Below are 72,089 nucleotides of genomic sequence, written 5' to 3' on the forward strand. Positions count from 1 at the left end.
AGGATCCAAGATGACTTTGTTCATCTGTCTTGGTTCACGTGGCTTCTCACCTCGGTTTTCTGTCTTTGTATGTCAACTCCTCTCTTTCTTGTCTGTTTTTCCCTGTTCACTTGCACGTGGGCCAGACATGGCCACTCTTGTTCATGCGTACTAAAGAGAAGACCCCCTAAATCTCAGTGCCTAACTCAATAAAAGTTTATTTCTCTCTCACGTCAGAGTCCTATGTACTTGGACAGCCCTTCTCCATCTTTTTTACTCTTCCAAAAGAGCACATGACCCCTAAGGTCATCACAGCGGAGGAAGAAAAGGCTGGAGAGTCACATGGGAGAGTGTTTTTAAAGGTGGGGCCGTCTCTGCCCACGTTCCCATCAAACAGAACCCAGTCACGTGACCCCAACCTAATTTCAAGGGCAGCTGGGAAATATTGAGGAACACACGGAGAGCTGGTGACCATCACTGCCTCTGACATACTCCCCTATTAGAATGTAAGCTCCCAGAGGGAAGGGACTTGACTTAGCCTCGTCACCACTCCCTCCCTAGCACCTATCACATGCTAAACACACGGAAGTCTTGAAGGCACAAATAAATGAAGACATGAATGAACGACATCTTGGAACGTTCATTTAGTTCGTAGCTATGAGCTGTGTTGTAACGATCATTGTGAGGGGGAGAACTCTGTCTTGCTAATACCATTTTCAACCTTATTAGGGTAAGGGCTAATCTTGACATTTTTTTGGACCCACCTTTTAATACCATCCCAAGTTCCTTGCATGTCCTTCTCTTCATCCCTTGAGGATAAGGACAGCTGCATTTACCATAGTTCCCAGAAGGAAAACTGATAACAAGACTCGAATTTTATTCTATATGGTTTCTCTTTTTCATTACATTAGTGATTTCCCAAACTCTCCTTTACTTAACATACTTATCAAGTGCCAGAATTAGAATCCCTGCCTCCCTCCCATGCTTTCTCTCTCCAGTCCATTTCCTTAATCTTCTGAAACCTTTAGGGCCTTGAGTCAATGACCTTGAAGATCCTAGCATCCAGATATAATGGCTTCCAGGTACATCTAAAAAAAATCCTGTAAGTTACCTTTTCTAAGATGGTTTGTGCGGAGTCTGTAAGACATGGCTTCATATGCCAAAATATGGTTTCCTGGTCATGAACTCTATCTTCTAGGTTTGGCCTTGGTCCCAAGAGGATTTGGGGATAGAGTATGAATGTCTCCATAAGGGCTCAATACCCCTACTGGAGACAAAGTTCAGACCACAGATCGTAGGGCTTTGTTTTCCAAGCTGTGTTCAGTGGGAGTTCTGTAAGAGGTCAAAAAGTGTTTCAACAGAAAGAGATTCCTGGTGAAAGAAATTTGGGAAAAAAATGCTTAGTCTATCCTCCTTTTGGAAATTCACAACATAAAGCGCATATTAAAGGCATTGAGAAGGTCTACAAATAATCAAATGCAAAAAGCAAGCAAACATACTTAATTTTGTTTAGCCTAGTTTATCCCCAGCTTATTCAACCATGGATCTCTTTTTCATGCAATATGTGTTAACATCTTGTGAGCTTACAATCCTTCTGAGCATAGTTTTGGAAACTCTGCCTTCACCTATGTGATTTCCAGTTCTTATGTCCATCCTGCACACTTTTCCATATGTCAGAATTAAGGCTCAGAGAAGTGAAGTAGTTTATGCACAGTAACGGAAACTCATGAGTTGCAAAGCTGGAATTTGAGCCCATGCATGATGGATTGAAACTCTTTTTTTCTTGTTTTTTTTTGCCTCTATCCTGTACTATTCCCAAGGTTGTGGTGAGTTGCCTGGAATTCATTTTAATTATTTGATAAAAATAATTTGTAATTAATCGTTGATTGCCTGTCAGTGAACGTCACTCTGAAGAACTTGAAGACAGTTTATTCTCAGCTCCAACGGTCTGCTTTGCATTATCAATTTCTTAAGAAACTCTTTTTTTTTTTTGGTAGAGCTGTGCAAAAAGCAACTTCCATCCAGACTGTCTGAATTATCCAAAAATTCTGACCCGATGGCATCCAAATGAATAAGACTTTACAGAACGGTATTTGGAGAGTTGATTGGATTTGTCAGTTTTCCTGTGGATATGAAGTCCTGGGTGGCTTGACCGAAAGTATGTTAGAACATAAATAATCACCAAGTTTGCAGGTGAATTCCACAGAGTCCATGGGAAAAGGAAAACTCTGGCTATGTGTTTGCGAATCTATAAGCTATCAGAGAAAACCCAGCACAAAGTCCCAAAGTGGGAGCTCAGTGATGAGGATGTTTGGAAACAAAAACAAAAACAAAAACAGATTTTTTTGTTTTTTCCAAGGTCAAAGTACCTTCCAGCCACCAGTGTTAAGATTTGAATGCCAAGAAGGGTCAGGGTGATAAGCTTTCCAAGTGTTCACGGACACTAGGCACCCAGTGAACTCCCCAAACTCCAAAATGCCAGAGGGTCAGAAAGCAAGGAAAACATGTTTTTATAACTAGAAAGATGAGGTCTTGGATCGATTTATTTATTTATTTTGCACAAAGGGGTTTTTACAGTGTTCTGTCTCTTGGCTTCTTGATCTCTTCTTCGTCTACGTCAGGGGAGGGTGAGAGATGGGGCAAGGACCTTGCAAAAACTAGACTTGGACCCTTCTCATGTATATTTTCTGGAGGTTCCATGCTAGTGATGAAAAATCTGACCCAGGAATTTGAAGTTCATGGGTGGGGTGTGGGGTGGGGAGGGGGATCGGAGAGGCCTCCCCCTCCTCCCCAGCTTCCGTCTGCCCCTATTGGCTGTCCTCCAGCCACTCCAATTCTTGAAGGCTTGGGTCTGTGCTGCGGTTCACTGGTGGATCTATCTTCCCTTACAAGGAAATGGCTTTTGCTTCTTTCTGGGATTTGGGATGTGGGAGGTGTTTCTAGGTTATTCTCAGCAGAGGTTCAAGTGGGTGTCAGTATCCATTCATTCATTTATTCATTCATTATTCATTCATTTAACAAGTACTGACTGAGCATCGACTCTGTGCCCGGCCCTCTGGTAAGCGCTAAGGATGTCGGGAATAGACAACACCATCTCTATCCTCTTGGGAATTCCCATTAAAAAAAAATTGTGGCCGCAGCTTGCACTGTAGGTCACTTAGACTAAGACGGAGGGATCACGTTAGAAATCATCTCTTCCAGTCCTTGCATTTTACAGATGGGAAGACAAAGGTGCGGAAAGGAGGAAGGGGCTTGCTCAGGTCACATCATGGATTAGTTACAAAGCCTGGAGAAGGATCCAGTTTTCTTGCTTTCTAACCCAAAGCTCGTTCCTTGGTACCATGTTGCCTCTCGCAGCTTATTCAATTAGTCTCTGCTGAGCCCTCATGAGGTATTATGAACTGTGTTAAGTGTTGTTTGAAACTCAAAGAAATCACTCAAGAAACCGAAGACCTAAGCTTCAGTTTCTAAGACCTAAGCTTTAAGCCATGAACTGGGAAATGTAGAGGAGAGAGTGTGGACTTGGGAATCAGATTAGCTTGGTTTCAAATTTTGGTCTTCCATTTACTCATCATATTTTTAGGGCAAGTTATTTAGCCTTTCTGAGCCCCAGTGTTCTCATCTTTAAAACAGGAGTGGTGATAGTATCTACCACTTATGAGTTGGGAAAAGAAGCAATAATACATGGAAAATATTTTTGCAAAGTGCCTGGTGGAAAATAGGGAAGCCTACATGGTTGTCATGAATAATAACTACTGTGACAGAGGGTAGACAGCAGAAGCAAGAAGAACTACAATCCTGCAGCCTGTGGAACAAAAGCCACATTCACAGAAAGATAGACAAGATGAAAAGTCAGAGGGCTATGTACCAGATGAAGGAACAAGGTAAAACCGCAGAAAAACAACTCAGTGAAGTGGAGATAGGCAACCTTCCAGAAAAAGAATTCAGAATAATGATAGTGAAGATGATCCAGGACCTTGGAAGAAGAATGGAGGCAAAGGTTGAGAAGATGCAAGAAATGTTTAACAAAGACCTAGAAGAATTAAAGAACAAACAAACAGAGATGAACAATACAATAACTGAAATGAAAATGACACTAGAAGAAATCAATAGCAGAACAACTGAGGCAGAAGAATGGATAAGTGACCTGGAAGACAGAATGGTGGAATTCACTGCTGCGGAACAGAATAAAGAAAAAAGAATGAAAAGAAGTGAAGACAGTCTAAGAGACCTCTGGGACAACATTAAACACAACAACATTCGCATTATAGGGGTCCCAGAAGGAGAAGAGAGAGAGAAAATATTAGAGGAGGTTATAGTTGAAAACTTCCCTAACATGGGAAAGGAAATAGCCACCCAAGTCCAGGAAGTGCAGAGAGTCCCATACAGGAGGAACCCAAGGAGAAACATGCGGAGACACATAGTAATCAAATTGGCAAAAATTAAAGACAAAGAAAAATTATTGAAAGCAGCAAGGGAAAAACGACAAATAACATACAAGGGAACTCCCATAAGGTTAACAGCTGATTTCTCAGCAGAAACTCTACAAACCAGAAGGGAGTGGCATGATATACTTAAAGTGATAAAAGGGAAGGACCTACAACCAAGATTACTCTACCCGGCAAGGATCTCATTCAGATTAGATGGAGAAATCAAAAGCTTTACAGACAAGCAAAAGCTAAGAGAATTCAGCACCACCAAACCAGCTCTCCAATAAATGCTAAAGGAACTTCTCTAAGTGGGAAACACAAGAGAAGAAAAGGACCTACAAAAACAACCCCAAACAATTAAGAAAATGGTAATAGGAACATACATATCGATAATTACCCTAAACGTGAATGGATTAAATGCTCCAACCAAAAGACACAGACTTGCTGAATGGATACAAAAACAAGACCCATATATAGGCTGTCTACAAGACACCCACTTCATACCTAGGGACACATTCAGACTGAAAGTGAGGGGATGGAAAAAGATATTCCATGCAAATGGAAATCAAAAGAAAGCTGGAGTAGCAATACTCATATCAGATAAAATAGACTTTAAAATAAAGAGTGTTACAAGAGACAAGGAAGGACACTACATAATGATCAAGGGATCAATCCAAGAAGAAGATATAACAATTATAAATATATATGTACCCAACATAGAAGCACCTCAATACATAAGGCAACTGCTAACAGCTATAAAAGAGGAAATTGACAGTAACACAATAAACATAATAATAGTGGGGGACTTTAACACCTCACTTACACCAATGGACAGATCATCCAAACAGAAAAGTACTAAGGAAACACAAGCTTTAAATGACACAATAGACCAGATAGATTTAATTAATATTTATGGGACATTCCATCCCAAAACAGCAGATTACACTTTCTTCTCAAGTGCTCATGGAACATTCTCCAGGATAGATCACATCTTGGGTCACAAATCAAGCCTCAGTAAATTTAAGAAAATTGAAATCATATCAAGCATCTTTTCTGACCACAATGCTATGAGATTAGAAATCAATTACAGGGAAAAAAATGTAAAAAACACAAACACATGGAGGCGAAACAATACATTACTAAATAACCAAGAGATCACTGAAGAAATCGAAATGGAAATAAAAAATACCTAGAGACAAATGATAATGAAAACACGATGATCCAAAACCTATGGGATGCAGGAAAAGCAGTTCTAAGAGGGAAGTTTATAGCTATACAAGCCTACCTCAAGAAACAAGAAGCATCTCAAATAAACAATCTAACCTTACACCTAAAGGAACTAGAGAAAGAAGAACAAACAAAACCCAAAGTTAGCAAAAGGAAAGATCAGAGCAGAAATAAATGAAATAGAAACAAAGAAAACAATAGCAAAGATCAATAAAACTAAAAGCTGGTTCTTTGAGAAGATAAACAAAATTGATAAACCATTAGCCATACTCATCAAGAGAAAGAGGGAGAGGACTCAAATCAATAAAATTAGAAGTGAAAAAGGAGAAGTTACAACAGACACCGCAGAAATACAAAGCATCTTAAGAGACTACTACAAGCAACTCTATGCCAATAAAATGGACAACCTGGAAGAAATGGACAAGTTCTTAGAAAGGTATAACCTTCCAAGACTGAACCAGGAAGAAATAGAAAATATGAACAGACCAATCACAAGTAATGAAATTGAAACTGTGATTAAAAATCTTCCAACAAAAAAAAGTCCAGGACCAGATGGCTTCACTGGTGAATTCTAACAAACATTTAGAGAAGAGCTAACACCCATCCTTCTCAAACTCTTCCAAAAAATTGCAGAGGAAGAAACACTCCCAAACTCATTCTATGAGGCCACCATCACCCTGATACCAAAACCAGACAAAGATGTCACAAAGAAAGAAAACTACAGGCCAATATCGCTGAGGAACATAGATGCAAAAGTCCTCAACAAAATACTAGCAAACAGAATCCAACAACACACTAAAAGGATCACACACCATGATCAAGTGGGATTTATCCCTGGGATGCAAGGATTCTTCAATATACACAAATCAATCAATGTGATACACCCTATTAACAAATTGAAGGAGAAAAACCATATGATCATCTCAATAGATGCAGAAAAAGCTTTTGACAAAATTCAACACCCATTTATGATAAAAACTCTCCAAAAAGTGGGCATAGAGGGAACCTACCTCAACATAATAAAGGCCACATATGACAAACCCACAGCAAACTTCATTCTCAATGGTGAAAAACTGAAAGCATTTCCTCTAAGATCAGGAACAAGACAAGTATGTCCACTGTCACCACTATTATTCAACATAGTTTTGGAAGTTTTAGCCACAGCAGTCAGAGAAGAAAAAGAAATAAGAGGAATACAAATTGGAAAAGAAGAAGTAAAACTGTCACTGTTTGCAGATGACATGATGCTATACATAGAGAATCCTAAAGATGCCACCAGAAAACTACTAGAGCTAATCAATGAATTTGGTAAAGCTGCAGGATACAAAATTAATGCACAGAAATCTCTTGCATTCCTATACATTAATGATGGAAAATCTGAAAGAGAAATTAAGGAAACACTCCCATTTACCATTGCAACAAAAAGAGTAAAATACCTAGGAATAAACCTACCTGAGGAGACAAAAGACCTACCTGTATGCAGAAAACTATAAGACACTGTTGAAAGAAATTAAAGATGATACCAACAGATGGAGAGACATACCACGTTCTTGGATTGGAAGAATCAATATTGTGAAAATGACTATACTACCCAAAGTAATCTACAGATTCAATGCAATCCCTATCAAATTACCAATGGAATTCCTAGTTTTTAGGAAACTAGAACAAAAAAATCTTAAAATTTGTATGGAGACACAAAAGACCCCGAAAAGCCAAAGCAGTCTTGAGGGAAAAAAACAGAGCTGGAGGAATCAGACTCCCTGACTTCAGACTATACTACAAAGCTACAGTAATCAAAACAATATGGTCCTGGCACAAAAACAGAAATATAGATCAATGGAACAGGATAGAAAGCCCAGAGATAAACCCACACACCTATGGTCAACTAATCTATGACAAAGGAGGCAAGGATATATAATGAAGAAAAGACCGTGTCTTCAATAAGTGGTGCTGGGAAAACTGGACAGCTACATGTAAAAGAATGAAATTAGAACACTTCCTAACACCATACACAAAAATAAACTCAAAATGGATTAGAAACCTAAATGTAAGACTGGACACTATAAAACTCTTAGAGGAAAACATAGGAAGAACACTCTTTGACATAAATCACAGGAAGATCTTTTTTGATCCACCTCCTAGAGTAATGGAAATAAAACCAAAAATAAAAAAATGGGACCTAATGAAACTTAAAAGCTTTTGCAAAGCTAAGGAAACTACAAACAAGACAAGACAACCCTCAGAATGGGAAAAAAATATTTGCAAATGAGTCAACGGACAAAGGATTAATCTCCAAAATATATAAACACCTCATGCAACTCAATATTAAATAAACAAACAACCCAATCAAAAAATGGGCAGAAGACCTAAATAGACATTTCTCCAAAGAGGACATACAGATGGCCAAGGGGCACATGAAAAGCTGCTCAACATCACGAACTATTAGAGAAATGCAAATCAAAACCACAATGAGGTATCACCTCACACCAGTTAGAATGGGCATCATCAGAAAATCTACAAACAACAAATGCTGGAGAGGGTGTGGAGAAAAGGGAACCCTCTTGCACTGTTGTTGGGAATGTAAATTGATACAACCACTATGGTGAACTGTATGGAGGTTCCTTAAAAAATGAAAAATAGAACTACCATACGACCCAGCAATCCCACTACTGGGCATATACCCTGAGAAAACCATAGTTCAAAGAGAGTCATGTGCCAAAGTGTTCATTGCAGCACTATTTACAATAGCCAGGTCACGGAAGCAACCTAAATGCCCATCGACAGATGAATGGATAGAGAAGATGTGGTACATATATACAATGGAGTATTACTCAGCCATAAAAAGGAACAAAATTGGGTCATTTGTAGAGACGTGGCTGAATCTAAAAACTGTCGTACAGAGTGAAGCAAGTCAGAAAGAGATAAACAAATATTGCATATTACGCATATATGTGGAACCTAGAAAAATGGTACAGATGAACCAGTTTGCTGGGCAGAAATTGAGACACAGATGTAGAGAACAAACGTATGGCCAGCAAGGGGGAAAGCGGTAGGGGGTGGGGATGGTGGCAGGATGAATAGGGAGATTGGGATTGACATGTATACACTGATGTGTACAAAATGAATGACTAATAAGAACCTGCTGTATAAAAAAAACAATCTACTGTGATAAATGCTACAGATAGTTATAGGTACAGTGCTCTGTAAATACATAGGAAGAAGCAGCTAATTGTGTCCGCAGGCAGGGATGAGAGAAATCGGATCTCTCTCTTTTGATTGGATTTTTCTGCCGGTTTTGAGTGTGGGGAGAGTGTATATTTTATGGCTGAAATCTCTCTACAGGCATTTCCGGTCTAAGAAGTGCATTTCCTATAAGAATTGACTACAAAGACAGAACGCTACACTGATGTAAATACAGAACAAGGCCCTCCAGTCACCAACCAGCCAGATAGGGGTGTCTCTTAATGGATATGTCATCATACTCCAAGTACAAGGATGACCCATGTCCAGAGGATGACCCAAGACACAGGAGTTCTCAAAATGCCTTATGAATCATCAGAGATCAAATTAGTTGAGTCATCTAGGATTATATACATTTTTTTAAATGTTGGAATGCTTTGAAAATTGGCAATGGTGTAGAGTTCATTTCCTGGTGATGCCCACAGCAGTTGGTCTTGACAAGCATTTCCCAAAGCCTGCTTTGTGGAACACTAGATCCATGACATGCCCAGTAGCTTTGGGCAAAATGTGTATCCAGATATTCCCAGTGTACCTTCGAACTGATGCACTGCATGGCCCATGAGGGAAGAATCCCATTTATTCTCTTTAACCAGTAGACTTTTCTTTAATCCCTAGATTATGAGGTCCATGAGTACAGGACTTGTACCTGTTTTTTTTTCTCTACTGTATCCCAGAAAACAGCACAATTTCTGGGATGTAGTGTCCACTTAATACATATTTGTTAAAAATAATTACATATTTCCTAAACTTGGTCACAGAAGCTCCCTTTTGGTACATGGTATACCTACCAGCATTTGCAAAAATGAAATTTCCTTCAAACTGAAATAGCACAGTTTGTCCCAGGTGGGGCTACAAAGGTGTCTTAGGGTAGGATTGGGGAGCGGGGAAATGGATGGGGTTCCAGACCCCCAAACTTTGTCTCAACCAGAGCACCCTTGCCTCCATGGTAACTGCTTTATTTATTAGGATTTCTTTTCACTTAAGAGTTATGTGGTTCTACCATATTTGAAATACACTGTTCTAGAAGGAATTGCATCCCTGGGGATGTTGATATCAGTGAAGGGAACAATCAAAGTTGGGTTTGACAGATTAACTAGATGTGTTTTAGGGGGAAAAAATGTAGCTGCAAAACTCATTTGATTATGGAGTCATTTCTCTATATTTGGATTATGGAGTGAATTTCTCTATATGCCAGGCGCTCTTCTAGACCTTGAAGAGACAGGTGGTATGATAGAGAAGGTCTCTGATTTCAAGGAGCTTACAGTTCGGGAGAGAAGGATACTGGTTAGTAAACCAGAAAACAATCCCATAACAAGCATGATTCCGTATAGAAGCACACGCTGTGAAGATGCTAGAGCAGCAAGAGAGAAGTGGGAGTGTTAAGGGGAGGGGTGGTAAAGGAAGGTCTCTACTGAAAGGAGACATTTGAGTTGAGGTCCCAAAGGCAACTGACAGCTAGAAGAGGGGGCATCCCAGGTGGAGGGGATAGCAAGTGCAAAGACCCTGAGGCAGGAACAACATCGGTGTGTTCCAAGAACATAAGGCAAGCCACTGTGGCCAGAGTAGAGCAAGCTAGGGAGTGAAACGAAATTGAATTGATCCAGGAGGCTGCATCTGGCTCATCTATCTTTTCAGTACCTGGCACTGTATCAGGCAAAGACCAGGTAGTCACGGATATTTGCTCAGTGTACAGATTAATACAGTGAATTAATTGCATCCCTTGGTTCCTGTCCTCCACAATCTTAGGTGCCACGGTTTATGCATATTTTATAAAGCTAATTACCACCACCCCCCCCAGATATTGTTTTTGCTATTTTGGTAAGTATGACATGTATCCATGGGGTCAGTGTAAGAGACGATTTGATATTGACTATCCCCCTAAAACCTAAGACTTCGATGATAAGTATTGCCCGATTAACTGCCTGGAAGATGCAGAATTGCCAACTACTGCCGAAAGACTCCCTTTAAGAAAAGAGGTCCAAGAAGGACCAGTGATGTGGTTGAGGTCACACAGGGCACTTGTCAAATGTCAGGGGTGGAAACCCACTTTCTCACCCTGCGATTGAGCTTGTGGCTGAAAGGATTAGATGATCCATTTAACTCCATGTACTGTGACATGCTCACACTTGAAACTTTCCCAGGACAACGTGCTCAGTTCCCAAAATATGGGATTTTAAGTGAAACCCTGACATTTAGCTCTAGGACTAAACAGCAATACTTAAATCCCCCAATTAGAAGCAGAGATGGAGACGAAATGGTCCCAAGGAATCTGGAGACACAACAGTTTCAAAAGGCAGCAACGGGCTGGGACAGAGAGAGAGAAGTTTTAGATCTTGCACTGGGAATGCAAAGCTAAATGAGAACCATTTAAAGGCTCTGGGGGTTATAAAGTGGAATTCCCTCTTGTATAGAACACAAGAGTTATTAAGTGTGTATATGACACTCCTGTTTTACTTCATGTACACGATTATTTTATACAGGCGAGTTTGGAAAGAATTATAGGCTGAGAGCTGGCCAAGATGGGCAGTGGGGAATGGGGGTGGCTATTGCAATGTCATTGTTGGGACCTTGGGCTACTTGGGCAAAGTCAACCTGGGGTCCATCGTGGGCTGAGGGGTTGGGGAGAAGTAGAGTGGAATTGGATTCTGTGTAGGCTCATCTTCAAAAAGGCATCCCAGGACTGGTCTTCATAGGATGGGGTCAGGCTTGAGAACTAGGGGCAGAGCCTGAGACCAAGCTCAGCCAACTGACTTTGGTCCACTAATGTCCAGAGATCAGGACGGTAAAGAATTTAAATTTCACTTGCCAGGCTTTAAGACATGAGAGAGACCTCGGGCCATTCGCAACACACCAGTGATTTCACAAGTGAAAAATATAGTCTCTTTCTGAAAGAAGTCCAGGAGGCAGGGAGTTGGGGATAAAGGGCTGCTTTAAGCGGAGATCCAATTACCAACAACCCTGGGCTGGTTGCATCTTTCCTGAAAGTGGTCAGAAGCAATGACATCGGTCTCCTTAGATCTTCCTGGGTTACATTCCTTTATAAGGGAGGCAGGGCTCTGGCATCAGAACAATTTGGATTCCCAGTTTTGTTTCTAACTCTGTGACCTTGAGAAAGTTAATTAACCTCTCTGAGCCTCAGTTTCACCAATTGTAAAATGGGGATTCAAACAGCTACTTATAAGAAAATATAATATGGTAGAGGATATGCAAAGCTGGGTCTCAGCAAGTGACAGCCATCGTATCAATAATGATGATTATATTAATAAGATTTTCATGAAGGACAATTGATTGGACTGGAGTGGGGAGCAGGCATTGTGTGTGATATCTCTTGTTTGATGACTTGGGGGAGGGTGTCTTTTATCATCTGTTCTTTGTGCCCTAGGCTCACTGTGGTACAGTTTACAAAGCTTCGTTGAATTGGCAAAGGTGGTTTTATAACTTGAAAGGCGTGGTCCTTACAGTGACCTGCTTCTCAATCCTGGATAATTCTGTAGACTCTAGACTGGCTAAATGCCAACCATATAGATCCCAAAGCTCTCCTCTTGGGTATCCCCAAGATATACTTGAAGCCCTAATTCATTGAAACTACAATGTACCTCCCTCCCTCCCTCCCCCTCCCTCCCTCCCCTCTCTTTTTTCTTTCACTGAACTACACATTTTCCCCCCTAATAAATCATTGTAACATATCTAACAGAACACAGCAAAGCCCCAGTGTTTGAAAAGAGCAGTCCCAGTACTTATCTACTATGTTTCCCCAGCACTTCTGCAAGGGTTCCTTGAACAATTCTGAGGTTCTGTGAAACACAATTTGTAAACCATCAATTTAGTTTACCCCCTTCTTGTCGTACAGAGGGGAAAGCTGAGGCTAACACCAGAAGGGATTTGCCCAAGCCTAGATAAGAAATGCAGATAATGTCCCACTGTCCAGTTTAGTAATAGATGCTATGAGTCTCTGGGAGGGCTAGCATATACTTTCAACCAAGTCACCCAAACTCAAGACTAGGAGGTTCCAGTTAAGTTATTGTGAGTTAAGCTTCAGATATATAAAGGGAACACATTGATTATTTAAGACTTGTTTTTAGGCAAAAATGTTCTGATTTGGAATCAGAACATTTGTTGAAATCCGTGCTAGAGAGGCAGACGTGTTTGTTTATTCTACAAGTTTTTAAAGTGCCAACTCCCCAGCAGTGAATAACTTAATGACCCAAATACAAACCCCAATGTCCAAACTGGCTCAGGAGAGGTGGCGATTACGGAAAATCCTGCTTCATCTAGCCCAAGGAACTGACCACCAGTGAGCTGGAAAACAGACCTCAAAGCAGGAAAGAAACAGACGTGTCCAAAGAAGAAATGGAAAACACCACCCAGAAACAAGCTGACCCTCAAGAAAGACCTCGGGTGAGTGGAGTCGGAGGTTGTCTTTCCTGATGGTTTCTCAAGGCTGCTGGGGTCCAGCTTACTGGATGAGGATGTGATGTGAAGACAAGAATTGGAATTTGGATCCCAGAGCATTAGACGATGGTCTTAGATCTGGGGTTGCACAGTCCATGTTCACCCAGGCTGGGCAGGAAATGTAAGTGAACAAGTGAGCTGAGTGTAAGATGATAAAAGACAGCTGACACTCAGTCTCAGTACTGGGAGGCAATGGGGAGTTGAGGGGAGTCAGGGGACATACCTCAATTAAAGTGAGCAGCTGCTGACCCCTAGCCACTGGTTGCCACGTGGATATGTGGGTCCACTGTTGACAGTTGTTCTGATGCATCAAAAGAATCCCCAAACCTTGATTTTCCTGAGCGATCTGCTTTCAAAAAGATTGTCATCGAACGCACAGTTTTAAAAGCAGTCTGGGGGCTCTCTCCTCTCTCATTAATGGGACCACTAATGACGGTCATGGACTGCCCATTGTGGTCCCTCATTTAAGACCCTTGGAGTAGATAGAGGGCACTTAATTCTACCCATTCATTCTATTGATGTGAAAAATGGACCTTGGGGTTCATCTTAAGTCACATACAATGGTGTCAGGGATAGAGCTGGGGTAAGGACCAGGTCTGAGTTCTACCTTTCTTTCCTTCGCAGTACAGATTCCAGAACAGTGTCAGTTCTCCAGAACTGAACAGCTGTATATACTGGGTAGGGACACACTAAGTTTCATGCTTTCCATGGAGAAAAGTGAATGCTACGCTGGCCCTTAAAAATGATGTTATCGTGGGTGACAACAATTGTAAATATCAGAAGGAATGCTTTGGGCAGCAAGTAACAGAAAATCCTGAGTCACATCGACTCAAACAATACATGAAATTCTTATCTTTCGCACCTGGAAGATCAGAGGAAGGACAGGCTGCAGATTCAGTGCGATCAGTAATATAATTGGGAATCTGGGTGCTTTCTGTCTTTCTGCTCTGCAAGATTCCTACCCCTCCTCTTCCTCCTATTTCTTCCTCATTCTCTCTCTCCTCTTAGTTACAACAAGGCTGCCAATAGCAAGTGAGTCTATGTGCACTGTTGTCCCATCTGGAAGGAGAGAATGAAAAACCTTGAAACTTTCCCCAAGGCATGGACTCTAGATCATTCTCGTTCATCTACCTGAGCCGGATGTTCACTGCTGGACCGATACCAGCACTCGAGGGAAACTGTGTGCTGATTGGCTGATCTGTGAAGTCTACTCCAGGAATGGAGGTGGGACCCTGTGGCGGAAGGGTTTACATGTGTTTGACCACCTTTCTGTTCACCCGGTTACCTTGGCTCTTCTTGGAAAAGTGGTGAGCCAACTTACAAATCTTCACAGCATCCTCAAGGTGGGCTGGACTTGGACTTTTCCACAAATACCCAGATGACTGGTGCCCTGTTTTCCTAGAAGATACAGTTTAAAGCAGAACTTCTCAACCTTTAATTGCACCAGAACCCCCGAGGAATCTGATAAAAATGGACTTTCCCAGTCCCCCATACCTAGAGGAGTATGATTCAGGAGGTCAGAGAATCTGCATGTATTACAAACTTCCCAGGTGATTTTAATTTGGCTGGTCAAGTATCATACTTTAAGGGATGCTGCTCTAGGCTATAAAACCTGGCTGTCCTGCAGCTCAAGAGTATTCAAGCGGCCACCGGCCATCAGGGAAATGCTGCGGTTCATGAAGGGGAGAGTTTTAATCTGTTATGGCACAATAGAACTCTCTTTTTCGTAATTACCTTTGAATTCTTGGAAGAGAAAATTTCATCTGGATTTCTAATTACGCTTTTCTGGAGTGCCTCCACGGAACTTTTGGAAAAGAGTGAGGAAGCGTTGAAAGAGATGAAGAAGGAACGTCATTTGTTCCCTCGGCTTCCACCCACATTCCCAAATTATCCTTGGCATGTGGGTCACAGAATATTGGATGGAACATTGTCCCAATTGTGAGCAACCCTATTTGTGGGATTTTAGCTACTGTATGATTTAGGTTGTACTTACATTAAAGTTGAATCCCAAGTGAGAAATTATTTCCTTTTAATGCTCATTGAATCATTCTGATAACACCAGGGAGTTTGGTGCTAGCGCTTAACTCCCCTCTATAACTTGCTATACCCCTTTTTTGCCAAAGAGAGAGGAGAGCTTGGGTTCAGAGACTTGAAATCGAATATCACTATAATTATATTAACTTTAATACAATTAAAAGCATCTAACTCTCATTTAATTATATTGTTTTCTTTCATCATGTGTTGGATAGGATACATGCTAGATTATGCTGACCTAAAAAAAAAAATCCCAGTGGCCTGACCATCACACGGTACTTGATACTCACACGACTTGTTTGTCTATCATGGATCTCAGGGGGATTCTGCTCGTTGGAATCACTCAGAGACCCGGGCTGATGGAAAGCCACCATCTCCAACAAGGTCAATTTTCATGGCAGAGAGCAAGAGAATTTTGAATGTTCTCACATTGGCTGTTAAATATCGTGGTCTGGACATGACACATGGAACTTCTGCTCACAGACCGTTGGCCAGAACTAGTCACATGGCCCCACCTAACCACAGGGGCCCAGGAAGTGAGAATCTTCCCGTGACCGGGGGTGGGGAAATGTAGATATTTGGTAAAGAGCATGGATGCTTGCTACACGCTGTTGTTATTTGCTGTCCCCTAGCCAGCGTTCTCCCATTGTTCTTTTCTTCCAGATTCTGAGGGGAGGCACCTTCCCGAGGGATGTGTGAACACAGAGAGTACAGTGAATATTCATGCAAAACTGTAACAGGACAGCCTAGCCTTGCTCCTGGGTTCAGTCCCTTTCTCTCTGTGTGACATTGGGCGAATTGCTTCACTTCCTTGGTGCTTAGTTTCCTCATCCTTGAAGCGGGATAGTTATAATAGCATCAACTTCAGAGGGTCTTCAAGAGACTGAAAGAGTTAATATATGCAAAGAACATGGCTTGGTAAACACTGGCTATGAGTTTTAGAGCCCTAGTGTCAATTCGTTACATAAGCAATTACAATTAAGTATAATGGATGTCCCTAAAGGGAAGCACAGGGTGTGGGAGTCCCTAGCAGTGGGAGAGAATCCAGTTTAGGGCTTTAGGAGACAAAGTTCTCCCTGAAGAAGAGGACATGTGATTAGCCAAGCAAAGAAGGTGGAGATAGAGGTTCCAGGCAGAGGGAATGCACAGGTGTAGAACCATGGTGAGCTTTGATGGACTTCCTTCTGAAATGCTGGGTTGAGAGCCCCTTTGCATAAATGTTCTGATGCTTTTCCTTTGGTTCCTTGTGAGCGATGCTGGATTCTTGTCTGCAGAACTCCTGATTCTCATGAAGGGGCTCAGCCTTTCAGACCGTCCTTTGCCTTGCCCCTTGGATGTTATAGCTCCCTATGGCCCAAGACCAGTTCACTGAGACCTCTCTCGGGGTGGCCTGAGAATGACTGCCGCGCCGTAGTGGCGAGGCGCTTTTCTTGGAGAATTTCTGGAAACATAGGGGCTAGAGAAATTAGGACTCGGATTACTTTAGCAAGTGAATGGTTTTTCAGAGCCTGGAGAGCCAGGGTGTGTGTGCTGTGGCAAAGGGATCAGGAGAGCTGGTGAGGAAGAGGCAGGAAGAAGTCCACAGGGCATTCTTAGAAAAGGCAGAAAATTGCAGTGCTCTGGTTCAGAAGAGCTAGATCAAGACCTTGTTCATTTCAGACCCGTTTCCCTTCCGCGGTCACTTTGGCTCAGTTTTACTCACCATGACCCCTCAGCCAGGTGTGCGGGTTTCCAAAAAGGTGCTTCGAGTCCTAGTCTTGGCTTCAGCAGCCACCCAGCTGAGACTTCGATGAGGCTGGTGGGTGGCATCATTTGTCCGGCAGCCTGGCCAGAATGTCACTCTCTGGGCAAACCAGACTTTCTGGAAAGAACTTCCGCTCGACCAGCGGGCAAGAGCAAAGCACACAGTGGTGAGGCACAGTGGAAGCTTCCTAGCCTCCAGGAATCGTGAATCAGAGTAGCCTGAGGCTGAAGAATTAACGAAAACACCGATCATGGCAACAGTGTCTGCCACCATGACTTGACCTCCTACTATGTGCTGGGCACTGCCATCAGCCCTCTCCGTGGACGATCTCACTTAATTCCCACAACAGCCTTGAAAGGGGTGCACGATTTCAAGAAGGATCCTCTACTTTATCTGATTTGACACAGCTCATTGGACGGAATAGCCATGGCCAAATGTGAAATCACGGTTCTTATTACTAAGAAACGTGTGTAATTGATACCCAGACTTCTATCCTATTCCTGTCTCTGTAACCCATCTCCTCACTCAGGAAAAAGCTTAAGGATTTAATGTTTTACTGCTTTACCCATGTCACCCGAAAGAATATGTCCCACATGCTGGTACTAAAATCCCTAATTTGAGTTGAGGAAACTGAGGCTCAAAGAAGTCAAGTTATACAGAATTCCAAAGTGGCAGAGAGGAGATTTTTTTTCCCCCCCTTCAACTTTTTATTTTGACGTAAGTTCAGACTTGCACAGAGGTTTTGAAGAATCCCTGTAGACTCTTTACCCAGTGCCCCCAATATTAATCCTTTGTCACATTTACTTTACTCTCCCCCAACTTCTTTTAAACCATTTGAGATTCAGTTGCAGACCTAATGCCTTTTTACCTGTAAATACTTTAGTGTTTATTTCCTAAAAATAAGGATGATCTCTTACATAATCACAGTACAGCTATTAAAATCAGGGAATTGCTATAGATACAGATAAAATATTACTATCTAGTCTGTAGACTTAGTTTATCTTTTACCAATTGACAGATTGTCCCAATAATGTCCTTTATAGCAAAATGATAAGAAATAAGAAAGAGGAGGGAGGGAGGAAGAGAGGGAGGGAGGGAGAGAGAGAGAGAGAGGCAAAAACAAAGTAAACTAAGAAAAAAGAGAAGAAAAAGGAAAGAAAAAAATTTTGAATTTTTAAAAAACTTGCAACGTTTGTCTTTATTTTGTTCTTTATATTTTGAAAGTGAAAAGAAATAGTATCGAGAGAGAGAGGGAGAGAGGGAGAGAGATGAAGAGAGAGAGAGGCAAAAAACAAAATAAAATAAGTAAAAAAAGAGAAGGAAAAGGGAAAAAAATTTGAATCACTTAGGGCATTTACTTGCCTCTTGAGTCTCTGTGAATCTGGGAGAGTCCTCGGTCTCTCTTTGTGTCTCGTGCCACTGACAGTTTTAAAGAGTACAGGCCAGTTGTTTTGTAGAACGTTCAAGCATCTGGATGTGTCACGTTAGACTTCTGTGATGTCCTTTGGACAGGAACTCCATAGAAGTGATGTGTACCTCTCAGTGCGTCATAGCAGGAGGCATGTGACGTCAAGATTTGTTCCGTGACTGGTGAGGTTAGCTTTGATCCCTCAGTGAAGGTGGTATGTATTTTTCCCTTTGTAGTTCATATCTTGTGGGGAAATACTTTGAAACTACATGAAGATCAGAGCCTGGACTTGTGACCTAGCCGTCTGACCCCAGAACTCACAGTCATCTGCTACACTTAACATTTCCCTGCATCGCTGGCATTCATTCAGGATTTGCCAGGCACTGTCCTAAGTAAGTAAATGTGCTATTTCTTTTAACTCTCACAATAGTTTCCAGAGCTGTGGGTGTCCCATCTATAACCCTCAGTCCCTCATCTACGTTATATTGATGCTATATATTCAGGACCCAGGTGAGTCCTTCATCTCTTGCTAAAAGAATTTTGAGAATGTTCATAGCAGCATTATTGACAATTGCCAAGACATAGAAACAACCTAAGTGTCCATCAGCAGATGAATGCGTAAAGAAAATGTGGTGTATGTATGCAATGGAATACCACTCAGCCATAAAAAACCAAAATTCTGCCATTTGCAGTGACATGGATGGACTTGGAGGGTGTGACGCTGAGTGAAATAAGTCAGACAGAAAAAGACAAATACTGTATGATCTCACTTATATGTAGAATCTAAAAAATACAAGAAACTAGTAAAAAGAACAAAAAGAAGCAGACTCACAGATACAGAGAACAAACTAGTGGTTAGCAGTGGGGAGGGGGGCAGCGGGAGGTACAAACTACTGGGTGTAAGATCGGTTCAAGGGTGTTATTGTACAACGTGGTGAATAGAGCCAATATTTTGTAATAATCTGTAAGTGAAAAGTAACCTTTAAAAATTATATAAAAATGAAAAATTTAAAAATTGGAAAAAAGAATTCTGACGAAGTTGAACTCCAGTTCCACGCAGTGGTCATAGGACCCAAACTGGAAGCTGAAAGGGCTCTCACAGACCCCCAAGGAGGAATGTCCCTAGAAGTATTATCCAAACAAAATCCCTGCCAGAGAAGTGAACTAATAGGGGAAAATCCATGTGCGTGCAACTCAGAAAGGGCCTGGGTTGACTGCAGGAATGGGTTTTTATGAGATTTAATATTCCCCTCACTGGAGACACATTACTATCGAAATAATAAACAGCAGAGTCTACGGTGTTGATTTTAAAGTAAATCCTATTGCTATTAGCTTATCTACCCAACTATTAAAACTAATAAAATAATAAACTTTATGACACAGACACTTAGCTCAATTCAATCCCCCCTTCTAACTGCAATTTTCTCCTTCTATGACTGTTGGTTTTTCCAGCTATTTCCTGCTTATCACTAAACTATCTGGAACATTTTCATATGTTTGGTTGGTAATTTTCAGTTGCCCTGGGATATTTTAATATTCCTTTCTCTCTCTCTCCCTCTAAATCTTCCTCTTTTTCTTTAAACCGAGCATTAGCATGTCCCTTTACTTCAGTCTGGGTTTAACTTTCGCATCCTGTCCTTTCAGCTGGGAAGAGTGCCTCTCATCAGGTTCCACATCACCTGCCTCTTGGGGTCCTTTGTGAGTTTGCTAAAGAAAAGGGAAAAAAGCACCCCAGATTATCTGGGGGTGGGGCAGGGGAGACCCAGTACTCATTCAGGGTTCATTTGGTCTGTGGGCTCCTGCAGGGCTGGCAAAGACAGGTTAAAAGTTTGGGGCAGATCAGAAAAAACGGCAACAACAAAACAACAACAACAGCATACAGAGGAGAGGCTTCTTCCATGGGGGTTAACTCCATGCAGGGTGAAGGCATAAGGCGACACGTGCATAGTCAAAGGACATCCTTGAGTGTCTGTCCCCTAGGATGTAATAGTCCCCATATTAGAGACTGATGTTTCCTCTCCCCACAAGCCCATGAGATCCAGTTTTGTTTCCACCATCGAAGATCTCTTTCTGTACTGAGAAACAGAAGAAGGAGCTGTATAAGGGGCATGTTGTATAAAAAATAAATATATTTAAGGCCCAGAATGACGTTCAGCTATGGCGGATGCTTCAGCACCCGGAGAACATTGGAACGGGGACCGGCTGAATGACGACCAAATTCACTTTGGGGCATGTGCTCAGAGCCCTCACTATTTTAGCTCTCTCGCTCTTTCCCTTCCTAGTCCCACAGCACAGAGTTGGATTTTCCTATAATAACTATGGAAATTGGACCACCTCACTGTGTTTAATCTCCAGCACTCAGATCTCAGGCAGGCACAGACTGTACAGTTTCATTGGGTTGAGCTTCTTCTGGCTTTAGTCTGATGACCGTCTCTAGGGGGAAGGTAGACACTGGGCCGAGAGACTGTTCTCACGTCTCTGGGATCTTCTTTTTTTTTTTTTTCTGTGGTACGCGGGCCTCTCCCTGTTGTGGCCTCTCCCGTTGCGGAGCACAGGCTCCGGATGCGCAGGCTCAGCGGCCATGGCTCACGGGCCCAGCCGTTCCGCGGCATGTGGGATCTTCCCGTACCGGGGCACGAACCCGTGTCCCCTGCATCGGCAGGCGGACTCCCAACCACTGCGCCACCAGGGAAGCCCTGTCTCTGGGATATTATACTCCATCTCCAGCCATCGGTATGAGCGGTGTTCTGCCAGTGGTCAGAAAAGCATAGTATTGGGTAACAATCAACAGACTGAATGGTAATTTGACTCACTGCCGAAACCCCACAGGTCTTACAGCTTCCCCCTTCTTTTTAACTTAGTGGATTTGTGTATGTCTGTGTCGGAATGAGGTGAGAAATATGTTATTCAGGCGAGAAGAAAGGCATGCTTAGGAAGATTTTTAATTTAGCCTGAGTCCTTTCGTACTTTAAAAGTGACTTTTCTCCACACCCTGCCCCCACCCGAGTATAAAAGAAACATATATTCATTCCAGAAAATATGGAAAAAGCAATGCATCGGTCAGGGGACACGACTGTTAAGAAACGTAAGCCAACTCCAACTGGCTGAAGCAGAGCTTAATTTATTCAATGCATAGCCTGGATCTCTCAGAATTGGCAGGAGGTTTTGCAAACTAGGTTTAGAAAGTGGGAATGAGTCGTGGAGACTAAAAGAGGTGGGGGAGCGGGGACCACAGCTGCAGCGTCATGGTAGGAGGATTCAGGACAGCCCACTTCTGCCACGGTCAAGAACCTGGAACTGCTGTTTCCATTGCAACACTCACTGAGTGTTATGGGCTGAACTGTGTCCTCCAAAATTCATATGCTGAAGCCCCAACCCCCAGTACCTCAAAATATAATTGTATTTAGAGTTAAGGCTTTTAAAGAAGTAATTAAGTCAAGAGGAGGTCACTAGGGTGGGCTGTAATCCAATCTGACTGGTGTCCTTGTAAGAAGAGGAAATTTGGACGCACAGAGAGACACCAGAGATGCACCCACACACAGGGAAAAAGCCACATGAGGAACCAGTGAGACCTGCAAGCCAAGGAGAGAGGAATCAACTCTGTGGGCTTCCTGGTCTTGGACTTCCAGCCTCCAGAGATGTGAGAAATAAACGGCTGTCGTTTAAGCAACCTAGTCCTTGGAATTTTGTTATGGTGCCACTAGCGAATTAATGCGCTAAGGATGCGGAGTCTTGAGAGAGGACATCCGGCTGGCTGAACTGAGGTCACATGACTGTGTCAAGGGCGTACCTCTTGACTTCTGTAGTGAAAGGTGGACGCCTGGAAACTACCCAACCATACGCGCACAACAAAGCAGAGATAAGCCCTCAAGGTAAAATCTGGTTGTGGAACAGACACCCCTGATGCCTGTGGCAGCCAGGCTCGTCCAGTGATCCATGACCCTCACCTCCTGGTGTTCACACCCTCGTGTAGCCCCCTCTCATATTGAATCAGACCTGGTCTGTGTGACCAGTAGATGATACCGCAGGAAACTGTTCCTGGCTTCTGAGTTAGTTCATGAAAGGCGCTATGCGTCTTCCTTGGTCTCCTGGCTTGCTTTTCTCTGGGGGAAGTAGCCGTCAGGTCGTGAGGACACTCAAGCAGCATGTGGAGGGGACCCTGTGGGGGAGAAACTGAGGTTTCCCGTCAAGGAAGCCTCAGTTGATGATGTCCATCAGTATCATCTTGCCAGCCTTGCAAATGACCCACTTTGGAGGCGGATCCTCCGGCCTCAGTCTAGCCTCCAGATGAGACCACAGTCCTGGCCAATCAAAACTGCAACCTTAAGAGTGACTCTGAGCCAGAATCACCCAGCCCAGCCGCTCCCAAATTCTTGACCCACAAAAGTCAGGCGGCAAAAAACTATTTATTATTGCTTTAAGCAGCTGAGTTTTGAAATAAGACGTTACACGATAATAGGTGACTGTAACAGTGCGTCACTCAGCTGGCTGTTGCAGGTGCTGTCATGGGACCTGGGAGTGATGTCTTTCCGGACCCTCCACCCCTAGTATAGCCTGCTGCTAATATTTGACTCTGTGGTGCAGTTTACACCCCAGAGCTCCCCACAGGATCAAACTGAAGCCACACTGCGTTTGAAAACACATCTTTGCTGTTTCTCCCCTTCCCTACCTTGCTCCCCTCACTCCCTGACGGGTCGAGAACACATCCTCAATAAACACTTTGCACAAGAATTCTCATCTCAGTTCTGCTTCTAGGAATGCTGACCTCAGACAGGATGCATCTTGGAAGGAGGAATGGATACCAGGCAGTCAAGAATGTTGTATGACTAATACAGTCCATCTCTGCACTAACCCGACTTGAGTTTTTTCCCATATGCACACTTTTAAGTATGCTCTAACTAAACATCCACACGTCCCTGTACAAACAGAGACAAATCTGCCTTCTTCCTGAAGGAAAATAACCCGTATCTTGTCAGTGAATGCAGGGAGCCAGAGTGTGTGTTTTCTGGATCATGTTTAGTTGTCCTCTGTGCTTTTGTGACTCTATTTTGATATCTTGCAACCTGTGAAATGGAACGTTTAACTGCCACCATATACCATAGGGGGGTGAAAGGGGGAAGCAAGAGAAGCAATGTACACACTACTGTACTTAAAACAGATAAACAAAGACCGACTGTATAGCACAGGGAACCCTGCTCAATATTCTCTAATAACCTAAAGGGGAAAAGAATTTGAAAAAGAATAGATGCACGTATATGGATAACAGAGTCACTTTGCTGTACACCTGAAACTAACACAACATTGTTAATCAACTATACTCCAATATAAAATTAAAAATTTAAAAATATGTATCTGACACACACACAGAAAACCAAAATATAATCAGTTTCTGTCACTACTCATAAGGTTGTGGCTAATATCTATTACTCCTATATTACCCACTTCAGATTCCCTGGTTGAGGTTGTTTGCCCCATGAGACGACCCAAACCTTTGTTCTCAGGACCTTTGTTTCTCTTGGTGTCCTGGAATGTATAAAATTGCCATGGTTTTCTATTATTAACCTTGACCACTGGACATAGCTACAAAGGGGCAGGAGATCCTTGGGACCTCGCCTGATTTCCATTCATACTCCTCTAGCTCCTTTTGTGAATCAGAATTTCTGTTTTCCTTTGATAGAGAAGGTCATGAATCCCAGCCTGCCGGCACTCTAAACCTCTCTGTTTTTATTGGGACATAAAGAGTCTCAAAAGCCAAAGGGCAGCCTCACCGCCCCACCCCAACCCAGTTCAGTGAAATCATAATCGGACTCCCTCTTAGAAGCATCTCACATTGAGGTTAGGATTCAGAGTTGTTAAAAACAGTACGTCCAAGGTCACCTGACGGTAGAGTTTAAACTCGAGCCCACGTCTATCTGATCCCAAAGCCTGAGCACTGAGCCGCTTTAGCTGTTTCAGTGGGTGCAAACACGCTTGCATTCTATGTGGTTCTTTGCAGAAGACAAATTTAGGGAATATTAGCAGAGAAATGGTACCCAAGGCGGGGGATGGGGGGAGGGCAGTGTGGTGCAGTGGAACAATCCACAGCTTGAATCCCAGCTCAGTACTTCTATTTACTCAATTTTTTTTTTTTTTTTTTTTTTTGCGGTACACGGGCATCTCACTGCTATGGCCTCTCCCGCTGCGGAGCACAGGCTCCGGACGCGCAGGCTCAGCGGCCATGGCGCACAGGCCCAGCTGCTCCGCGGCATGTGGGATCTTCCCGGACCGGGGCACGAACCCGCGTCCCCTGCATCGGCAGGCGGACTCCCAACCACTGCGCCACCAGGGAAGCCCTACTCAATTTATTGAACATTATTTGTGAGTCCTTTCTACGTGGCAAGCACTGTCCTGGTTACTTCAAATAGAGCCGCATTCGTAAGCAAAGTCTTGCTTCATAAGCAAAGTCTTCTGAACTCTGTGTCCTCGGGCAAGTTATTTCAGTTCTCTGAGCCTCACTTTCCTGACCTATAATATAGGCTATTAATACCTACCCAGTGAGAGAAATCAATTCGTTCTGTCACTAGGAAAATGGGGACAATGGTACGAGATCGTGCTGGGAAAATTAAATCAGGCAAACATATAGAGATCCTTTCATTCAACAAATAGTTATTGAACATCTATTCTGTGCCAGTGATGGAGCTGAGCTCTGAGAGCACACCAGTAAATGAGGCAAATACAGCTCCTGCCCACTTGGAACCTACACCGAGTGAAGTTAGATATTAAGCAAAGAATTGCGATGGTGGTTAGGGTTTCTAATAATCATGACCCAACTCCGGCTATGCCTATAATTCTTCTTTTGTCATTGCCCTGCTGGCTCTCCGTGGCTTCCTCCTTAGAGGTCTCCAGGTTCTTATAATACCTTTCTTGTTTGTTTACTGAGTCCTGAGAAGGAGAGAGAGTAACGTGGTGGTGATGGAGCAGCAAAGTCAGGGAAGAGTTAAAAGTGAAACGTTCCTCAAAGTAACAGCAACCAACACGTCTGCTGCCATGTTGGCCGAGTCTCATGGTCACTTTGCCATGACTTCAGGTTTATGGAAAAAAAACAAGCCCTACAGAGAGGAAGAGAGGAAGTCGTTTTTCCTATAGCACAGCTGAAAATCTCATCGCTTCACAGGTTTGTTTATTTTTTCCCCTTTCATGTGCACAGTTTTGGGATGGATTTTTGCTCCTCTGTTGGCTTCCTTGAGACATTTTATTGTCAGGTGTATTTGTGGACTCTGAAACCAAATATACATGGCTGGATCCCATTTTGTGGTTCTTCAGTTGTAGCTGAGTGTGTCTAGCATGGTGGCTGGTGTATCGTAGATGCTGGCAAATGTTGGCTAGGTAAGTTTCTGCCTGCAGACTTCAGGTCAATCATAACTTTTGGGAAGTTCTGTCCTGTTGACCCGTCTTGCTTACTGCTTGTATCAACCAGTCTATTTTTGGTCTGTCAGGGTGGAAATACATCAAGGTCCTTAGGTAATTAATGTTTGAGGGGCACCTGTTAGATATTAGTCATTGCATTGGTGTTTTACATGTCAGATCCTTGAGCTGTTTCAGAAACAAGAGCGTGAAGGCATTACATCCATTGCCCCCTCCCACGAGAAGAGGTTATGAATTTACACTATTTCCGCCCCTAATTCATTTCCACGGGGATCATGCTTACTAGTGGCTGCAAGACTCTTGTATCCGCTGAGAAGTGTCTGTCTTCTTGTTGGCTAATGGTTTTGTCATTAGTCTGATGAATAGACTTGATTTAAGATTCTTCAGCTCCAGAGTGGGAAGGACTTCTCACAGCCATGCCGCCGACCCTGTCATGTTAGAACACAGAAGCCTTCCAGTTGGGTTTTCAGGAAGAGACAAATTAAACAGGCCAAGTGTTTCTTTTTCTCTGGTCAAGTCATTCTGGATTGATGGAGTATAAAAGTTGTGTTCCAGTTTGAGGACGGCCCAAGAAATTAAATTTCCTTTTGAGTGCATGGTAAGAATTGCTTTGTTAGAGGAAAGTTAGAAGGTACTATTTATTTACCAGTGTGTCTTGCATATCCTAGTAACCCCAAGCACACGATAGGTATATTTCTTGAAGAAATAGTTATTGAAAAAATTGGGGAAAAAATAAGTGCAAAGAAAAGAACAAATGATGATAGACACGTTGCGGATACTCTACAAATATTGATGAATACATAAAGGAATAAACAAATAAATGAATCAATGAATGAAAGTATAGTAATTCCCCCAGGATGAAGTATTGTGTGATGACTGAGTTTGAGTGTGTGAGAGAATTGTGAGGTGTCTTTTTGTGGCCGATGGTGCCCTGGATTTTCGTCCCACAATTTGAAGGGGTGGTTTCTCCATACATGCCTTTGTCCAATGGGACTCATCCCTTCTGACCACAATTGTCTGAACCAAGAATGGCATCTAGCGCCAGGGGACAAAACAAAATATCTTCCCCAGGCAGGGGAAGATACTGGAATATGGTCAAGTCTCCTACAGGGAGCCGTCTCTCTCTCACCAAGGAGATAAGAAGGAAAAGATGGTCTTCCATGAAGGAGAATAGTAAGTACCCATAGAGAGAGAGAGAGAGAGAGAGACACCTAGAGAAGAGAAATGGACAAAAAGAAATCCCTGGATTCCTGAGATTCTTCTAGTTCCTGGACATAACCCTGAATCTTCATAATTCCCCCAACATTTTCCCTCAAGTAAGCACAAATCGATGTATGTCATTACAGCCAAAATGGTCTGAACGCACATGCCCAGAGATGAGACGCTTTAGACCTCACGGTCTTTGTCTGTGTAAGGACAGACTGGCTTTCTGCGTTTCCAGTCTCTTTCTTACTTCTTCATGCCTTGGGATTAAAGATGAAAAAAATATATAGAAGAAGAAAGAAAACAATGGAGCACCTCTGTCCTCAGCACTTTAAGCGGCTTGGTGGGGACCTGTTTGACTTGGTTTCCATTCAGTACTGAGGTTTCTCTCCCCTGCATTTAGCGTGGGTTTCAGTTGCTTTATCTTGGCTTCTGGTAGCTCAAGAGCGCTGAAGGGTGTTTGGGGCAGGGCTGTGGTATTTGTATTGGCTGTTTGAGCTGCTGAGGGAGCAGAAGGGCCTGACCTCGGCCTTCAGTGCATCAGGAGTTTCCTTTCTGGGGTTCTGGGTCCCGGGGATTAGGACAAAATGCGCCCACACTTGAATCTCAGTAAAGCCTGATGGGAGTCTCCCGGAAGTGTTTTGTTTTGTAGTGCTACCCCTTGGGATCACGAGAAACAAATGCTTCTTCTCTCTTCTCCTCCTCTGCAAGGGAGGCTGGTGGTTTGGGCCGCCTTGGTGAAAAAGCAAATACCCTTCCACAAATAAGTCCTTCTCACAGCCTTGAATTCGTGTTAAAAGAAACACCTCTGAGTGGGGATTCCACAAAGGCGCAAGCCAACCACACCTTTGAAGAGAGAAGACCTCAAAGAGGTGAGGTGGGTGGATCGGGTGGAGCGTTTGGGGTCAAAGGGGGCTGTGAGTGTCCCTAACTGGAGACGTTGTCAAAACGAAGAGCTAGGGAGGACACAGAGGGACAAGGTATCCTGGCACCTTTCTCTGGATCAGGTCAGATGCTTTCATTTCAACCAGCTTCCTAGGTGTTGGCAAGAGCATCCCGAATCCTAGCAGCCAATAAACCCACAGCTGCCGGGAAAAGTGCAATCATGACGAAAAAGAAGAAAAGGATTGGCTTTGCAAATGAACTTGCAGAGCCTGGAAACTGCACATACGGGAAAGTTTAAAGTAAGGGTGCTTTGGTGGAATCTCTCCCTTTAGCCTAAAACACACCTCTTTTTTTTTTAGCGTGACTAAAAACTCGCCATTTCTCAGGATCACTTCCACTCTTGGCCATCCTGACCCCCTTGGCCATGGTCTTTTCCTCCTCTTGCCCTCACCAATCGGCGGGGCCTGCCAGTCTGAAGACCAAGACATGACATATTTGCACCATGCGTAAACACCGCTCCCCATTAAGAGCCCCATCTAATGAGAAACAGAGCCACGGAGGGGAAGCTTCAAAGTGGTTAACGGAAGGAAGTGCCTGGAACGAAATCCGACTTGATGTCCCAATTAATACGTCCCCTAATTCTATTTCCTGCCCTTGCGGGCTTGCAGCCGCCTTCCTCTAATTTCTGTGGGAGACGGAGACTCGGCTGATGGAGAGGAAGGAACCTGGAAATGGGGCGGCTTCACAGATGACTTGATACGCAGGCAATGGGCATATTAGGACAAATTAGAGAATTAAGGAGGAGGAAAAAAAAGAGACAACGACAGTCAGAGGAAATGTCATCCCAAGTAATAGTATTAATGGAGACCGGGACTCTGCTGGAGAGGGTGGCTGGAGAAATTGAGAGCTGAACGCGCCAGGCAAATTCTTTTATTGCAGCCTGGGAGAGAGAAACTGTTGCCAGACACTTTCCTCTCTGTTCTAGGACTTTGGGGTAAACCCAGCCCCGGATCTGTTCATGAGGATGAAGGGCAGGTCCAGATCTCAGCCAAAGGCCTGCTGAATTTGGATGAAGTGTTTGGGTGCAAATAGAGTTGAATAGGAAGACATCAGCCTGGGAAGAGTCAAGTTAGAATAAGCGGTGTGCCCTGAAAGCGTTACGAGCTCTTTGAAATAACTATATAATCGGCCCGAAAGTCCACTCTTCAATCACTCTTTTCAGTTAAGCATTGCCCCCTCCGTATCATCCTTTCCAAAAGCAGATGCCTGTGGAGGGTAAAGGGTACCATCCCCGATGCACTGGGATAATGAGTTTATCAGAGGCACTGGACACCCCAAGAGAACTGGTGACCGGAAGACCCTCATCTACTCCACCCAGACAGTCTGTACAAGCTCTGGATGGGCTCCCCTGACTCCAGTCTCTTCAATACGCTAGTCTATCCTCAGCGCCTTATGCACGTGCCTGCCTAATAATCTTTCTAAAATACAGAGCCCATGTCACCCCCCCCGCTGCCGCCTCATCCTTAAGGATCTGGTGGGGCTCCCTAGTGCCTGTGTGATCAAGTTTGAACACCTTCGCGTGACATTCAAGGCCTTCACGTCTGAACAGGCTTTCTCTGGAGGTTTGTCGTCGTCCTGTCTCCTCCTAGGTCTCCACCCAACCCTGCTGTTGCCCCAGGCTACAAACTCCTAGCCTTGCGTATGCTGCACCTTCCTTCAGCTTTGCCCTTGTTCCTCTTCTTTTTTTTTTTTTTTGCGGTACGCGGGCCTCTCACTGTTGTGGCCTCTCCCGTTGCGGAGCACAGGCTCCGGACGCGCAGGCTCAGCGGCCATGGCTCACGGGCCCAGCCACTCCGCGGCACGTGGGATCTTCCCGGACCGGGGCACGAACCTGTGTCCCCTGCATCGGCAGGCGGACTCTCAACCACTGCACCACCAGGGAAGCCCATTGCTCCTCTTCTTTACTCCCTCTTTATCCATCAAGTCAAAGTTGAAATGGCTCCTTGCTGAAGTCTTTCCGGGCATCTGAGTCACCTCTCTGTGTTCCCTTGGGCCTCTCTTTCAATCTCCAAGTCCTCAAGTGTCTCACTGCATTGTAATAATTGGCTTCTGTGTCTGGCTTTCCTGAGAGAACATCTCCCAGAAGACACACAGAGGACAGGACCAATGGTATACGTTTCTCAATATTTGCAGTGTCTGATGTAATATAGGAGCTCAGTGAATGGGCAGAGAAAGAACAGATGAGAAAAGAAGGGAAAGGAGAAAGCAGGAGATAGAAGAAAGAGGGCACAGAAAGCACAGGAAACATCTTGAGCTGCATTGTTCATGGCATAACTGTATCGGGATGGAATATAGACACCCAGCTGCACCTAAGGTCAAGCCGAGTTCACTTTATAATTTGTTCAATTTAAGCAGATTGGCTGGGCTACACAATGTAGCTGGTTGTTAAGGGCCTGTGCTTTGGAGACCTGGGTTCAAATCCTTTTGCAATGACTCAGTCACTGGGGAAGACCTGTCCCCTCTCTGAGCCTCTGTTTCCTTATCAGTAAAATGAGGAAAAGGTAGTCATGAAGGTCAAACAAGGTAAAGTACTTCGCCCAGTGCCTGGTGTATAGTAAGTGATCAGTGAAACCTAATATACATGCGAGTTGAGCCTGGGAACTCTGCCATCCTTTCAGACCATCTGTGGTTCTCTCTCCCTCCTCTTTCTGGCCTCTTCTGCCCAGACCCTGCCCCATAGTCTGAACTGTTCACTGTCCTTGCTGCCAGTATAGACAAGGCAGAGAGTGGCCCCAGTATTCATGCCAAGAGCCACTGGCATCTTGGTTACTAGGGAGCAATACCGTTGCTGTGGTGCGGTTCCTTGAAGGAGCCAGTGCCTACCACAAACATACCCAGACAAAAGCCTCCTGGTTACGTCATTTGCTTGGGAGGAGAAGTGACAGTAGAAATTTGTGGATCTGAGCTCTGATGTCTTAATTCTTCTACTGTGGTTTTTCAGCCACTGGGGAACCTGGAGGAACTGCTGAGACAACACTAGGGGTCTTTTCCATCAAGATAAACCTCTACACCATCCAGATTCCTTTCCTTATATCCCCAGGAACTGGTGTTCCTGCCTGAAGTCACTCTTCCCTGGCCAGTGCCCGTTGATGTAAATGTTGATGCAGTGACCAAAGAAATCCAGGTTGGAATTTCTCCTTAGGAGATCACTGAAGACAAGGAGAATGACCCTGAGGTCCAAGGAGGATGGCTTTAGGCTTGGCCAAGCCCTCCTCCAAGTCGTTCTCCAAAGGGCTGAGCTGGGAGCTGGTGGCACTGAGAACTCGCTGAACAAGTTCTCAACGCCTTTCCGTTTGAATAGTCTATGGAATGTGTTCGAGTCCCTTAAGTTTCATCATTGACAGACTTGGAGCAGGGACCAGAGAGTCTTCCTCCCCTTGATATCTTGTGGCATTTGCAGAGTTCTCCCTTCTCTTCCTCCTCTCTTCCTTTAACCTTTCAAAGCAATTATATATCTGTTATTTATCTTAGGTGCTTTCTTGGAGTTTGAGAAAAGGGTGTCCTCATCTCCATTTGATTGATGAAGAAAAGGAGGCACGGAAAGGTTAAGGTCAAGTGTCATGGACGCATGATGTACTGCTCAGATCTCTTTCAGGGCTGCAAGTCTTATTCTCCACAGGGTCTAAGAGTGTGGTCCTCTAAATGCCTTTATCTCCCATCCCTCTCGGGGTTCTGCCCTCAGCTAGAGACCCACCTTACTCGAGATTACCACCCCTTCTAAGGACATTCCACATCCAAAGACTGGCAGTACAGGGGAATACAAGCTCGGCCCCTTGGCCCCTATAGCAGGGTGATCTCATCTTCAGGACTCCCGTGAGATCAGGCCTTCCTTGAGACTGCGTCACAGCTCAGCTTCTCCCTCTATGCAACCCCGATTCCCTCCCTTCCATCCCCAGTGAATTGCCTGCCCATTGACCTTTATCCCAGCCTCTGCTTCTCAGGAAACCTGTAACACCAAGGTCACCCCGGGTGAAAGGGGCCAAGGTGGGGCTGGAATTCAAGTGCTCAGTACATGCTTGGCCAGTTGCTGAGTACTTACTAGGTGCCAGGCACTGAGCCAGAACCTGAGGATGAGGCGATGAACAGGTTCACAGGGTCCCTGCCCTCATGGGGCCATGTCCGGAAGGACAACAGACGTTGAATTTACACTTCTTTACAAGGGTGATGAGTTTTTTTTTAGATGTTGGGGGTAGGAGTTTATTAATTAATTTATTAATTTTTGCTGTGTTGGGTCGTTGTTTCTGTGCGAGGGCTTTCTCTAGTTCTGGCAAGCGGGGGCCACTCTTCATCGCGGTGCGCGGGCCTCTCACTGTCGTGGCCTCTCTTGTTGCAGAGCACAGGCTCAGTAGTTGTGGCTCACGGGCCTAGTTGCTCCGCAGCATGTGGGATCTTCCCAGACCAGGGCTCGAACCCGTGTCCCCTGCATTAGCAGGCAGATTCTCAACCACTGTGCCACCAGGGAAGCCCCAAGGGTGATGAGTTTTAAGAAGGAGAGGTACTGGATGCTTGGGAAGCAAATAACAGGGCGTCACACCAGTCTAGGGGGTCACCTGAGGCTTCCTGGAGATAGTGATGGTTGCATTAGGACCAAAGGATGATGAGGACACGTTCGCCAGGTAAAGAACAATGTGTTCAAAGAGGTAGCTATTGGAGGGGGCGTGGCATGGTAGGGAAATTGACGAGACTCTGGGAGAGATGGGGAGTGTGGCATAAAGGGGCCTGTAAGGCAGGAGGCAGTGGCTTGGACCACCTGGATGATCCGGAAAGCTTTGGACCCTCTCCATGGTATGTACAAAGGCAACCATTGAGGACGTCGTCGCTGAACTCTGAATGTAGCCTGGGCTTGGGACTGGCCTTGGCCAATAGAAGGATGCTGTGTCAGTTCTAGACATAGGCTTTCACTGCGGAAACCCATCACCAGGCTGTAAGGAGGCTTACGCTACTCCTGAATGACAAGATGCCATACGGACAGAGTGGCCACATGGAGAAGCACTGACGATGACTTTCTGGACCTTCTAGCTCAGGCTGGCCACCGGGGTAAGGCGGTTAGTCAACCCAGCCAGTAGCCTGTAGAACAGGAGAACTGCCCAGCTGTGCCCTACCTGGATTCTTGACCCATACAATCATGAGAAATAGTAAACCATTGTCATTTTCAGCCTTGAAGTTTTGAATAGGTTTATTACACATGAAACATTGTCCCCTAGGAAAAAAAAATCCCAGATACACATCCATCCCCAGCAGTTCACATTTACTGAGCACAAAGTTCCAGGCTCTGTGGTATGGGGTTTTTATACCTTATTTTATTGAAACCTTATTTTATTTAAACCTCACCGAAAATCCAGTGAAGGAAGCTTTTATGCTCATTTCACAGATGAGAATAAATGAGGCACAGAGAGAATGTGACTTGTCCAATTTGCATACCTAGCAAAGTGGTGGAACATGAACTTGAACCCAGAAAGCATGGTCCGCTCTTTCCATCACTAGATTGACTGGTCTTGCATGGGCATGGGGTCCTCAAGACCTGGGCTAAAAGTCTGAATCTGTAGGAAGATTCATCTGTTGAAGGCAGACAGCACTGAGCTAAGACTCACACTTTTTGGACAGTAATCCCCATGTCTCACACACTTCCGTGGCTGCCCAAAGTCTCCCCAGACACTGGGAGCCTCAGTCAATAGAATTTGTCACATGGTGGTGAGGATAGGTAGAGACGGACCCCAAACTTCACCTAGGAGGCCTGGCTTTCAGCTCCAGTTCTGCCGCATGACCCTGGCCCATGTCTTCTGGACCCTGTATGCCTCTTTCTCCATCTGTAAAATGAGAACAGAATTTCCCAGACGTTTCCAGATTTGTCATATCGGCAAACGACCAAATGTATTATACACATGTTTTGTAAATCACCGCACATTTGCAACTTAAATAAGTCTTGTCTAAAGCTACGAAATTTATTAAACTGAGGATTTAATGTGCTGGTCATAGATTTTTTTTGTACACCTGAATATATATATATATACATATATATGTATATATATATGTATATATATATATATATATACACATATATATATTTTTAAAAAATCTATCTATTGCCACTGATATTCCTGCTATGTGCTACTGTGGTATGGGTGCTTCTTTGGTGGCCTGGGGGTTGGTGGGCCAGGTGGTCTTAACGTTTTTGGCAAGGGCTAAGGCCTGGGCAAGGGAGTGGGTTCAGGCTTGGGTCCCACTAAACTGTCCACAAGTTACCCCTTAAACAAAGCTGCTCTTTGGGCCCTACCTTCTTCTGTGGGTGGCGTGGAAGCTGAGGGCTTCTTATGGCATCGCATCACCTCATGACAGAGTGGGAGGTTTCAGGTCACAGTGAGAGTCAGTATTGGGAAGAGGGCGGTAGGCAGGGAGGGGAAAAACAAACTGAGAAGAGAGTTCAGTTCCTCCAGCTGGCTTGTAGGGAGTTTCTCTTCATCTTTCCTTCTAGGACAGTTTGGCAATTTAAGTGTCCTGGGTCTGAGACTTGGCTGCCTGGAGATGGAGAAGGTCTAGACTGAGATTGGTCTGCTGTTAATGGGGTAACCGTAGGTGGAGAACTAGGCTTCTGGGACAGTTGTGTTTCATTTCCTCAACCTCTGGCTGCGGTGCTGGCACGTGACGTGATGTCTCAGAGCCAGCTGTGTGGAGTAAAAAGAGCCCTGGGTAGAGAGAAAATAATAATGCCTAATAATAATAATAATAATAGCCAACATCATCATAGATAACATTCATTGAGTGTCTCTACTCTTTTTTTTTTTTTTTTTTTTTTTTTTTTGCCCCCGCCCCGCCCCGCCCCTACTCTTTTTTTTTTAACATATACGTATCTCTATTCTTTTTCAAATTCTTTTCCCATTTAGATTATTACAGAACATTGAGCAGAGTTCCCTGTGCTATACAGTCGGTCCTTGTTGGTTATCAGTTTTAAATATAGTGGTGTGAACATGTCAACCCCCAACCAAACTCCCAATCTATCCCTCTCCCATACGCTTCTCCTCTGGTAACCATAAGTTCATTTTCTAAGTCTGTGAGTCTGTTTTGTAAATAAGTTCATTTTTTTTTTTTTTAGATTCCACATGTAAGCGATATCATATATTTGTCTTTCTCTGTCTGACTCACTTCACTGAATATGACCATCTCCAGGTCCACCCATGCTGCTGCAAAAGGCATGATTTCATTCTTTTTAATGGAGTGCCTCTGCTCTTGACTTAACTCACCTGACTGATCCCCTCAACAACCCTGTATGAGACAGGTCCACTCTTCTTCCCATTCTACAGATGAGGAAACTAAGGTTTAAGGACATAAAGTCACTTCCTCAAGATTTCACACCTTGTGTCAGGGATGAGATGTAGCTGCAAGACATGACATGCCACAAGTCCCTTCCTCTCTCTGGACTTTGATGGTCCATTCTGTAAAATGAGGGCTTTGGTCCAGATTGATGATGGTTTAGGGATTTTATTTTTTTAATGGTGGACTCTTTATTCCAATGAAGCCTGATATGTAAACAAGAGGTAAGTGGGATTGCTGTGTTGATGCAGGGTGAAGGGGAGTGATTCAAAGTCATGCTCACAGAGCCGATGTTTGCTTTCCTGAGACACGTCCCCAGAACTTCCAGGATTCTATGGAACTCGTTCACAAACCAGCAAGACAAGGGCTTCACTCAAGCTGCTTTCTAGCTCTGTTGTCGGATGTTTCTGAGAATCTAGTCCCTGGAAACCTCAGAGCTCTGTGAATTAAGCAGTAGATCTTGGTGATGCTACCTGAGTTAGCAAAGGTCCTCGACTGCAGAATTATTCCATCATTCATTCCTGCTACAGGTCGGGCCCCTGTCTGCATACCTAGCCTGGTGTTGAGTAAAAGGGTTAGGAGACAAGAGATGCTCTTTCTGCCAATTCGGATTTTGTATCTTTTGGGAAAGGGGATCGGGAAGGTGAAAACAAGTTCACGGGCAATTACAATGCCGAGTGACAAGCATGTTAACAGGAATGAGTACAGAGCATTGAGAGAAGGGTCTTTTATTTCAGACTCAGATGTTAGGAAGCTTCCTGGCAGGAATAAAGGGGTGATAAAAAGAGCAAAGTGGGGTGGGGGACATGGGGCATGGAAGGGGTTTCAGGGGGAGGGAGACCCTTGTTCGACACTACAGAAGAGAGGGGCATTGAGGCGGGAAGTTAGTAAGATGCACCTGGGAATGCGGGCAAGAGAGAGGGTGTCGGCAGCCACAGCTATTTCTCTCTCTCTCTCTCTCTCTTTTTTTTTTTTTTTTTGGCCTCTCTGCGCGGCTTGCAGGATCTTAGTTTCCCAACCAGGGATTGAACCCGTTCCCACTGCAGGAGAAGCTCGGAGTCCTAACCACTGGACCGCCAGGGAATTCCCAGCTCTCTCTCTTCTGACTTCCTCCAATGCTGCCCTGCATCTTGGGCACAGTGATAAGTACAGAGGTGGGAGGCTGACGTTTGGCAGTCCCTTGCCTCTTGATTGAATACATTGCGAGAACCCAAAGAATAATGACCAAGACGCTCGGCCCTCGCTCTCTTAATGAAAACAAGAAATAGGAAATTGCTACCCACACTCATGGCAACCGGGACATTTTCAGATAGAGGAAGTAAGATGAGGTCGCTGGAGGAAGAGAAGTGGGAAACATGAAAGCACAGTATGTTTCGCCGCTGCGAAAAGCAGGCTTTTTGCACGGGGTTGCCGGGAGGTGGGGGATGAGGATAAGCTGGCCGGAACCCCTCCAACCTGTTCCCACCTGTTTCTCTTCCCGTATAGGATTTTCTCCGCTGCCTCTGTGACCCGCCGGTTCACAGGTGGTTTTCTTGTATTCCCCTCTCTGGTGACACATCATTACAGAGAAATCGGTCTCGAAGCTCAGGGTAGGAAACCAGAAAGGCGAAGCTACAAGAAAGCAGCTGGCCAAAGCGTGCCTTGTAAAAACCCAGCCGTTGGGACTTCCCTGGCGGTCCAGTGGTTAAGACTCCACGCTTCCGATACAGCGGGCGTGGGTTCGATCCCTGGTTGGGGAACTAAGATCCCGCATGCCACGCGACATGGCCAAAAGCAAAGAAACAAACAAACAAAAAAACCCAGTTGTTAAGCTTAAGTCCAATGCCTGCCTACAAGGCTGCAGAGGGTCTGCCTGGGTGGCCATAGAGGCCTGGACACCAGAGTGGGCAGTGACGGCCTGTGCTTGGGTGTTGGAGGGAGCTAGCCGGCTTGTCCCACACTCTATTCTGTCTGAAATTCATTTACCGTATCAGTTTTCTTTCGGTTTGCTTAGAATATTTTTTCCCGATTTTTAATTTTCAACTTTTCTATTAATTTATACATGCCTTGGAAAAAGCACACAGCTGATCTTTAAAAATATATAATCCATTCCCAAGGTCTCTGTCTTTTAACGGAAGAGTTTAATCCCATTATAATGAAGGGAATTACAGATTAGTTTGGACTTTATCTTCTAAGATTTCTACTTGTCATATTTTCATAATTTTCTTTTTGTCTTTGCTTCTTTCTTTCTCCTTTTTTTCATGTGTATTAGACAGGATTTTCTCCATCTCCTCCTCTCCATCAACCTTTCCCCCTCTCCTTGTTTAGAAGTTCTATAGGTTCAATGTGTACATTAAATTCTTAGTGAGCATTTGATCAATCACTATCATCATTATAATAATTCATCTAGCCTCGTCCTGAACAAAATGAAACCCCAGAACTCTTAACCTCCAACCTTTACTCTTTTTGGCATTTATACTATTTTTGTCCCAGCCAGATTAGAGTTCCAACCGTACCCCTTTCTTTCTGTGTTACCTGTAACTTCACCTCCCTGATTCTCAGATTCTTCCTACAACCTTCCCTACAGGGCTGCTGGATGACCAGCTACATAAGTGAAAACGTTCCGTCTCTGTGTGTTGGTCCTCAAATCTCCCGGAAGGTGGAGAAGTCAGAGTTATCTCAGTGACCTTGAAAGACCTTAGGTCCTTTCATTCTCCTGTCTTGTCCCTTCTTTATTTGCTGCCTTTGGATATGATCTTAAGTTTTTATTTTTAAAAAATTTTTGGCCACGCCATAAGGCATGCAGGATCTTAGTTCCCCGACCAGGGATGGAACCCGCACCCACTGCAGTGGAGGTGCAGAGTCTTAACCGCTGGACCGCCAGGGAAGTCCTGATATAATCTTTATTGTATCATCAGCTGGACCTTACTCTGTGTCAAGGTGATGGAGTCTGATGGACTCACTGAAACTTAACTCCCCAGGTGCACAGAGGTGCTGCCTTCTCTCTCTGCCTCTGTCCTTTTTCCTCTGCCTCTTTACACCCTTCTGGTTCTCTATCTCAAGCCCTGTGTCCGGGTGTGTCTCTCCCACTGCCTGGTTCCTTCCCCCTTGTCCCCTCTTTCTAGCATCGGGATTTCTGCCTTTGCTCCATCTTTCTCTCTGTGTCTCTGTGTCTTTGTTTTTCTCGGTCTCTCTGTCCCCTCTCTCCATCTCTCGTCTGTGTCCGGGTCTCTTCTCCATCCTCTCTCAGCCTCATCCCAGCTCCGTCCGCATCTCTGCCTCTGTCTCCTTATTTTGGCCTCTCTCTTCCATCCACCTCTGTGAACCTGAGACAGACTCTGTCCTGCCTCTTCCTCTGTTGGCCTCCCTCTGTTTTCCTTCCGCCTCTCTCTGTTTCTACCATTTGCTTTCTTTTTTTTTTAGTTAATTTTTATTGGAGGATAGTTGCTTTTGTTTCCACCATTTTCTTTCCCCCCAGCTTCCTCCCTCTGGCATCCTCCTCTTTCTTGCCCAGGCCTCTGCTCCCCGCGTAGCACTGGACCTCTGCTCTTCTGCCCCGTCTCTCTGCCCCTTGCCCCTTGCCCACCTCCCCACCTCCATCTCTGTCGCTCCCTGTCTCACCGAAGGCTCTTTGCACATCAGGCCCAACCCCAGCCGGGGGTCTCTGGGCTCCAGGAAGCCAGCCAGAGACTGTGCAGGCTGCACCATAACTCAGGAACTCTGCCAGTAATCATTTCATTAAGCAGGAATGGCGTTCCCATTAGATAGCGGGTCTGCTTCTTCCCTACCAGGGCCCCCTCCCCGCCGCAAAGCCCCCTCACAACTTCCTGCTTGCAGCAGCCTCACAAGGCCTCATTCTAATCCTGCGACTTGTCTGTTTAGTGTCTTTGGAGAGGGGAAAGGAGCAGAAAAGTAGCTTGTCTTTTATTTTTATTTGCCCTCTTTTTTTTTCCCCTTCCTCCAGATATCCCCCTGGGGCACCGGCCTAGAACAGAGCAACAAATATTTACTAATTCCATGAACAGAAGAGGGTTTTTTTTTTCCAAGCAAATATCCGAGGCCCCAAGTTCATGGTGAGTCTCCTCCCCCATGTGGCCCCCCTCCCCCTTCCTCCCTGCACGCCCAGGACTTATATATAGTTCACTCAGTGCCATTTCCCCAATTTTTTCTGAAGTTCAAGACAAGTTGAAGGGTCAAAAAGGCAAAGGGTGTTTTAGAAGTTTAGCAGACAGCTTTTGGTACAAGCGAAAGAAAGAAAAGAGGGGCAGGAGAGAGGCAGAGAGAACAGGAAGCAGGAATCTGGCTCACATTAAGCTGGAAAGTTCCAACCATTGATTTGCTCTGGAAGTATGCCTTTTTTAATCACAAAACATGGTTTATTCATGAGGTTTTTTTTTTTTTTTTTAATAGCAACCAAAGTTGTACTTTGGTACCAAGATGGAGACCCAACTTTCCTTTTTCTTTGATCTTTCATGTAGGACTGGGAGAAAGGAGATGGGAAATGGAGATGAAGGATTCCCAAATCAGGGAGTCCTGAGAACACAGGATAATCTTCCAGCTAGGTCTATCCAATGTCTTTACCATCCCTCTTAGGAAAAACCAAGCACATGCTTAGGGAGAGGAGATTTCTTAGAGGAAAAAAGAGCCGATTCTGAAAAGGCACCCCATGGCCACCGGTAAAGGAGAAAGGAGAAAATACTTACCAGCTCATACTGGCAAATGTCATATAAGGAACGGGCTTAGTGATTGCATTAGCTTCCCAGGGCTGTCACAACCAACTACCACAAACTAGGTGGCTAAAAACAACAGATCTGTAACCTCATGCAGTTCTGGAGGTCAGAAGTCTGAAATCAAGGTGGCAGCAGGGCCGTGCCCCCTCCAAAGGCTCTAGAGGAGAATCCTGCCTGACCTCTTCCAGCTTCTGATGGTTGCAGGCGTCCCTTGGCTTGTGGCTGCATCACTCCAGTCTCTGCCTCTGTTTTCACATGGTCCCTGTGTTATCAAATCTCCTTCTTCCTTCTCTTATAAGGACTCTTGTCATTGGATTTAGGGCCCCCCTAAATCCAGGATGATCGCATCCTGAGATTCTCATATCTGCAAAGATCCTGTTTCGAAATAAGATCACATTCACAAGTACAGGGGATTAGGACTTGAACATATCTTTTTTGGTAGGGTGGGGATCATTAAACCCATTACAGTGATCATAGAGTGTTTCTCAATGTCATGCGGGGAAGCCAACCTAAAATGACACAGCTAGGGACTTTCCTGGTGGTCCAGTGGTTAAGACTCCACGCTTTCAATGCAGGGGCACGCAGGTTCAATCCTCGGTCGGGAAACTAGGATCCCACATGCCGCGCGGCCAAAAAAAAAAAAAAAAGACACAGCTAGAGAGATGCTGAGCTGTGCTTTCCTTTTACTTCCCTTCCAGTCCTGACTGTTGCAAGGAGAAAGGCCCAGCTGGTGCTGCTGTGTCTTTTTAAAAATCAATTAATTAATTAATTTGTTTGCGTGTCTTAGTTGCAGCTCACTGGCTCCTTAGTTGTGGCATGCGAATTCTTAGTTGTGGTATGCATGTGGGATCTAGCTCACTGAGCAGGGATCGAACCTGGGCCCCCTGCCTTGGGAGCATGGAGTGTTAATCACTGCACCACCAGAGAAGTCCCACTACTGTGTCTTTAAACACCTTCTTGCCACTTGCTAATCCTCCTTTTTAAGGAAGGGAGAGGGCAGCCTTCAGGCTCAGAACCTACAGCAGGCAATTCATGGTTTATCACATGTCTGACCCATGTGACCGCCTATTTTTGAAAACAGATACTGGTCTTTCATTTATGGTCATGAGGTATAGCTTCCTTTCGGATTGAATTAAAATGCAAGCCAACAGCAGGTGGCTGAGTTGAGAAAAATATTAGGTAAATAAATAATACAAGTGGCACACAGTCATGGTGAATGGGGTGAGGGTGCTGTATAGACAAAGGGAGGTTGGGAATCACTGGTGTGGTGTGCTGGTTTTCTCACTGTTCCCAGGAGCCCAGCGCCTGTGCTATGTACCAGGAAGAGGGTAGTTAACAAAGTTTCTAGTCTGCTGGAGTGTGTTGTTTCTTCTTGAACCTGAGACTCTAACAGTTGTATGCATTGGGTTTTCCCATAAAATTTTTTTTCCCCCCCAAGGGTCAGAAAATTCTAATTTATTCTTCTTTATTTTTTTAACAGATCTTTATTGGGGTATAACTGCTTCACAATACTGTGTTAGTTTCTGTTGCACAACAAAGCAAATCAGCCATATGCATACACGTGTCCCCATATCCCCTCCCTCTTGAGCCTCCCTCCCACCCTCCCTATCCCACCCCTCTAGGTCATCGCAAAGCCCCGAGCCAATCTCCCTGTGCTATGCGGCTGCTTCCCACCAGCCAACTATTTTACATTCGGTAGTGTGTATATGTCAATGCTATCCTCACTTCGCCCCAGCTTCCCCCTCCCACCCCATGTCCTCAAGTCCATTCTCTATGGCTACCTTTTTATTCCTGCCCTGCAACTAGGTTCATCAGTACCTTTTTTTTTTTTTCTAGATTCCATATATATGTGTTAGCATACAGTATTTGTTTTTCTCTTTCTGACTTACTTCACTCTGTATGACAGACTCTAGGTCCATCCACCTCACTACTAATAACTCAACTTGTATCTTTTTATGGCTGAGTAATATTCCGTTGTATGTATGTGCCACATCTTCTTTATCCATTCATCTGTCGATGGACACTTAGGTTGTTTCCATCTCCGGGCTATTGTAAATAGAGCTGCAGTGAACATTTTGGTACATGACTCTTTTTGAATGATGGTTTTCTCAGGGTATATGCCCAGTAGTGGGAATTGCTGGGTCATATGGTTCTATTTTTAGTTTTTTAAGGAACCTCCATACTGTCCTCCACAGTGGCTGTATCAATTTACATTCCCACCAACAGTGCAGGAGGGTTCCCTTTTCTCCACACCCTCTCTGGTATTTATTATTTGTAGAATTTTTGACGACAGCCATTCTGACCGGTGTGAGGTGATACCTCATTGTAGTTTTGATTTGCATTTCTCTAATGATTAGTGATGTTGAGCATCTTTTCATGTGCTTCTTGGCCATCTGTGTGTCTTCCTTGGTGAAATATCTATATAGGTCTTCTGCCCATTTTTTAACTGGATTGTTTGTTTTTTGATATTGAGCTCCATGTGCTGTTTGTATATTTTGGAGATTAATCCTTTGTCTGTTGTTTCATTTGTAAATATTTTCTCCCGTTCTGAGGGTTGTCTATTTGTCTTGTTTATGGTTTCCTTTGCTGTGCAGAAGGTTTTAAGTTTAATTACGTCCCATTTGTTTATTTTTGTTTTTATTTCCGTTACTGGGGAAAAAAGAGCTTCATAACAAAAAGAAAGCTTAAAGAATCAACCTCCTCTGCCTGTCCACTTCTATTTTACAAATGAAGGAATCAAGACTTAGAAAGGAACAACAGCAAAAAAGACTTGTCCAAGGTCACCCAAGCATCCAGATGACCCATACACTGAGTTCCTACTATTAATGGGGAAGCTGCAATGCATGAATTCTTCGGTACATGAGGTATTGGATTGAGTCCCCACAGCAGCGCTGGGAAATTGCTGGAACTTGACAGGGGAGGAAACTGAGGCTCAGAGAGGTTAGGAGCTTGTGCAAATGACAGAGCTGATAAGAGGAGGAGCTGGGAGGATCACCCACAGCTGGCTGACTCTCCATCTGGCGTTTTTACTGTAGCATCCCGCTGCTTTCCCCCACTTGCAAATGTCTGCGCACCCTAGCCCACCACAACACACACACGCGCGCACACACACACACACACACCATGTTTATTTGGATGAGGACATTTTGAATCTTGGCTGTTTCTGCAGCCTCTACATTCATACACCTCCTCCAACTGACATTTCTCTGCTGGGTGCACTTGTAAATGCTTGCAGGTGACAACAGGTTTCTGGCTTCCTCCGGAGAGAATGAGTGCAAAGGAGACGTTCCTCCCCAGGGAAAGAAGAGGCTGTGTGCAGAGAGAGATTTTGAGCCTAAGGATGTCAGATTCGTTCTCTCTATTCTGGAAGTGCCTAGACATTGGAAGACAATGGAAAGAAGCTAATCATTGGGCTTTTTTTTTTTTTTAAACAACCAGATGTTGGACACCATCAAAGACCCTGACACCAGGACCACAGGTGTGGCCTGCCTCAGATTCATTTGCTCTTGACTGTTTTCATGGATGGCACTGTTGTATTCTAGATCCCTGGAGGGTCCCTTTCAAGAAACCGATGGGAACTATGAACCACTTACCCTGTGAACTAAATGACCACGTGCCACATTTTTCATACAATTTCTTGGAGTTTGCATACTCTCTGAAGTTCTTTTCCAAGCTTAAAGAGTTCTCCATGCACTAATCACAGTAGGAACATGCCTGGATATCCCCGTGGGCAATTGCCCCAACTCACAGGTGGGGAAACTGGGATCCAAGACCAAAGAGTGGAAGGACTCAAAAGTCATGGGGATGGTGAGGATAAGAGCTGGGGTTTGGATGCTATGCCTTCTCAGACTGAGCCTTTCCACTGTCTCTCCCACTTCCTGAAAGACTGAGGCACTTCTGAACACACTCAGGCCATCCTGAGAGAACAGCTCACTGGGAACCTAAGGGGTAGAGGCTAAGGCATACTGCACCACACTCCTAGGTTCGAATCTCAGCTCCACCACTTATGGGTTGGGAAGCCTTGGGTAAGTTATTGAACTTCTCTGTGCCTCAGTTTTCTCATCAGTAAAATGGGAAGGATATGAGCACCTACTTCATAGAGTTATAGTGAGGATTAAAACAGAATCCAGGTCAGGTTTTGAAACAGTGCCTGACACACACGTTCAGTGAATAGTTATTATGTTAACATCAATATTATGATTACTATTAGGTGTAGAGGGAAAACCTCTTAGTGTGGGACAGATGCCATAAACAGGTGTCACCCTCACCCTCACTCTGAGCCAGAAGACATTCTACCCCAGACACAAATTGATTTTGGTGTTGGAGTGGGGAGAATGAGAGGTGATTGGAACATAATGGACCTGATCCTCTGATTTTTAGGCAGAGAAACTAACATGCACAGAAATTAAGGGATTTTTTTTTTCTGAAAATCCCAGAACTACTTAGAGGCAGAGCCAGGTCTCTGTAAACTTCAGTCTATCCATTCTCCCAGGGCTCGGGGTGCATCTCCTTCATGATGTAATTCTGAACAGCAGATGCTGGCTCCCATGATTCTGAAGGGATTAACACTGAACCCTACAGCTGGCTGCAGAGGGCTTCCTACACTGTGATTTTCATTCGCAAAACAAACAAACAAGTCGCTCTCTAATAACTCCCAGGCCTCCTTCCTTGTGGCTAAGACGTGGATTTTGCAAGAAGCAGGCCTTCCAAAGATCCCTAATTGCTATACTGTTGTTGAACAGCTAAAGACTGTTGCATGGCTGGCAAGAAGCCTTACATCCTCATTCACTCATTCATTCACTGATTCATTTGTTCATTCATTTACCAACTGATTACTAAAGACCTACTTCAAAACTTCAGCAGTGGATACGGATACCAAGATCCTCCCAGCCCTCAGGAAGTGGACAGTGTTCCCAGAGCTGCTCCAGCAGAGAGGTCAGCATGACTACTCTCAGAAGAAAAGGAATAGGAATGTGGGGGCATTCCGTAAACGAGCACCAGTCCCAGAGGAATACAGGACACTTTTGGTGCGATGGGAGTCCAGCCCTCCAGGTTGACTCTCTGACTTGTTGCCTGGCTCAGAACCATTTCAGCATCCCTTCTCTTTCTCTTTCTCTTTTCTCCTTCTCCCCCCGCCCCTTCTCTTCCTTCCCCTCTTCCTTTATTCTGGCTTCTTATGGTGGAGGCTTACGTGGAGGGTTGAGTTCTTTCGGGAGAGGGGAAAGGTTTGCTTCCTTTCTGTGCACATTTAGTTAAAAGGCATCTGTTGCAGAAATTCTGGGGCAATATCTCTGGTTTTACTTTTCTGAGCTGCTTCAGTCTTGAACCAGCATTTTTCTCAGCTGCCGGTAAGGTGGTCTGATGTCTACACATGGTCTCACTCAGAGGAGTAAGAGAGCGGGCTGCTTCTGGAAGGTCTGCTAGGAGATCAAAGAACTTTCATAGAACACCCAGCCCCTGCCCTCAGTAAACCTCTTCTTGCATCTCATTGTCCGGAATGGATCAAATGACCATTCCTGAAGCGATCACGCAGAGTAGAACCAAGTTACTCTTAGAGTTGAGCCTTGGAGCTGGGTTTGGTGTTGACATCCCTTGAGCAACACGACCTGTGTGGAGGAGGGTTGGACACATGGACCAACCTGAGATCCTATTAGGAAGAAGGATGGGGAAAACGGATGCTGGCTAGGCCACCAACAGTGACAGTTACAGAGTCTTCCTCCCTCTTTTCCCAGGAGTCTTCTCTTGCAATATCATTTTATAGATGTGAATAGATGCTGAGTGGCAGCCCGGTAACTGTGTCAACACCCCAAACCTAGCACAGATGGTTATTTTACGAGACATGTGACGTGTAACTCTATCCACCAGCAGTATATACCCCAGATCTGGACAAAGCAAAGTCATTGGATTCTTCTCTTGACCAAAGCTTTATCTCCCCCAATAGATATTTATCCTATGTAATCAATTTGATGAGCACCCCGCTTGTGTCAGTGGGGTCTTATGGAAAGCAGATGCTGAGATGTGGGGAGAAATCCGAGAAATTTATTGGAGGGTAATACCTGTGGAAGATGAAGATGCAGAGAAGCAGGACTAGGCAGGAAGAGCTTCAGACCACAAGGAAGATCAGAGAAAGTCTCAGCTCACTGGATGGGGAGGTCCAGAGCAAATATCGTCCGTTAAAGTAGTCCTGTGCTGGGCAGAAATGGCCAGGACCTGCTCAGTGTTTGGATGGGTGCCTCCCAGGAAGGATGTGGCTTTGACTTGAAAGGTTAGCTGGATCCCAAAGGCACTGCAGCTGGAAGCTGTCTGCTAACTGCACCCCTTGCAGCTGAGTAGAAAATTCTTTCTTGAAGGGAAGTCTGAGCATCACATCTTGGTGATTACCACACTCTTCTCTACCTGCTATGTACTAGGACTGTACTACAACCTGAGAGGGGGGAAGAAAGATAATACCCTTATGTCACCTACATGGCTTAATATTGTTGCTCCTTGACATGCAAACAAAATTGGGTCTAAAACGTCCTTTTGCAGATAAAAAGTCCTTAGAAGTAACCATTCATCCCTATTATAACTCATATAAAATCCACAGCATTCTTGTTAATGGAGAAGTAAGTTCAAACAATAAGCTGCTGACACATATATGGGTCATAATTATATGCCACAGATAACTATAAAATCAGTTATTATACTCACAGTTTATTTAAAAAAAATCCTGCAAGAACTTGTTGGCGGCTGCAACGCCAATGCGTACCATTTTATCTGTTGCTTGCGGGCTCTGCAAATGTGTGAGTAGGGTGAAGAAATATTTGATATTTGCTTGAAAGTACTTATTTCCAGATTTGATACAGTATGGGGTGCGACCACTTGGTATGCAAGAATGCACCAATTGTGCATCTCTACCAAATGGCGCCCAGAACAAAAAGCCATGATGATAATGACAATGATGGTTGGTATTCCCTGTAATAAACCACCCTGAACTTAGTGTCCCCCAGAAAGAGCCATGTTATTACGCCCATGGACTCCGTGGATCAGGAAATGGATAGAGCACAGTAGGAGAGTTTGGGCAGTGCTCTGTGACGACCAGGTTCCAGCTGGGAAGATTCTGAAAGGCTGAGGGCTAGAAGCATCTGGAGTCTCCTTCACTCATAAGACTGATGCCTGGGCTTGGCTGGGACTTTCCATCAGAACATTTACACATGGACTCCCCCTGTGGCTTGGGCTTCCTCACAGCATGGCAGCCTCAGAGTAGTCATACTCTTTTCATGCCCCAGAATTCCAGTGTTTTAGCAAACAAGGCAGAAGCTGCATGGACTTTCATGATCTAGCCTTGGAAATCAGACAGCAGCACTTCTGGCATACTCTTTCAGTCAAAGAATTCACAAATTCTCCCAGATTTGAGGGAGGAGGGCACAGACCCAACCTCTTGATGGGAGCGGGGGTCAAAACGTGTGTGGCTATTTTAAAGAACTAGCACAATTGGTAATGATAGTTCCCGCTAGCTAAGTGTCGAGCTTGGTGCTAAGCTACCATGCATTTATTTTCTTCATAATGACCTTACCAATTAGGTATGCCAGTCTTCATTTTGTAGAGGGATTAGGTGACCTGCCCAAAGTCACACAGCTAGAAAGACACATTTCTATGATGCATTCTCAGGTCTGTCACATCCTATAACCCTTCACTTTTAATTTCATGCCTGGACGTCACCACATCCCGACCCCTATCCCTGGACTGGTACGGGGAGAGTAGGCAATTGGGAGAAGAGGCTCAGAGATGAATTAAAGGTATTTTCTTGCTTATGAAAGTAATCTTAGAGAGATAATTTTACTATTATTTCTCAGTCATATATGAATTCTTGAGTTGAAATACTGTATCAAAGTGGCCAAGTCATAATATTCCATTGCTTCCCAATAGGCGATGCTGCCTCTCCTTCCATGCCCAGGTCTAGACGGATAAATGGTGCCTTTAAGGGGTATCTGGGCCAGGAGAGGGCTGGGTGCAAAAAGGGGGTTCATGGGAGATAATGTGAGGTTCAGCTCCCAGGTTGCTCTCCATGAGTTGTGACTGCACGGGGCTGGTTCGAATGTGTTTCCAAGCAACCAGGGCTTGGTGGACACACAGGCCTTGGTGGGCAAGGGAGTACCATCCAGGGAAGATGATGGTGTCGGAGAGAAAGGAGCCAATGCCCTAGTTTTAACAGGTGGTCTGAGTCAGTCCAGGAGTCGGCGGGGACAGCTCCAAGAGAGGGGATTATTGTTCAGTCCAATCAGCCCACCCCACTACTATCTGCATCCAGGCATACGCAGACATTTTACATGGAAATATATGATGTCCCATCATGCATCTCTGCCCCACTCCTGGAGTTTGAGGTGTTTTGGGGTAGCACAACTTTCCCATTGTGTTTTTCAAGGGTCATGGGGTCTCCTGAGACCCTAGCCAAGACTCTCCCATTCTTGTCATACGCTCGAATGATCAGGATCCTCCTACTACGTTCCTGGCGCACTGTAGGTGATCAGTTAGTGTTGAAAGAACTGCACTTTGCATTCCACTGATTTCAAATGGGACAACTGGTCTCCCTTGCGCATATTTCTGTTTCCACCTTGTCCATATACTGTTTTCTTTGCCTTGAATTCTCTGCAACTCTTCGACCGCCCCTTCTTCCCATTCCTAGGGATGCTTGAAGACTGAATGCAGGTCTCTTTCTACTCCAAGAGGCTCTCCTATAGCTCATCTGGGTTAAAAGTTCCTCCCACCTAACCCCTCTGTTTACTCATACGGTGGCGTCTATCACATTGATCACCATGTATTGTAATGAACTAGTGTAGGAGGGCTCAGTTACACATGCTGCGGTTCAGATGTGCCCAGATGAACTTAATAAATAAATTCAGCTTTCTTCATTTTCTAGAAGTAATTTCATTTTGCCCTTGAGTCCCCATTTCCGTTAATGGCAGGAAAACAAAATAAATTTGCCAATTAGAGGTAGCGATTTCTTTAGTAAATATTCAGCCAATTCAGAATTCAAACTGCTGGTAAGGGCTGTGCCTTCCTTCTCGAGATGGCCCTGCTCCTCTGCCTCATTTCCAATACAGCTTCTGGGTGTAGTGACAGGAAGACCAGCTTCCATTGGCCCTTTGCTCTGTTCTGCTGTAGGGTGGCTGGCCTGGCCTGTCCCACGGGTGCCATGCTGCCGTGCAGTCCTTGACCTTGTCATTACCTACTTCTGATCTCAGGCTTTTTTTGGTTTTCCAGACTCTTATCACTTCCCACTGGAACGCATGGGGAATTCCAGATTCCTTAGATGCTATGCTCAGACTCTGCGGAACCAAAGGCCACCAGCATGGGCAGGATTTGAGTGACTTTCCATCTGTATTGCAGTGAACTGGGGCCGCAATCCCAGATGTGGTTAGATTCCCCCAAACCCATCTGGATGTTTCTACCTCCCCTGATTCCTTCAGGGTGTGGAGCGCTGCTGAGGGTTGACCAAAGACTCTTGTACTCCTGACCACTCAGCACTGAACAAACCTTCTCTTTCCCTTATTGTCTAATGAGAGCTCCCTTTATGCCCTATTCTCCTTTACTCTTACTCTGTTGACTTCTTTATTCTAGGTGGTGGCCACCTGCCCTTCCTCTGGTGCAATTTCTCTATGACTTTGACTTAATGGCAGAAGGGATGTGGCAGAATTAATTAGAGAGAGAGAAGAAAAGTGTGTCAATAGACAGTCATACACACCCACACATAGATATTTTCCTTGTTACACTCGTCTCCCTCTTTCTCTTTCCTTAAGGACTGTCTCTGTGTCTGACTCATCTCTGCAGCCCCAGGGCCTTGAATGGGGCTCAACACAAAGGGACACTTAAGGAATGTTTCTAGAATGCAACCTTGATTTCCCAGTTGCTGCCTTTGACTTCTAGAGACCTCAGTGCCCAGCATGAGACACTATATACTGGCAATTGGCTTCATGTCCCACTGGGGAAAAATGGAGAGAATATAATAATAAGGATAAGTACTAGATTTTGAGCATCTCACTTGTATCAGCTATAATACCAGCCCACTTTAATTAGATTTTCCGTAACTTCATGGAACCCTACGGATTAGGCTCAATGATTTTCTTTTGCACGTGCAGAAACTGATGTTCAGAGAAGTTACATTTCTTATTTGAATATACTTTGCCAGTTAGTGAAAGAATGAGAATTTGAACTCGTGGCTCCGAAGCCCAAGGCCTTTCACCAGGCCACGGTAGAAGTGTCCGGTCTGCATGTGAATCTTCAAAACAGAGGAAAGAACCCTGGTCTAAGATGGTCTTGGAACTTAATGCTTACAAACGCACATCTCTAGGAGGGCGGGCCTTGGAACTGCAGGTTAGACTTGGGCTTCACTGGTGCCAGACCTCTGTTATACGGGACACACCATATGGAGCCTAGAATTCATCACAGCCCTTGGCAGGCAGCCTGGCCTGGAAATAACCCCAGAAGGCTACATTTTGATCAGGAAGCCCGCAGCTGTTTTTCAAAGTCATTGTCGGAATTTTTAATTTAATTTTATTTTTAGTAAACCTTTGTGCCCCTCATTTCTCAGCCAGTCTTCTAATGTCCTGGGTGTTCTGGACTATCACAGTGGGCACATGGCACACGTGCAGGGAGATATGGAGACATTTAGCACACCTTGTTGGGCCGAACAAGGCATGGGGCCTCAGGAAAAAAAAAAATCCCAAGTAAAGTTAAGTACATAACCAGCTGTGGCCTCATCTCCAGGTTGGGGCGGGGAAAGGGAAGGAGTAAAAAGGACCTCTGAGTGCTCCCCCAAATGGGCCATGCCTGTTTCCCTAAAGTGAGGCATCTGGAAGACCAGGCAGACACCCTCCGAACAAACGGGCCAGCCGCTTAGGCTAGTTTGCCATGCACAGTCCCCTTAGAACTTTCAATTTTCAGTTTTCCAAGTGATTCACCAGGTCCCCGTCATGCCGGGGCTGAATTCTTAAAAGCAAAGCCACATTTGAATTCTCCAAAGTAAAGCCACGTTTTAGGATTTGGTTGCAAGGGGCTTGGAATCCAGCCACCCTGGGACTTGAGAGAAGAGCGATTCCATTTTTGAGGTTTGAGGAATCCTAGAATTCAGAAGCTGGGCCCAGCCTGGGAGAGAAACTGATTTCAATCTGATTTAATCCCCCACCTCCTCCCGCTGTCCCCCTGACCCAGGCTGATACAACAGCCTGGCTCACGGCACATTCTCATTGGTATGAACTGTGTTGTGAACCATTAAGGTGTCGGGCTTTTGCTTACTGGGGGCAAACTGCAAGATCACACGAATGCCTGGATGGAATTGGTGTGTATGTGTTTCTCCTTTTTTCCCCCCGCCCAGAATGGCAACTCTTCTGCGGTTGTGTCTACACAGCTGGTTGAGAGAGGAAAGGGGGAGAGAAAAAACGAGCCACATGGAAAATTCAGCGTTTTGTTATTTGCCTTTGCCTGCACAATACCACACAGATGGTGCGGTTGACTTATTTTTAACTGGGTGTTTGTGTAAATAGACCAAACCGGTCAGTTGCTTGGGCAATATTGAGATCAGAAGCGAGCTGATCAAAGGCACCAAAAGCAACCACTAATTTGACCAAAAAAAACAAAAATCATCCCACGATAGCTAGACAAAGACATGTCAGTTTGGACTGTGTATAAATGTGGCCTGTCTTGAAGTTTGCTGAACAGCATAGAGAAATATCCAAAGGAGCTGTACTTCTGACCATCCCAATAGCTGAGCCCTGACGATTCCATCTGTCACTTTAGCTTGTCCGATCCAGCTCCCAAGAAAGCTTGGAGAAAACGGCATGTGTGTGTCTGGGGGCTGGGGGAGGGTTGGGAAGAGGGGACTGTTGGTAGTACAGTTATGACCATCGACTTTAATGATCAGTCAAGTAGGGCAAGCAGGAATCCAATGACTTGTTAATCAATTGATGACAGAGTGGCCAGTCCAATCAGTTGTATGGTTTTCCCCCGTTTCTTTTTTTTTAATTATAAATTTTTAAATTTTATATTGGCATGTAGTTGATTAACAACGTTGTGTTAGTTTCAGGTGTACAGCAAAGTGATTCAGTTATACATATACATGTATCTATTCTTTTGTAAACCCCTGATTCTTTGGAGCTGGGAAACTGACAGCATATCTCTGTTGAATTATGGGTTGAATATGGGCTAAGTATGTTATGGGATGAATTGTATCCTCCCTTCCCCCAAGTAAAAGATATGCTGAAGTCCTAACCCCCAATGTCATGGTATTTGGAGATGGGCCCTTTGGAGGGTAATAAGGTTTAGAGGAGGTCATAAGGGTGGGGTCTCCATGATGGGATTAGTGTCCTTATAAGAAGAGGAAGAGTTTGGAGCCCTCTCTTTTTCTCTGTCTCTCTGCCATGGTAGGATATAGCGAGAAGGTAGCTGTGGACAAGCCAGAAAGAAAAGTCTCATCAGCACCCAAGCAAGCTTCTATCCTGATCTCAGCCCTCCAGCCTCCAGACTGGTAAGAAATACATTTCTGTTGTTTAAGGCACCCATATCTGTGGTATTTTGTTATGGCAGCCCAAGCAGACTAAGGTAGTCATCTCTACGATCCTTTCCAGGATGAAGATTATATGACTATTGATCTTGCCTGTGTGTGGCTAAAAGATGTAATTTATCCTTGGATGGAAACCTCTATCTAAAGGGCCAAATTATTATTTTGGTCAATGATGTATTACACTTCCCTTGTCCATTTCTTGTCTTGGCCCTGTCAGCGAATTCAGTGCTGTTGAGTTAATGTATATGAAAGTGCTTTGTAAATGGCAAGGCATTGCCCAAATACAAGGACTTATTTTTATACTATTGCAGTTGAGAGCATTACAGCTGGGCTAAAGGCAGAGGCATCTGATATCATGTGTTGGCAATGAGGTTGTGGGTGACTATTTGTGAAAATGCATGATGAGTGTAGTACATGTGTGTTTCAGTTTCAGCTTAAGTGAAAATTTAAGAAACAACAGAGTGATATGTTTATAAGCACCAGATCTTGAGAGGACTGCTCAAAGCCACCACCAGACTCTAACACTTAATGTCTGTGGGGTCTTGGACAAGTAACTTCTCCTCTCCGTGACTTGATTTCTCCTTCTGAAAAATGGGTATAATATTAAAACTTACTTCCTGGGGTTTAATCTTTCCATCAAAGTGGGGTTGATGGAAAGATTAAATGCATGTGAAGGACAGAGCTATATATACCAGCTATGTATGTGCCTGTCTATTTTATGTGTATTTTATGCACGAAGCATGTGCAAATGCCATGTGCCGTCTTTCTTTCCACATTTTGCAAATTGCTTTGTTCCCTGTGGTTTGGCTTGCATTCCCCAAGTAAACCATCAGAAACAAAAAATAGAAGATGGTATCTTGGAAGCACAGCACTGGACAACCTGGGGTTTGGAAGACCCTGGAGGAATTAGCTTTCCCGACCTTCCAATGCCTACATTCTCCTACTCAACATCTTGTAATCAGACATTTGAGACAAACCCTTGGAGCTTCAAAGCATGACTCATAATGGCCTGGGTTGCACATTTCAGTCAATGACCCAAGAGTGTGGCCTCACTTTGAGGAGGATTAAACCTTCCATTGTGGTAGGGGAGCGGTGGGTGGTGGAAAGGAAGGATGTGAAGAAACATTTGCATTTCAGTCCACTCTAACCTCTCCGTCTTGGGCTCTGTCCTTGGCACGCTACTGGGGAATTTGCTAGAGAAGGGGAACATTTGAGTCCATTACTTTAAAAGCAGCAGAAAATAGACTCTGGGAAAAAAAAAATTGTGCCTTGGCTACAGGAACTTAATGGGCCATTTTGGTCTCTGCCTCCTGCCTGGCTGAGGGTGTCAGGAGCCGTGCTCTCAGCTTGCAAAAAAATATGTCATCAAGAAGTGTTCCAGTAATGGAGAGTTAATGGAACTGGGAGCCAGAGTTATAACAAAAGGGCCTTAAAAGGGGGGTGGGGTATAATTTATTAACAGCAATATATGGAGCAGGGAGCCTGCAACATTTATGAGAAAAGAAAATGGGACCTTTCACAAGATCCAAGGTTTCTGCTCTCTATAGGCTCGGGAAACACTCATTGGCGAGACCCAGGCACCGCCCCTTTCTCTGTAGCACTCCAACCACTCTTCAGAAGGAAGAGAGTGGCATCTCTGCTAACTGAGGTCTGGGGATCAGGGGCGTCTGCTCTGATTCTCCCAGGGATGGAGAAGTTTCTGTTTATGAAAGGAGGTTGACGTCCTTATCCGTGGAACATGGTACCAGCGACTTCAAGTGGTTGGGGTATTTTTCTCCTAACTTGGTATATTAGCCAGGGCTCTGTTGGGTGTGAGTTAAAGAGGCAGAGTTCACAACGGCCTAAGACTGAGAAAAAAATGGAGTGTGGGTCTTATTTTAGACTTGGTCCAGAGTATATTGGTCTTATTTGGAAGCAGATCTTGAGATGAAGAGATGTGTACAAATAGCTTATTTGGGAGATGATCCCAGGAAACTGTGGTTAGATAGTGGAAACATGAGGGAAGAGAAGGAAGATGATGAAGAGTGTTCATTAGCAAGCTAGTTGAAGTGCGGACAGATAGAGCTTAACTTATTGGATCCAAACTCTGGGTGATATTATAGAACATCTCTTCAAATTAGAGGCAAGGGAGCCGGGAAAGTTATTCATTCAATCCCCACAGTCATTGGTTGAGGGCTGCTGCTGAGGTTTTTATTCTCTGGCATTCCTGGCTTCTCCTGTATGACGCCATGGGTACTCCTGTGGCCAGGGACCGGTGGAGGGACCCTTCAGGCAGAGGGCTGCAGCTGTTTTCTGTAAAGAACTGTCAGCATGTAAAGGTAGCCAAGGAGCTGTGGATATACCATCTGTAGCACCGGCCAGGGCGGGGTAAGTACTAATCGACTTCACTGATTGAAAAGTTCAAGCTTGGACTAGCTTCAGGCATGGGTAGATCCAGGGGGTAACAGAGCGTTATCAGGACTTGGTCTGTAGCGTTTCATTATTGGTTTTTCTTTTCTCAACATCAGCTCCATTCTTAGGCGGGATTGCTCACATGATGGTACATTGCCTGCCAGTAGCTATATGCTTTTATCCAATTCAGAAGCCCCAGTGGAAAAAAACTCCCAATTTTTCCCCTCAAACAATTTCACCAGCAGTCCTAGAATGTATTCACGTTGGCTCAGCTTGGTTAGTTAATTGTAAAATGTTTAACAAGTAATTTAATCTACCTGGGCTCCCGAGTCTTCACTTGCACAAGAACGCTGTAACCCTGTCTTCAACTTCAAAAATCATTTGGTTGTAAGTGGCCCCCATTCTATTTCATCAAGGAATCCTCTTGATTTTCAAGGCACTTTATTTTCAAGGCAAGCATGATTCCAAGTGTTATCCTTGGACTTAGTTCAGTCATTCTTTCTATATATGTTCTTCCTGAGTAATCTCTCCATTCCCTTGCTAAGCATCCACTTCTGAGTAGATGGCTTTCCAAATTGACCTTGTGAAGCTCCTACATCAGGACTGTTGGGATAACAAGTGACAGAAAAATCCAATTAAAATTGTGTTTGTATGCATATACCTACACATATACTTACATATATACATATCTACATAAATATGTTCATATATTTATATATACATATATATACACACACACACACACACACACATATATATACACATTCATATGTTCACATAACTAAGACAGGAGCTAGCTGTGGTTTCTCTCTTGGCTTTATTCCAGGTCTCACAGAGAGTCATCCATCATTCACTTTCCGTTCCTTTGGTTTTCTCCATTCTCAGACATCATATCTCCTCATGAACACAAGATTCCCCCAGTAGCACCAGTCCCACATTCTCTCACTTTCATTCAAAGAGAACAGAGTTTGTTTTGCCAAAGGCTCAAACAGAAGTGCCAGAATTCCTTCTCACCCGCTCCGATTGAGCTGACTGGAGTCACATGACCATTCCTGGACCAATCACTGGTCTTGGAAGAACCTGATGGTCTGATTGGCCAGCCTTGGATTACATATTCCCTCTTGATTCAGACAGTGGGCTTAGTTTAACCAGAATCACACAGACTGAAAATAGGGGAGGGCTGTTTCTGGAAATAGGAAGACTCATGTCATCCTCACTTCTCCTTTGCAGCATTAATTTATTTTCACTGTTTTGTGCTACACACATTCGTCACTAAATCAGCGTCTAAATGCACAATCACATCACTAGACTCATTGTCTCTGGTCAACTGTCCTCTGATGTATTATCTAACATGTTACATCATAGGGTTTCCGCATCCTTCCCACCTATTGAGGACACATATGTTCTTATTCTTTTTGATATCCTTGGCATCTAGCACAGAGGCTGGCATTTATTGGGCAGGCAAGAAATCTTTGAGAGACAAAAAGAAGAGAGAAACACAGGAAGAAATAAAGGATTCTGAATTTTAAGTCCCAAACTCCCTTCCAAGCTAGCAGTTTGTACTTGGATGTTGTCCTGGTGACATGCAATATGGTAACACTGCACTTTCAACTCATCAGGTCCCAAACTGAACTTACCGTCTTGTTTTCCAGACCATTACCCATTGCCCACTTTGCTCTCTTTGACCTCAGGACATCCTGCCAGCGGTTTGATCTGGTGGATATAGGCTTCGTGTTTCAGAAGCTCACAAACCCTTTGAAATCATGTAAAATGTTACGCATGTGTCTCTGTGAATTGACTTGAGGTGTTGGGTCCATAGATTTCATCCACTAACCTAGGAGTCCAAAAGCCAAACCTGTTAAGAAAAAATTACTGACGCCCTAAAATGGAAGTCATTTCAGTTTTAGGTAGCCCAGTATTTGAGAAGACACAAAATAGGCATCTTGCCTTTTCCAAGCAGGTACCCAAAGGGACAGTCAAATCTCAGTGCATAATTTTCTTTTCCTATTGACTGTTTATCACAGGGCTTTGTCACATTTATCAGAGAAGGGAACTAATGATTATTCCTCCTCTACATACAGCTTCCTCAGATCTTACTTGACTACTTTTCAAGTTTGAGTGATAATTCATGGCAATTCATTGTATCTGCTTCATAATTTCCAGTTATTAGAGCCTTTTCTCATAAACTGTTCAACTTTATCTTCCCACAAAATTCCAGCGTTGGAGTAAAGATTGACCCAAGTAAGAATGGTCTTGGATTCCTTCTTTCTTTCTTTCTTTCTTTTGGCTGCGTTGGGTCTTTGTTGCTGCGTGCGGGCTTTCTCTGGTTGTGGCGAGTGGGGGCTACTCTTCATTGTGGTGTGCGGGCTTCTCATTGCAGTGGTTTCTCTAGTTGCGGAGCATGGGCTCTAGGTGTGAGGGCTTCAGTAGTTGTGGCGCACGGTCTTAGTTGCGCCGCAGCATGTGGGATCTTCCCGGACCAGGGCTCAAACCCGTGTCCCCTGCATTGGCAGGCGGATGGATTCTTAACCACTGTGCCACCAGGGGGGTCCTGGCCTTGGCTTCTAAATGACCTTCTGGTTATTGACTCTCTGAGGTCTGATTTTCTACTATACCCATTAGGAAAGTGTTCAGCTGCAAGTAAAAGGGAACCTAATATATGGCTTAAACATATTTTCCGTACATCACAAGAAATGAGAGGGTAGGTGGTAGTTTATCTCGGCTCAACTACTTGGCGATGCCTTTGTAGGTAAGGTTCTGTTTATCTTCCTTTGCTTTATGGGTTGATTTTTTTTAAATTGAAGTATAGTTGCTGTACAATATTATATAAATTACAGGTGTACAATATAGTGATTCACAATTTTTAAAGGTTATACTCCATTTATAGTTATTGTAAAATTTTAACATATTGGCTGTGTTCCCCATGTTGTACAATATATCCTTGTAGCTTATTTTATACCTAATAGTTTGTACCTCTTACTCCCCTACCCCTATATAGCCCCTCCCCACTTCCCTCCCCCCACTGGTAACCACTAGTTTATTCTTTATACCTGCGAATCTTCTTCTCTTATGTTATATTCTCTAGTTTTCTGTATTTTTTAGATTTCACATATAAGTGATATCATACAGTATTTGTCTTTCTCTGTTGGACTTATTTCACTTAGCATAATGCCTTCCAAGTCCATCCCTATTGCTGCAAATGGCAAAATTTCATCCTTTTTTAATGACTGAGTAATATTCCATTATGTACACACACACACACACACACACACACACACACACACACACACATATGTACACCACATCTTTATCCATTCATCTACTGATGGTCACTTAGGTTGCTTCCATATCTTGGCAATTCTAAATAATGCTGCTATGAACATTGGGGTGAATATATCTTTTCTAATTACTGTGTTGTTGTTTTTTTTCTCTGATATTTATCCAGGAGCAGAATTGCTGGGTCATAGGGTAGTTCTATTTCTCATTTTTGAGGAACCTCCATACTGTTTTCCATAGTGGCTGCACCAGTTTACATTCCCACCGTATGGGTTGATTTTTTTATCCCAAGGCTTGTTGCCTCATGTTTCAAAATGGCTGCTGAAGCACCAGACATATGCCCACGTTGAAGGAAAAGAAGAGGGGTGGAAGAAGGGCTGTGTTAGCTATGTCAATCCCTTATGATTAGAAAAGCAAACATTTTCCTAGACACTACCACCTCCTTCAGTAGACTTATACTTATACTGTATTGGTCTGCACTTGGTCATCTTTGAGCTTATGCTAGCTGCAAGGAAGATTGTGAAAGTGAAGGATAAGCTTGTCATGTTTGCCTTTAGCTTAATCATGGTCCACCTGGCTTGCAGTGTAGTCACACCATGCCACCCTCTGGAATATCATACTGTGTCACTCCATGTCACTTTGAGTGAAAGCTAAAGTCTTTTTGGTGGCCTGCAAGACCTACAAATTATGGCTCCCATGTCATTTCTGACCTCATCCCTTTTTGCTCACTCCCTCTCGCAAATCATTCCAGCCACACTGGCCTCCTGGGTCCCTCTCCAGCCCCTTTGCATAGCCATTCCACATGGAATGTTCTTCCCAAGACCAGCATGGTCTCCTCACTTCCATCAGGTCTTTGTTAAATGTTACCTTCTCCATCAGGCCAACTATTAACACCCCTTCCATTCCTGATCTGTGTTACCAGTATATTAATTTCGTGTAGCTACTGCAACAAAGCACCACAAACTGAATGGTTTAAAATACTGAAATTTATTGTCTCACGATTCTGGAAGCTGGAAGACCATAGTCAAGGTGTTGGCAGGCTGTGAGGAAGAACCTTTTCTTTTTATTTATTTCTTTTTTAAAATTTATTTTATTGAAGTCTAGTTGATTTACAATGTTGTGTTCATTTCTGCTGTACAGCAAAGTGATTCAGTTATACATACACATACATTCTTTTTCAGATTCTTTTCCATTATGGTTTATCACAGGATATTGACTATAGTTCTCTGTGTTACACAGCAGGACCACGTTGTTCATCCATTCTATATATGAGTTTGCATCTGCTAATCCCAAACTCCCAATCCATCCCTCCCCCACCCCCTCCCCCTGGCAACCACAAGTCTGAGGAAGAACCTTTTCCATGCCTCACTCTTAGCTTCTGGTGGTTTCTGAAAATCTGTGGCGTTCCTTGCTTGTAGATGCGTACCTCCACCCTCTGCCTCCATCATCACGTGGACTTCTATATGCGTCTCTGTCCATATCTCCCTCTTCTTATAAAGACACCAGTCATTGGCTTAGGGCTCACCCTAAACCAGTATGATCTCATCTTAACATGATTACATCTGCAGAGACGATTTCCAAAAGTTCACTTTATGAGATTCTGGTGGGTGTGAATTTGGGGGATACTACTCAAAGCAGTGCATCCAGTTTTACTTTTTATTTTCTTCTAAGACCACTGTATACCTTCTAGCTTTTTTTTTTTTAGGCAGGCCAAGGGAATTGCTTATTCTCAAAGCTCTAAGCCCTAAACAAACCCACACCCTTTAAAGAGGCTCAGAGGTGGGAAGGAGGATGGGACCACAGATCCCAATTGCTGGAGTATCTTCTCCACGCGTCATGACAACCAGGTACCAGCTTTTATCCTGTGCCCGCATCCAGGGAGCCCTTGTCTTGTGCTCTCCACCCCCACAGAAAGCAGGGCCCAGGAATTCACATGTTTGTTGTTGCTTGTGTTACTGAATATCCATGAAGTGCAAAACGGGACCGTGACCTAATGAGGTGTTAACCCCGCCTCAGTACTACACATCGGCCGTGAAAGCAGTCTCTTCTTGGCCAGGACTATTCCAAGGAGATTCAGGAAGTATTTGAGACTCCAGAAGAATGGCTGGAAATCAGGGACTCTTCGGATGGACCTCTCTGAGAGCTCAGGGCAGGAGTCGTGGACCAGGAGCCCCCTGAATGCACCAGAGAATCTCCCCTGTGGCTGTTCCCCCCAACCCTGCTAAGTCTTACCCAGCGCTGGAAGGAGCAAGGACTCGGGAGTCTACGAATCTGGGTTTACATCCCAGCTCTGTCGCCAGGACGCGCGAGACAAATCACTTGTCCCTCTGAGCTTCAGTCTCCACATCTATAAAATGGAAATAATTATTGTAAATACCTCCCAGTGTTGTGAAACAACAATAAGATAATATTCATATGTGAAGCCCTTGCTTCATAGCGGATACCTTCTAGCTCATAGCCCTTGCTTCATAGCCGATACCTTCTAGCTCATAGCCCTTGCTTCATAGCGGATACCTTCTAGCTCATAGCCCTTGCTTCATAGCGGATACCTTCTAGCTCATAGCCCTTGCTTCATAGCGGATACCTTCTAGCTCATAGACCTTGCTTCATAGCGGATACCTTCTAGCTCATAGACCTTGCTTCATAGCAGATACTTGCTAGCTCAGGACTACTCTTACCTTTATTGCTTTTCTTAGTGTGATTTGGTAATATTGGAAGACAACTTGGGTGGAGGAAACTAAGAACTGTCAGCCTGATCCATTGAACTCTGCTCCTCAGAGAGTGGAGAAACAGGATTGGATATTCAGATAAGCACTGTTTATTGCCTGCCCTCTGTTAAGCACTTTATATGCCTTATCCCAATATTTCTAGCAACAGCCCCCTGGGGTAGACCTTATTAGCCTCATGGAGGAAACGGAGGGTCAGAGAAGTTAAAAACCTGGCCAGTGTTCAACAGCTGCCGGGAAGGGACACGTTCAGGATTTGAGCCTTGTTCACATGACGTCAGGTGCCAGGCTTGTCCCATGACACGAGGCCCGGACCCCATGTTCTCTACACACCTTAGTTTTTAATCGGTCCCAGGGGTGGAAGGTCAGGGGTCCTGGCACCCTAATCCAGTTCTTGCTCTGGTTTTCCCACGAGAGCTTTGATCACCTTGTGTGTCCACCGCATCCCGGCTCCAGTCGTTGGGAGGTCATCGTCCCCCACTACCTGGGGACTCCAGGGACCAGCAGCTGTGTGGGCTTTGCCTGTAAAGCAGTTTGATGATGTGTTAAGTGTCACTGCTTAATGAGCTGCAGGACCAAACACTGAGGGTAGAGGCGAGGGAGGCCGACGCGGCCCCCAGACACATGGTCCTGCCCAAATTCAGTTGTAAACGTCACAACCAAGGGTGGGCCTGGAGCCTCCTGCTTGGAGAACCCCGACTTCCGTTGCCCCATTGGCCTCTGACTAATCCACTCCCCACTCAACAGCTTGCCCCCACTTCCTCCCCAGTCCTCCAGTCCCCCCAGCCCATCCTCAGGCTTGTCGCCATGGGAGGTCTCTTCTTACAACAGGGCAAAGCAATTAAGGACAGACGGTGCAAATTAAACCAGGAAGAATGAGTTTCCTCCAGCGCCAGAGAAATATTTGGGGCCTTGCTTCAGAGGAGAAGCCAGGAGGAGAGATGGATGGTGGGTGAGTGGTGAAGATGGAGGCTGATGGGATAGGACCAGGCTGCAGGAAGGAGAGAAGAGATGTGTCTCTGGATGGAAGGTTAAAGTGGAAAGACTAAGTGAAGGGAGAATGGCAGAGCCATTCATTCGTTCATTCGTTCGCCCATCCACCCATTCATTCATCACCCATCCACCCATTCATCATTCATCCATCCACCCATTCATTCATTCATCAGCTGCCCATTCATTCACCCATCCACCCATTCATCCATCCATCCATTCATTCACTCCTGCATCAATCCACCCATTTGTTCGTGTGTCAAACATTGACCTAGGTGTTTTAAATCCAAGGGCAAATTGGAGAGCATAATGAATTGATTAGGAACAAGGGCTTTGGAATGAATGGATATGGCTGGTTCCGTCGTTCGTTACTGGGGTAAGCATTGGCAAGAGACCCAAACTCTCATGCTTCAGTTTCTGTAAAATGGGGATAGAATGCATTTGTCTTGCCAGGGCTTTGGGGGAGAATTAAATGATATAATTGATGCAAAATGAACATTGCTTTGCTTTTAAGTAGATGCTCAAGAAATTTAATACATCATGTATAGGGTCCTCTGTGTGTGTCTGTTGAATGAATAATGATGTTTGTGCTTATGTTTCTAAGTGTTTTATATACATTAATTTATATAGTTCTCAAAAATAAATGAGGAAGTCATTATTACCCTCTTTGTTTCTTTTGAAATAGAAACCCAGGCACCTAAAGGTTGTGTTATCTTCCAAGATCACACAGCTATTAAGTAGCAGAGGTAGCATTTGAACCTAGGGAGTTTAGCTCCAGAAACCGTGCATCTAAAGGCCAAAGTACCCTGTCTTCCGGTGACGCTGGAGAAAAAAGAATTCCATGATACCTTATGTGTTTAAGAACTAGGGATTGGGTCAGAGGGTCTTTAGAGATCTCTTAAAAGAATTCTATTCAATGACCCCCTACCTCCACCCCCCGCCCATGGCTGGGTATGGACACACACACACAAACACACGCTTGTGTGTGCATGCTTTGGCCCCTGCTGATCTCCAGCTGCTACCCTCTACACGCCCTGCAGCGGTGGCTGTTTACTGGGAAGGGGTGGACGGAGCTGCTCTGTGGATGCCTAAAGCAAAGGCTGCTGACCCCTGTAACCCCAATTCCATCCCACACTGCCCTCCTCCTCCCCGCTTCCCCCCTTCCTTCCCTCCCTCCAGGGCCCGGTGCAAACACGGCATCCAATTTGTTACCTACACAGGAAGGTCAGGGCCCTGCTGGCCCCTGCACTTTTCTCAGCGTAGGTCACTTGACTGTGGCTTGCTTGTTTTTCTCTCTGTTCTTTGAAAGCGTCAGTGGGGGCTGGAGAAGGATCTGGGACCAGACGGTGACCTCTGACTATAAGAAATTTACTGGAGAGGGTGCTTTTCTAGAGTCCTGCATAGGTGTCAAAGCTGTCTAGGCAAGGCTGTGGTGGAAGGATTTTGATGGGGAATTTGGGGTCCACCATAGATTGCAGGACAGACAAATTGCACTTCCTAAACGAATCGAAGTTCACAGACAAAACATGTGTGATAGTGTGTCTATCTGTGTGTGCATGCTTGGTGTGTGTGCCTGCAAAAGTTGTGTGCTCATCTGGGCATTTTTCTGGCCAGAGGCTTCATGGATGTCATCAGAATTTCAAATGGATTTGAGTCTCCATAGGGTCAAGGTCCACTGGCTTAACGTCAAGGGAAGCTGAAAGGAAAAATTCTGAAGTGATTTAGGAAAATGAAAGACCAAGGAAAAATCCCACGGACTCACAGAGTCCAAGCACCATATTATTTGGTCCAGGGACCCCACTTCAAATACCTACCGGGACGCAACATGAATGTAAACAAATGACTCCAGCCAAGTGTAAGAAGACTCTTAGTGTCCAGGAGACGATATGGCATCAGTGAGACTGTAGTAAACCAGATAGTAAAGAACAGTGCACGTCCCCAGTGAGGAGCCACAGCCATTGCATCCATTGTCGACATATTGGAGTGAGGCCCCGACTTTGCTGGATCTTCCAGATCTTTTGAGCAAAATCAGAAATCCAGGCTTCTATCTGAAATGTCCCAAATTAAAACATGTAAATGTATGTTAAATTAAAAATAGAATATTGTGAAAGCCAAACAATGGGTAGGCCTGATCCACCCTGTGAGCCTCTAGTTTTGAACATCCAACAATATGTCTCCATGATTTTCCAGGAAGAGAATTGCAAACCAGAAAAGGGAAGGGGTCTGTCCTTCCAAGATCACATAAATGAATGCATGACAGAATCAAGACTCAAAAGGCCGCTCTCCCTTTTTTTTTTTTTTTGCTGCGTTGGGTCTTTGTTGCTGCGCGTGGGCTTTCTCTAGTTGCGGCGAGCAGGGGCCCCTCTTCATTGCTGCGCGTGGGCTTCTCATTGCGGTGGCTTCTCTTGTTGCGGAGTATGGGCTCTAGGTGCATGGGCTTCAGTAGTTGTGGTGCACAGGCTCAGTAGTTGTGGCTCGTGGACCCTGGAATGCAGGCTCAGTTGTGGCTCACAGGCTTAGTTGCTCCACGGCATGTGGCATCTTCCTGGACCAGGATTCAAACCCATGTCCCCTGCACTGGCAGGCGGATTCCTCACCACTGCACCACCAGGGAAGTCCAAAAGTCAGCTCTCTTAAGTCACAGCCCTTGTTTCTGCTACTCTAACATGGTGCTTAGGGAATAACTTCTCACTTCCTTCTCTGTTGTTTCAGCTTCTCCGAGGAAGGTCAGCAGTTATGTAGGCCTAGATAATAGACATAGTTGCTTCTTACTTACGCATCCCAGGGATTTATGGGCGATCTATTGCATGGGTGCCCTCAATTCTCCCATTTAGAGCAAAGGCCTTTTGCCTCACACCTTGACTCTGGGCTTGGCCATGTGATTTGCTTTGGCTAAAGGGGACTTAGCAGATGTGACACCAGCCAAGGCTTGAAGAGCACTAACTGATTTCAGTTTACTTTGCTCACTCTTGGACCCCTGCCATCACCTTGTGATCTAACATGGGGTAGCCTGTTGGAAGCATGTGAGAAACATATGGAGATGAACTGAGGCCATTCTACATACACCAGCCAGTCCCCAACTAACCCCCCAACTGACTGTATTCACAAAAACAAGCCCAGCCCAAATCACCCAAACTCAGCTCAGAACAGTAAGACCATCCAGCCTTCTCATAGACTCATGAGAAATTAATACACAGGTGCCATTTTCAGCCACTAAGCTTTGGGGGTTTATGTTACACAGCAGTAGCTAACTGATTCAAGTAGGGGGTGTAAGGATTATTCACTTAATGACTCAGTGGTGGAGAGTGTTGAATCTACTCCTTCCCACCCTCAATATTTGCTTTCAATCTCCTGTCTTTGCTTAGTGAAACTCGATAGTGAACACTCATTTGAATAAAGACATATCACCTTCTGTGTACCAGGCACTGTACTAGCTGTTCTCCCATCTGTTAAGTACATGCATTACCCTAAGAAATGTAATTAACATAGCCACTCAGGTAGTCAGGCTTCTTATAGAGATCCCTGCTATCATACAGACTTGGTTTCGAGTCCAACTGCTATCTTTTCTTTTCTTTTCTTTTTTTGGCCACACTGCATGGCTTGCAGGATCTTAGTTCCCCGACCAGGGAACCTAGGCCCTGGCAGTGAAAACACTGAGTCCTAACCACTGGACCACTAGGGAATGCCCCCCCACTGCTATTTAGAGTTGTGATTTTAAACAAGTAACCCACCTCAGTCTAATTACTTGAAAAATGGGGATGATAATCTCTATCTTATTATAAAGAGTGAATCAGGTAATGAATCAGATAGGGATTCATTCAGTTGCAAGTAACAGAAGTCATAAAGACATTTCATTATCATATACAAGGAATCTGGAGGTCAACATCTGCTGGGATTAGTTTAAGGAAGAAATGATCAGGGTACCATCTTTGTGATTCTCTTGGCCTTTACCTCATGGTCATAAAGTGTTTGCTGCAGCTCCAGAAATTATATTCACATTCAAGGTACCAGATAGGGGAAATTCAGACTCTTCAGGAAAGTAAAGTCTCTCCTGGAAGCTACCTGCAGCCTCTCCTTAGATTTCATTGGTCTGTGACTCATGATGAGTTATATATGCAAGGGAGGCTGAGAAAGGAAGTATTTGGCCATTAGCATCCTTTAGAATTGGAGGCATGAACAGGAGATGAGGTTGGGAGCAGATGGTGTGTTAGCCGAGCAATGGTGTTTTCCGTAGAGCATCCAAAGATCCCTGGCATAGAATGGGTTCGCAGGAACTGGTTACTTTTACTTTCCACAATAATGTACTTCTTTAACTTGGAATTTAATAGTGGCTTTAAAGGGAGAAATAGGATTTTTTTCTGCTTTGTGTTTTAAGGTACATTAGATTTCAGGGTATTTTCCCAGATTTGGAAGAACCAGGCTGGGACATTTTCTGGACTCACAATTTCTCCCCATGGTCATGTTGATAATTCTTGTATCCCTTCCTCTGGTCCCAACTTCGGGGAATCTGTGTCTCCCTCCCTCCACCCTGGTAAGCCTAGTGGGGGTGCCGAGGATACTACTTTTCCACCCCTGCCAGGCTCTTCAAAGTCACTTATTAGATCATGTGTTTCAAATTTGGTTATGAATTGTTTGGGAAACATGGTAAAATGCAGACTTCCTGGCCACACCCCACAACCAGCCTGGCAAGTTGCGGAAGTGCTGGAAAATATGCATATTTCACTCACATCCAAGATGGTCTTTTTTTTTTTTAATTAATTTTTGTTGGAGTATATTTGCTTTACGATGTTGTGTTAGTTTCTGCTGTACAGCAAAGTGAATCAGCTATACGTATACATGTATCCCCTCTTTTTCGGATTTCCTTCCCATTTACATCACCACAGAACACTGAGTAGAGTTCCCTGTGCTACACAGTAGGTTCTCATTAGTTATCTATTTTATACATAGTAGTGTATATATGTAAATCCCAATCTCCCAATTCGTCCCACCCCCCCTTCCCCTCTTGGTGACCATACATTTGTTCTCTATGTCTGTGTGCCTATTTCTGCATTGCAAGTAAGTTCATCTGTATCATTTTTCTGGATTCCACATGTAAGTGATATTATACGATATTTGTTTTTCTCTTTCTGACTTAACTTCACTCTGTATGACAGTCTCTAGGTCCATCCACGTCTCTGCAAATGGCACAATTTCATTCCTTTTTATGGCTGAGTAATATCCCATTGTAGATATGTACCACATCTTCTTTATCCATTCCTCTGTTGATGGACATCTAGGTTGCTTCCATGTCCTGACTATTGTAAATAGTGCTGCAATGAACACTGAGGTGCATGACTCTTTTTGAATTATGGTTTTCTCCGGGCATATGCCCAGGGGTGGGATTGCTGGGTCATATGGTAGTTCTAGTTTTAGTTTTTTAAGGAGCTTCCATACCATTCTCCATAGTGACTCAACCAATTCACATTCCCACCAACAGTGTAAGAAGGTTCCCTTTTCTCCACACTTTCCCCAGCATTTATTGTTTGTAGATTTTTTTTGACGATGGCCATTCTGACTGGTGTGAGGTGGTACCTCATTGTAATTTTGATTTGCATTTCTCTGATAATTAGTGATGTTGAGCATCTTTTCATGTGTATACTGGCCACAGGATGGTTTTTGGAACACACTTAGAGAAGCATTGCTCCAGGATCTGGAAGCTAAAAGTGCATGAGCCTAGAGCCTCTGTGGGCACTTTCTCATTTTGTGGAGAAAGTCAGTCTGCAGGAAGAGAGAAGAAAGGGGCATGCAGGGAGAAGCAGACTGAAGCAGTAAACGGAAAGAGAGAGAGCGGTGTGTGAATCCCTGCACCCACTGGTCTCTGAGGCCAGCTCCATCCTTTCTCTTCTCAAGGCTTTAGTTATGTAAATCAGAGTATTCCTTATTTCCTGCTAAATCTTGAGCTTCTATAATCTGAGTTCCTGCTACTTATACACACTCCCTCTGCACCTTTTTCTGCAACTCATCATAAAATTCATATTTATAGGATACTGATTGATGACTTGATAAGGACAATGACTTGTCCAAGGTTATGTAAATCCACACTAAAGTCAGAACCCTCATTCTCTGACCCCCAGGCCACTTTTTTTGTCCCTTGAGTTATTGGGCTACCCTGAAGATATGGGGAAGACTAGTAAATGGGCAGGTATAACTGGGTTACGTGCAGTGGAAACCTTTCCGAAAAGATGATCTGTAATATTCTGTAAATATTTAATAATATCAAGTGTAAGAGGCAGCGTGGGGTAAGCTATGCTGCAATCTCTAAGCCCCAAATCTCAGTGGCTTAAGGGAACAAGAGTTTCTTTTTTTCTCTCACGCTTCATTTACGATGCATGTTCGCCTGGGGGTGGGGGCAGGGGTTCTGCTCCTTGAAATCTTTCCAAGACCCAGGATGATATAGGGTTTATCTTGACATGTTCTTGCATGGTCACTACAGCGGTGGGAAATGAACATGGAGAATTGCTTATCATGGCTCTTAAAGCCTCAAAGTGATACATGTCCCTTCTGCTCGTATTTCATTGGCCGAAGCAAGTCACATGGCCATGCCTGACTTCAGAAGGGGCAGAGGAGTGCAGTTCTTCCAAGTGCCTGGAAAGCAGAGCATTAGAAATATTTGATGAGTAGCATGATTGGCTAGTGCACCAAGGGAATTCAGTAATTTAAGAGAATCTTTGAAGAAAAATTAAAATAGAATATGTTGATTGCCTACATTGGCCGAGCATTTTGTTTATATTATCTTACTTCATATGCACCCTGGAAGATACATACGATTATGCCCATTTCACAGAGTGGGAAACTGAAGATTGGAAAGATTATACAAATGCGCAAGGTCATCTGACCAATAAGTGATGGCTTTAACTTTGAACCTGGCTGTCCCTCTCTCTCCTGTGTCCATACTCTTCAGCACCAATAAAAAAAATGTAACACTTTCTTTCAGAAGCACCCTATATTTTTAAAACTCCAGCAAGGGCAAAGTAGTATTGAGAAAGACAGAAAGATTTTTCTTAGGGAATTCAGTGTCTAGCCATTAAAATGTTCATGATCTTTCACTGGATGAGAACTTCCATGTCAGGCTTTCCTTAAAGCAGGGGAATCAGCAACAAAACTAGTGAGCCAATATTAACACAACACATGATTTAACTTTCTTAGGGAGTAAGCGTGGTGCATAGAAGCTTATCAACTTTCTCTAGTGAGAGCCTGGTATAATCTGGCTGTTAAAAAAGGCTTTTGTTTATCCCAACCTTCACTGGAGGATTTCTTCATAATCTTAAAAGCCATTTTTTTTTTGTAGTTTATCTTATTGTGCAGCAAATATTCACTCCTCTCCCTCTCCCACTGTCCGCAGAGAATATTTCCCCCATGCTGCTGAGTTTGGGCTTGGTTACATGACATGTTTTGGTCACGGCGGCATTGGAGGGGGGATATGATGTAAGCAGAGTCCTTAAACATGCTTGCATGTATTGGCCTGACTCTTGAGCTCTCTTAATCCACCATGAGAAAAGCGTTGCTCAGGTAGTCATTGCCCTTTTATCCAGTGCTCTAGGATAAACACATGTGGAGCAGACATGGAGCCACGCGGCCAAGCCAAGCCTACGTCAGCTGAACCACAGTTGACTGCACACCCATGAATGTAAGAATAACTGCTCTTGCTCTAAGCCACTGGATTGTGGAGTTATTTGTTAGGCAGCATTACTATGGCCATAGCTGACTAATACACCATTTATCTTGCATGCTGGTGGGAGATGAAGGTTGGCCACTGGAACATTACAGTGTCATTTATTTAGTCCTATTTAATCTGGAGAGGTGGGTTGGATCTATAGAGACATCAAGGAGCATGATGAACTCTTGCCACAGAAGGGCATAGTACTAGCAATTGGGGACACTTGAGTTCTAATCTCAGCTGTGACTCACACATGCTATTTGAAGATTGTTAAGTCATTTCTCTTCTCTAGGCTTTTGTTTTGTTTAATGTAAAGAGGCTGTTTTAAATCAGAATGGCAAATAGGTCTAAGGGGCCCATGGAGGTTTATTAGTGCTGGTTGAGCACTTTTGCAAACTTGGAGGATGGATCCTGACCTGGAACAAATGATCTGTGATTGATTATTGATGTCTGCCACGGGCACAGATGTGTGTGTGTGTGTGTGTGTGTGTGTGTGTGTGTGTGTGTGTGTGTCTTTCCTTGCCTACTGTATACATCTGGGACTCTAGGAGTCTAAGAAGCCAGTCTGTTGTCCTTGTACCCTGACAAAGAATGAGTCAGAGAGAAATCCGATCTCCTGTGAAAGAACAGGAAAGAACAGGAGGGACGTGAGTTCACAGACTATGTGAGGTTAGGGTGGCTATTTGGTAAAATTCCTTGCATTTCCTCAGCCGAGTGTCTGTGGAGTGTTGCAGCTGTGTTGGCAGGCCACTTGGAGCACACTCCCCTCTGCCCACCAAATGGTGGGGAATCTAAGCTGAGAAAGTCTGGGGCTTTAAGAATTAGAGCTGATCAAGAACATTCAAAAGAGGGTGAGGGGAGCTGGCAGCTTCGGTCCCTTTAAAAACAAGTGCAAGTCCTCATAATGGGGTGATGAGTACCATTTGGTCAAGGAGACAAAATTATGGGTCCTGTGACCAATCTGAATTGAGTAAGAATCAAAGCAGAGGCATCCAGCCCTCCATTTGCCCATGCATTGTTCATTGGGAAATTTAATTGGCTGTCCCCACGGGTTAGTTTTCAAAGTATTCCCGCCTTTCAAAAAATATGCTTCCACCTGGCATCAGAGCTCTTTCTACAGCTTTTGAATCAATCACCAAGCTTCGTATTTTTGAGCAGCTCAGAGAATACAGACTCAAAGATTAGTTTGCACACAGGGCGGCTGTTGAGAAAGCAAGGGCATCTTCCTGCCAGGGTGGAAAAAGAGATCGGCTGGAAGTTTGCTTAAGGTGGAAACACTGGTTGCTCCCACTTCTTCAGAGCTCAGTTCAACCACCTGCTCGTTTACTGTCCTTGATGGTCTGGCTACATTGATGTCTGCTGGGTCAGTGGCCTGTCACTGGGCAGACATCCTGTCTCCCTTGTTTTTTCTTGCAAGTCCAGATCTATCTCATGATTACGTAGGTCATGGGTGGACCCCAGGAATCAACTGGTATTTTCTTGTTTTCTTACTTCTTCCCTATCTGCTCCCTAACTTGAATGCCAGGTGCATTGGCTATCCTGCTCATTGCTATGTCTTCAGTACCCAGAACAGGATCTGGTTCATTGTAAATGCTCAGTAAGCAACTGGTGGACAAATTTACAGAGTAACAAATATGGATTAAAACATTCTAGTGTTACGCTTTGCGTTGCTTGTACCCAAGATACTTTTTTCCCCCAGCTTTGTTGAGGTATAAATGACATATAACGTTGTATAAGTTTAAGGTGTACAACGTGTTAATTTAATACATTTATATATTGCAATATGATGACCACCATTAGCTAACACATCCATCCTGTCAAATTATTACCATTTCTTTTTTTGTGGTGAGAACTTTTTAAGACCTATTCTCTTAGCAACTTTGAAGCATATCAGGCAGTATTAGTAGCTGTAATCAGCACGCTGTACATTAGATCCTCAGAACTTGTTAATCTTACAACTGGAAGTTTGTATCCGTTGTTCAATACCTCCCCACTTCCTCTGCCACCCAGTCCCTGGTAACCACCATTCTACTCTCTGTTTATCTGTGTTTGGCTTTTTAAGATTCCATATATAAGTGAGATCATACAGTATTTGTCTTTCTCTGTCTGACTTATTTCACTTAGCACAGTGTCCTCAAAGTCCATCCAACTTGTTGCAAATGGCACACACAAACACACACACACACACTCACACACATACACACACACTCACACACACACACACACACACACACACACACACACACCATGTACACTCATACAGACAAACATAAAATAGACCAAAATAATAGAGGTTATCACTGATGTGATTAGGGTTGATTTTAATTTTTCTCAGTTTATTCTTTCAAATGCCAAATTTTCTATAATAAACACTACCAGTTATGAACAC

The sequence above is a fragment of the Aethalodelphis obliquidens genome, unplaced genomic scaffold, assembly GCF_003676395.1.
Source record: "Aethalodelphis obliquidens isolate GAN/ISIS:26980383/991018 unplaced genomic scaffold, ASM367639v1 scaffold28, whole genome shotgun sequence".
Taxonomy (NCBI): Eukaryota; Metazoa; Chordata; class Mammalia; order Artiodactyla; family Delphinidae; genus Aethalodelphis; species Aethalodelphis obliquidens.